The 72,089-nt window shown below is 40.9% G+C and overlaps 1 protein-coding gene across 1 annotated transcript; it reads right to left on the minus strand.

Moving 5' to 3' along the window:
* Nucleotides 1-4,447: 4,447 nt before the first annotated feature.
* Nucleotides 4,448-59,198, minus strand: EPYC (epiphycan). Its single transcript, XM_075860096.1, has 6 exons — nt 59,040-59,198; nt 26,255-26,420; nt 14,168-14,326; nt 12,204-12,406; nt 6,766-6,861; nt 4,448-4,760 (listed from the first exon to the last, which is right to left on the minus strand). The coding sequence occupies exons 1-6, from the start codon at nt 59,196-59,198 to the stop codon at nt 4,590-4,592; spliced, it is 954 nt and encodes a 317-aa protein (XP_075716211.1). The 3' UTR covers nt 4,448-4,589.
* Nucleotides 59,199-72,089: the final 12,891 nt, after the last annotated feature.

Genomic DNA, 72,089 nt, shown 5'->3' on the forward strand with positions numbered 1-72,089 from the left:
GCTGTGTTGTATCGGGCTGGTTATAAAAATGGGGGGGACCCAGCAGACAGTATCATACATGGCCATACAGACATATATACAAACAAACATACATGCAAACATACATACATACATACATATATACAAACATACATACATACATATATACAAGCATGCACATATATACATGCAAATATACATACATGCAAACATACACACATATATACATACATACATGCAAACTATCATACATACATACATGCATACACACACACATGAAAACATACATACATACATACAAACAAACATGCAAAGGTACATACATACATATATACAAGCATGCACAAATATACATGCAAACATAAATACATGCAAACATAATTACATACATGCACATACATATAAACATACATGCAAACATACATGCACATATACAGTGAAGGAAATAAGTATTTGATCCCTTGCTGATTGTGTAAGTTTGCCCACTGTCAAAGTCATGAACAGTCTAGAATTTTTAGGCTAAGTTAATTTTACCAGTGAGAGATAGATTATATAAAAAAAAATAAAAAAAATCACATAGTCAAAATTATATATATTTATTTGCATTGTGCACAGAGAAATAAGTATTTGATCCCCTACCAACCATTAAGAGTTCAGCCTCCTCCAGACCAGTTACACGCTCCAAATCAACTTGGTGCCTGCATTAAAGACAGCTGTCTTAAATGGTCACCTGTATAAAAGACTCCTGTCCACAGACTCAATTAATCAGTCTGACTCTAACCTCGACAACATGGGCAAGACCAAAGAGCTTTCTAAGGATGTCAGGGACAAGATCATAGACCTGCACAAGGCTGGAATGGGCTACAAAACCATAAGTAAGACGCTGGGTGAGAAGGAGACAACTGTTGGTGCAATAGTAAGAAAATGGAAGACATACAAAATGACTGTCAATCGACATCGATCTGGGGCTCCATGCAAAATCTCACCTCGTGGGGTATCCTTGATCCTGAGGAAGGTGAGAGCTCAGCCGAACACTACACGGGGGAACTTGTTAATGATCTCAAGGCAGCTGGGACCACAGTCACCAAGAAAACCATTGGTAACACATTACGCCGTAATGGATTAAAATCCTGCAGTGCCCGCAAGGTCCCCCTGCTCAAGAAGGCACATGTACAGGCCCTTCTGAAGTTTGCAAATGAACATCTGGATGATTCTGAGAGTGATTGGGAGAAGGTGCTGTGGTCAGATGAGACTAAAATTGATCTCTTTGGCATTAACTCAACTCGCCGTGTTTGGAGGAAGAGAAATGCTGCCTATGACCCAAAGAACACCGTCCCCACTGTCAAGCATGGAGGTGGAAAATTATGTTTTGGGGGTGTTTCTCTGCTAAGGGCACTGGACTACTTCACCGCATCAATGGGAGAATGGATGGAGCCATGTACCGTCAAATCCTGGGTGACAACCTCCTTCCCTCCACCAGGACATTAAAAATGGCTCGTGGCTGGGTCTTCCAGCACGACAATGACCCGAACATACAGCCAAGGCAACAAAGGAGTGGCTCAAAAAGAAGCACATTAAGGTCATGGAGTGGCCTAGCCAGTCTCCAGACTTTAATCCCATCGAAAACTTATGGAGGGAGCTGAAGATCCGAGTTGCCAAGCGACAGCCTCGAAATCTCAATGATTTACAGATGATCTGCAAAGAGGAGTGGTCCAAAATTCCATCTAACATGTGTGCAAACCTCATCATCAACTACAAAAAACGTCTGACTGTTGTGCTTGCCAACAAGGGTTTTGCCACCAAGTATTAAGTCTTGTTTGCCAAAGGGATCAAATACTTATTTCTCTGTGCACAATGAAAATAAATATATATAATTTTGACAATGTGATTTTCTGTTTTTTTTTTAAATATAATCTATCTCTCACTGGTAAAATTAACCTAGCCTAAAAATTCTAGACTGTTCATGTCTTTGACAGTGGGCAAACTTACAAAATCAGCAAGGGATCAAATACTTATTTCCTTCACTGTATACATACATGCAAACATACATACATGCACATATATACATACATGCCAACATACATACATGCCAACATACATACATGCCAACATACATACATGCAAACATACATACCTGCCAGCATACATACATACATACATACATACATGCAAACATACATACATGCATACATACATACATACATGCAAATATATACATGCAAATATATACATGCAAATATACATACAAACATGCACATATATACATACATGCCAACATACATGCAAACATACATGCACATACATACATGACAACATACATACATGACAACATACATACATGCCAACATACATACATGCAAACATACATGCACATATACACGACAACATACATACATGACAACATACATACATACATACATACATGCAAACATACATACATAAATAAACTCACCTAAGACGTTCCCACGAAGATTTGAACGGTCCCGTCACTTTTCTTCTTACTGCTCCCATTCACAATAACAGAGCGGTGGACGCAGATGACGCATTGTTACTATGAATGCGAGCGGCGCCAAGTAGAAGGAAGATGGCAAGTATTTTTAAGGAGAGGAGCGTGTGATTGGCTGCAGAGGCCGCTGCAGCCTGTGATTGGCTGCAGAGGGCGCTGCAGCCTGTGATTGGCTGCAGAGGCGGTCACGTGGGATGAAGCGTCATCCCTGGAGGCCGGCCTTCTGACGTCATCCTGACGTGCGTGACCGCCACTACAGCCTGTGATTGGCTGCAGCGGCGACATGGATGAAACGTCATCGCTGGAGGCCGGACAGGAGGAAAGTAAGTATGAACGTATTATTTATTTATTTTTTTATTACATTAAAATTGTATTTTCCGCGCGCCGAGCATGTACTGTCAAGGTTGCTGAAAGAGTTAGTGCAGCCCATTAACTCTATCAGCACCCTGGACAGTACCATGCTCGCCGCACGGAAATTACAGGTTCGGTCCAAACTAGTTCGGTCCGAACCAAACTTTTTCGTGAAATTTGGTGAACTAGCCGAACCAAACTTTTCATAAGTTCGCTCATCTCTAATCATGAGGATGGCTGGGTCTGTATGCATCACTTATCCTTTGGAAGAGATGGAACTAGAATGCACAAGGGGAAGAAGGTAAGCCAGCGGAGGCAGTGTGATGCTATGGGCAATGTTCGTCTAGGAAACACTGGGTCCTGGCATTCATGTGCATGTCATTTTGACACGTACCACCTACCTAAACATTGTTGCAAATCAAATACACATCTTCATGGCATTGGTATTCCCTAATGGTAGTGGCCTCTTTCAGAAGGATAATGCGCTCTGCCACACTGCAAAAATTGTACAGGAATAAATTGAGGAACATGACTAAGAGTTCAAGGTGTTGACTTGGCCTTTATATTCCCTTAGAGCTCAATCTGTGGGATGGACTGGAAAAACAGTCTGATTTAAAGAGGCCACACCTCGCAACTTTGAATGCTTAAAGAATCTGCTGCTAACGTCTTGGTGCCACATACCACAGGACACCTTCAGAAGTCTTGCGGAGTCTGTGCTTCGATGGGTCAGAGCTGTTTTGGCACCACAAGGGGGACCAATACAATATTAGGCAGGTGGTTTTAAAGTTATGGTGATCTGTGAACATACTATACTGAAATATATTTAGAATTTTTGTAGAGCCTGAATTATCTATACACGCCTACTCTCCTGGAATGTCCAGGTGACTTCTAAAAAAGAGAAGACCTCCTGGACTCCTCTTGGAAGAGTACGTTTTTATTTTAGATTACCGAGGGTTCACTGGTGGTTCAGTAATTGCAGCACGTACTGGCATTTGTTTTTGCTGCCTGCACAATAGCAAACATATGCAAGTACTAATACGCTGCTGTCCAGGCAAAAAAAGAGAAACGTCTTTCATTGCTGCCATCACTGAGCTACTTATGGTGTTGTGACCAACCCAGGTAACAATCACTGTAGCTGGTACCTTAAAGGGGACACTTTGACTAGTTTGGGGGCACTGCGGTTGTTACTGTTATGGGAGCATTCTGACTGTCACTGGCATGGGGGCACTGTGGCTGTCCCTCTTATGGGGGTATTAGGGCATTAGGATGGGGGGTGTTGCCTAAATTGTAAGGTCAGGACATGTACACATTATCTAAATTAAGTAAGTTCTCAATAGTAGGCAAGCATGCTTATATTGAGACAAAAAAGAGCGGTATCAAGGTACAATAAAATAACACACAACCTTTATGTACATGTTTAGTCCAGCTGTAACACATTTCACATTTACGTAATTTGAAATGAAGTAATTTAGCCAGAAATTATTAGGTAGCATATAAAAAAAAATTGTCAAATTCAAAATTATGTTGTTTATGTTAACTAATTGGAAGAGGGTACTTAATGTACATTCTTGTGCATATTATTTTCCAGTTTTTAGTATATTTAATTTAAAATTTCTTTAAAATTGCATTTTATTTAGGGAAAACAAATTAGAAATTGTCATTTGAAGTTACATAGTATTTTATGTATTTTATATAGCCATGTAAATATCTTATTTGTGGGTGATGTATGCAGTTAATGTGTGGCCTTCTGACTTTAGACAAGTCTGCCAACTGGTATACGAGGTAAACACATAAAGGCCTGCGGTGTTCTACTCAGGTTAATAGGATTCCCATCTAGTCTGATATCTTCAAGAGCTCTTCTGGCATATGACAAATCTTTCATGTTACAAAAGGTATCTTCATGCATTTCCTGAATGTTGTTACCCTATAACAAAATTGAAAGAAAGTAAAATATCATAATTATTTTCTTACTTTTTCAACCAAAGTACAAAAAGTTAAACCATTAGGGTCAGTTGCTGCAGAACTTCTTTCACTGCAGAGTAATAGAGAAGCATCATGTACACTATTGATATAAAACTCTCCTCATCCTTAAAAAAAAAAAAAAAAAAAAGAAAGATCTGCAACATCTGAGGTCAGGGGTGGGCACATAAACCTTAGGGCCCCTGTGTAAGAACAGTATATGGGGCCCCTGATTTCCAATATCCCATCATAAATCACCCTCTTATGTCTCTCTTACAGTTTATCAGTAACCACAGTGGGCGCTCCTAACCTACTGGTCCCTTGTGGAGCTGCACAGGTTGCACCAATGGTATGTCCGCCCCGTCAGGTGTATGTTATGTTGTATGCATCTGCTGGCCCATAGAATACTATAATAAGCGCTGCAGATGTTGAAGAACCTTTTTTTTATTTTTTAAAAAGGGAGCACAACATGCCAGTCAGTGATTGACACAGAAGAACGTCCTACATAAGTGATCTGTGACGGACTGCTTCTGCAGGCATAGATAGGTAAAGTAGTTCCTATGTAGCACCATTCAACTCTATAACCATCTGGTTCAGACATCAGGATGATATTATTTACAGACATGTCAGTGAAAATTCTCCATTAACTTTCACGATATGCATATTATTGTTCTAAACAAGACCAGTCCCCTGCAGACTATCAGGTATTATATTGACCGTGTTTGTTACCCAAACAATCCGGAACATGACAACTACTACTGCAAGCCATGTAAATTCAAGAAAAGGAATGAGCTCCAAAAAACAGAAGCTGGGCTCTTTTGTAACAAATTATCTTATAGCCGAAAATTATAACTTGATTAAAAAACGAATGAAAAAAATTGTATTTATGTGCCATTAAAAAAATTCACAACCCATAATGCTATATTTATGTGTGGATGCAGATTGCAATTGTGAGTAAATATTTTATTAGATGGGGATACTTTGTAAACAATAGCACTCTCCAAACAATCTTGCTTCAGTCATCATTGTGTTAGTTTCACTCACTAAAAACGCTGGACAAAATATCTATCTACAGTATTAGGGTAGGACTACACAGCGACTTTGTCCATGACACAGGTCACGTGGCCAAAGATTGCTGTAATGCCCTGCCTCCATCGAAGATAATGAAAGTCAATGTGGCTGCGCACTGACCCCAAGGTTGCCGTGACCGCGACTTGACAGTTGCAAGAAATCTATCTACTAGATATTTTGCGACTGTTGTGTCGCAGTCGTTGCAACCCGTGGTTTGCAATGCAGCCACATTGACTTTCAATGCCTGCAACGGGCAGGGCGACACAGCAATCTTTGGAGCTGTGCTGCGGCCAAAGTCATCGTTTAGCCCTAGCCTTACAGAAGATATAGATAGTATTTGTCCTTTAATGACAGCCGCTATAATAGGAGAGCGGGGATAGGGGATAGGGGGGATCATGTTCAGTCTCTCTACCTCAGCCTACATGTGAGGTTTGTGGTGTGAGAGGTTGGAGCACACAGCACCGCTCTGACATCACACCAGGAAGAACCCCTCAGCATAGTTATAGAAAAAATATGAACATTTAAAGAAATAATACAGAGAGACGGAAAAGACCCGAAATATGTAGATTATTCATATTTATTGCCGCATTACATCAAATACACATCTGCAGCTGGGATTATATGAATTTATTTTGTAACAATACATATACATTAGGTAACTAATAGCTCCAGATGTAAATTCAGAACTTGCAGATGATTTTAATCATATAATTTTGAATGTATAGTACACTATTGTGCTTCCATTTTTTTTCTGCACACAATAACATTTGTGCAATTAAACTCATTATTCAGATATGCATATCAATTGCCAAAGATTTTCTGCCATATATAAAAGTCTATCATGCTCTACTATTACGTCTTAAAATAAACCAATGTTTTATGTGCAAACTTGGGATTACCTGAAGATGAAGAGCCTGCAAATTATCAGGAAGAGGTATTGGGATATGGTCTAAGTTGTTGTCATTCAAGTACAAAATACGAAGATCTTTCAGGTCCTGAAAATAAAAAGAAATGACTTTCTTAAATGCAATTCATCTTTTATCTGCATTTTAACTTAAAGGTTATGTAAACCTTTGAAAGTGATTTTTTTATTTTTTTTTAAATAAAAATGTCAGTCAATGTGATTGGTGCAACTTTCAAATTAGTTTTTATTAAAAAAAACTTTAACTTTTTGAGATGCAGCTGCTTTGTATACTGTATACAGAGCAGCTGTATAGTTCGCTAAGACCTGAATCCGTCAGTCCTGCGGACCACACAGCGGGTCCTGCGTGTCTCTGTCACACAGGATCAACCTTTAAACTATCACATCTAAGTTATGAACTTAGATGTGATGAATAAATCCGCTTTCACTGAACCTGTCAGTCCTGCGAACCTGATGGGTTCAGTCACAGAGGATCGACCTTTAAACTATCACATCTAAGTTATGAACTTAGATGTGTAGATGTGATGGATAACTGGTGGATTCACCCGCTTTCACTGAACCTGTCAGTCCTGCGAACCTGATGGGTGCAGAATTCAGCAAACGCTAGAGCTGCTCTGTATACAGAATAGAGAGCAGCTGTATCTCAAAAAGTTAAAATAATACAAAAAAAATCACTTTTAAAGGTTTACATAGCCTTGAAAGGGACAAATATTTAAACAAAATAATAAAAAATATGGATTATAAAAAGGTGTGAACCATGAATTGTTCATCCAATTATTGTCTCTTGTTTTAAAATATGAAAGAGAGGTAAAACTAGAGGTAAAACTTTTGGCAATATCCAGATGAGGGTTTCACTTAAAGTATGTTTTAATTATGAGAACTTCCCATGGGTATTCTGTATATATCTCCTCCAAAATATGTATAACCATCCTGGAAACAACATCAGAGCAGCAATTTTGAACTCTCCTGTGTAAACATAGGTCTGCATTTTCTGCACATTTGCTTTCTCCGCTTACCCTTGGGTGCTAACAGTCACATTCATAAGTAATTGATTGGCGGTGGCAGTAGAGAGGGCAGTGGCAATGGCAGTAGGGAGGGCGGTACGCTGTGTTCCCACTCAGCAGCAGGTTGCAGCCTGATCTGGGGTCACACGAGCCTCCTCGGAGAGCTGACTCTGGCTGCTCGAGTTGCAGTAGAGCTACCAGCTCACATTTTCCTCAGCAGTCAGAGGGTTAGTGTGCTCTTCTTCCAGCAGTGTCCACCCCCATGGGGGTGGGCTTAAATCCATTTTCAGATTTTGCAAAGAATCAGAATCAGGGCGCTTTCACAGGGCGAATTTATCGAGTTCATTTGAATAATTTGGGCATGTACAGGAGGAGTAAAGGAATTGGTGAACTGGTCAATTTGAATTGTGTTACTAGCTTTGTAGTAAAGATGATGGTTTAGATCCTAGAGTTAGCAGGGATTGAAACCAATAATTTACAGGTTATCTTTTTTCGCACACAACTATAGATCAATCTGCTCTGCTTCACCTGCTATAGTACATGCTGCCCACAGATCAGATTGCATGGTTGGCGTGATAGGTTTCCTTTAACCCCGTCTCGCCGCAGCCATTTTTCAGATTTTCATTTTCGTTTTCTCCTCCCTACCTTCAAAAAGCCATAACTTTTTTAGTTTTCTGTCGATATAGTCCTATGAGGGCTTGATTTTTGCGGAACGAGTTGTAGTTTTTCGTAGCACCATTTATTGTGCCATATAATGTACTAGGAAACAGGAAAATAATTATTTGTGGGGTAGAAAATGTGCTTCGTTTTTACAGGATTCACTGTGCAATTAAAACAACATGTTAACTTTATTCTGTGGGTCAATACGATTACGGTGATACCAAATATATATATCGTTATTTCTATATTTTCCTACTTTTACAAGTAAAAACCTAAGTGTAAAAAATAAGATTTATTTTGTGTCGCCAAATTCCGAGAGCAATTACTTTTTTATTGTTCCGTCGATTAAAAGGTATGAGGGCTTATTTTTTTGCGGGATAAGCTGTAGTTTTTAATTATACAATTTTAGGGTACATGCGACATTTTGATCACTTTTTTTTTCATTTTTTGTGGGAGATTAGGTGACCAAAAAAATAGAGATTCTGATGTTTACAATTATTTATTTTTTGACGGCGTTCACAGTGCGGGTTAAATAATGATATATTGTAACAGTTCAGACTTTTACGGATGCGGCGATACCAATTATGTTTATTTATTTATTTTTTTACTATTCTCTAGGGGGAAAATGGGAAAAGTTTTTGTTTTTTTTTACTTTTAATTAAATTATTTATTTTTTTTACATAAAAAAAAACCTTTATTTTACTTATTTTTACTTTTTTTATTAGTCCCCCTAGGGGACTTCAACCAGCGATCGTTAGATCGCTTGCACTATATACTGCAATACTAATGTATTGCAGTATATCGTGATTCTGACAGGCTTCTATTAAGCCCTGCAAGAGGCATGGCTTAATAGGAGCACAAAGATGGTGGACCTGAAGGCCTTCATTAGGCCCCCAGTCAGCCATAGCAACCATCGCCACCACGCCATTGGATTTCGGGGGGCGCGATGAGCTATTAGAGGGGGTCGTCCCCCTCTTTCTAACAATTGAAATGCTGCGGTCGCTATTGACCGCGGCATTAAACGAATTAAACGAGCGGGATACCGCTGAAGCATCGTATGGAGCAGGTTCACTCCATGAGCCCGTTCCATAGTTCCCCAACCATAGCTAAAGGGGTTTTACTATAAAGGACATATTTGACTTATCCACAGGATATGCCATAAATGTCCAATAGATGCGGCACCCACCTCTGGGACCCGCACCTATCTCTAGAACGGGGCCCCATAAAATGCTGTTCTACCGCTCTGGCTGACGCGTGTGATTCCTGACCATGAAGAAGAAAACAGTGTAGCTCCCTGAGCTACTCTGTTTCCGTAAGTCCTATAGAACTGAATGGTAGTTACGGAAACAGCTTATCTCGGAATCTACGCTGTTTCCGTAACTGCTATTCTCTACTATGGGACTTACGGAAACAGCATAGCTCAGCGAGCTACGTTGTTTTCTTCTTCATGGTCGGGAAGCACATGCTTCAGCCGGAGCACAGAGCGGCAGAACTGGGTTTAGGGGGGCCCGTCCTGGAGATACAGTGGAGGAAATAAGTATTTGATCCCTTGCTGATTTTGTAAGTTTGCCCACTGTCAAAGTCATGAAGAGTCTAGAATTTTTAGGCTAGGTTAATTTTACCAGTGAGAGATAGATTATATTAAAAAAAAAAAAGAAAATCACATTGTCAAAATTATATATATTTATTTGCATTGTGCACAGATAAATAAGTATTTGATCCCCTACCAACCATTAAGAGTTCAGCCTCCTCCAGACCAGTTACACACTCCAAATCAACTTGGTGCCTGCATTAAAGACAGCTGTCTTACATGGTCACCTGTATAAAAGACTCTTGTCCACAGACTCAATGAATCAGTCTGACTCTAACCTCTACAACATGGGCAAGACCAAAGAGCTTTCTAAGGATGTCAGGGACAAGATCATAGACCTGCACAAGGCTGGAATGGGCTACAAAACCATAAGTAAGATGCTGGGTGAGAAGGAGACAACTGTTGGTGCAATAGTAAGAAAATGGAAGACATACAAAATGACTGTCAATCGACATCGATCTGGGGCTCCATGCAAAATCTCACCTCGTGGGGTATCCTTGATCCTGAGGAAGGTGAGAGCTCAGCCGAAAACTACACGGGGGGAACTTGTTAATGATCTCAAGGCAGCTGGGACCACAGTCACCAAGAAAACCATTGGTAACACATTACGCCGTAATGGATTAAAATCCTGCAGTGCCCGCAAGGTCCCCCTGCTCAAGAAGGCACATGTACAGGCCATCTGAAGTTTGCAAATGAACATCTGGATGATTCTGAGAGTGATTGGGAGAAGGTGCTGTGGTCAGATGAGACTAAAATTGAGCTCTTTGGCATTAACTCAACTCGCCGTTTTTGGAGGAAGAGAAATGCTGCCTATGACCCAAAGAACACCGTCCCCACTGTCAAGCATGGATGTGGAAACATTATGTTTTGGGGGTGTTTCTCTGCTAAGGGCACAGGACTACTTCACCGCATCAATGGGAGAATGGATGGAGCCATGTACCGTCAAATCCTGGGTGACAACCTCCTTCCCTCCACCAGGACATTCAAAATGGCTCGTGGCTGGGTCTTCCAGCACGACAATTACCCGAAACATACAGCCAAGGCAACAAAGGAGTGGCTCAAAAAGAATCACATTAAGGTCATGGAGTGGCCTAGCCAGTCTCCAGACCTTAATCCCATCGAAAACTTAAGGAGGGAGCTGAAGATCCGAGTTGCCAAGCGACAGCCTCGAAATCGTAATGATTTACAGATGATCTGCAAAGAGGAGTGGGCCAAAATTCCATCTAACATGTGTGCAAACCTCATCATCAACTACTAAAAATGTCTGACTGCTGTGCTTGCCAACAAGGGTTTTACCACCAAGTATTAAGTCTTGTTTGCCAAAGGGATCAAATACTTATTTCTCTGTGCACAATGCAAATAAATATATATAATTTTGACAATGTGATTTTTTTTTTTTTTTTTTATATAATCTATCTCTCACTGGTAAAATGAACCTAGCCTAAAAATTCTAGACTGTTCATGTCTTTGACAGTGGGCAAACTTACAAAATCAGCAAGGGATCAAATACTTATTTCCTTCACTGTATGTGTTGGTCCCAGAGGTGGGTGCCACATCTATTGGACATTTATGCCATATCCTGTGGATATGCCATAGATGTCACTGATTGGAAAACCTATTTAATGATGGCATGTCGCTAGAATATGCAATCACTAGCAAATGGCTATGGATTCTTCAGTGTTTGCCTTTAGAATAAGGCTTCTCGCCAGTTGCTGTGCTTCAATTGAATGAGGATGTGTTCATTCTCTGATTCCAAGTTGTCAGAACCCCCACTGATCAGAATGTTATGGCATATTCTGGCAATATGCCATAACATTCTGTGATTGGAATTCCCCTTTAATAATAAGGCATACAATCTGGCTGCGTGGAGCTATCACCACTTCCATATTAGAAGGCAGGTGCATAATTTTACAAAATGTTAGTTATATGTCCTGTTTGAAGAGTATCATATCAAACTCCCATTTTTTTCTGCAAATCATTGAATTTAGATATGTTAATATGCAAGGGTCTGATTTGGTGTCCTTTTATTGAATCAACATATATGGCTAAACATATTCCAAAAGAAAACTCTTTTAGAAAACATTTGGCTAATGAAAGTCTATGAGCTCATTCACATGTGGTGTCAACCTAACCTTATCTTGATTGACTTTATCTACATACTTTGAATGCCTCCTGTTTAATTCCTTTGCGTCCAAGTCTATTCTTGCTGAGATCAATGAAATTCAGAGAGTTTGGCAGTTCTGGAAGCTGTCTTATCCTGTTATCCAAAAGTGAGAGCTCATTAAGCTGTGGCAAACTCCTAAATGCATCTTCATCGATTTCTGATATGATATTTGACGTCAAATCAATCTTCTGTAATTTGTCTGAAAGAAGTAAAAAAAATTAAGTTATTACATTTGTTCAGAACATCAGAATTAGAAATTATATTTATAACATATGAGCAATTCTTATTTATATATTCATATTTTCAAAAAGAGATCTTGCAGCACTCCGGTAGGCAATAAAAAAAGTGTAGTTTATTCAGTCAACATCAAGAAAAATGCAACGTTTCAGTCCTGCATATATATATATATATATATATATATATATATATATATATATTTTTTTTTATTATTATTTTTTTCTTCGTTTAGAAATAATTTTTATAATATGTATGACGGCTTGTTTTTGTGGAATGAGTTGTATTTTTCAATGGCACCATTTTGGGTTATATATAATTTATTGGTTAACTATTATTTATTTTTTTGGAAGCGAAACATGCCAGGGTTAGATACCTCTGGCATGGCCTAATAGGCAGATATCAATGGCAGGCAGACTTAGGTTCTCAAGGTCAGAGGTCTCCAATCTTTTGTATTTCAAATACAATAGCTGGTAATGAGCGATTCTGAATTTTAAAAGGGAAAATACCTATTGACCCCCAGTACTATTTTGGAAATTAGGACCAAGCATTATTTTTCGCTTTTTCACATCGCATTCCAAAAGCCATACCTTTTTTATTTTTCCACCGAAATGGCAGTATGAGGACTAGTTTTTGTCTTCAGGACAAGTAGTATTTTTTAAGGGCCTCATTTTGGGGTACATATTATTTTTTTAACTTTTGTTAACTTTTGTTTGGAAAGGAATTAAAAAAAACAGCTATTCCACCACTGTTTTTTTGCGTTTTACATTTACGCCGCTAACCGTGCAGTGTAAAAAAGATTTTACCTTTATTCAATGGGTCGAGACATTTATGGTAAAACCAAATATGTATAGATTTTATGTTTTCTTAATTTTGCACAATAAAAACGCTTTTAAACCAAATTAATTATATTTAGGCACTCTCTGGGACTTACAAAGCGATTGTTTAATCGCTGATATAATGCTTTGCTAAACTCAGTGTACCAAAGCAAACTGCCTGTCAAAGTAAAACTGATATGCAATCTGTTAGGCCATACATGCAGCAATGGCCCTAGCCGGGACGTTCATGTATCTGATAATGTGGGTAGGGGATAAAGATATGACCAATTGTCTAGTAATGCTATGACATCTCTGATGCCACTGGTGTATTTGCAGCGGCCAACAGCAGAGGAGCCACCTGTAGGGGTCCCAATAGCCACAAGTGGCTCCTGAGTGACTAGTTAGGCTGTATCTTGAGGTTCACTTACAACCACATAATTGCCTGGGTTGTCTGATTTAGAAAACCGATTGTCAAATACCAAATTGTCAAAAAAAACATTGTCAAATACCATATTAAGGAATTGCAAACTAATAGAGGGAAGTTCCCGATTCAGGACCCTCATCTATTGGCCAGAGCACAGTGGCTTCAAAGAGTGTCTCTCAGTCTGGAAGACTCAACATGTCCAGTCATTAATTTCAACGGGAACTATGTAATTCTTAATTTCCCTGGTATGGCACTGCAGTGAAACTAAATGCTTACTGTCAAATGTCCCCACAGGTTACAACTGGTCACTGGCGATCCCATCAACAGTAAGTCCTGTGATCGACTTATTGTCAGGGGACTCTTCCAACAAAAAGGGATTGTCTATTGCGGAAAACCCCCCTATTACATTACAGCATGATAATACATTACAGGATTTTATTACATTACATTATTTATTAATAACTAATTTATAAAGAATACATACTTAGATATGTAAAATCATTCTTGTTGATCTTGCTTATCTTATTGAAACGTAAGTAGACATGAGTAGTGTCTTTAGGAAGTGGTGGAACTGAATCGAGGTTGTGGTCATCGCAGTAAACGGTAGTGCGAATGCATGCACAGAGAATACAAGTTGAGATTCCTGAATGACAAAGACAGTAATAAAGTAGATTGTTGAGTGTTACATATTTCAAAGGCAGTGCTCAACATTAATGACAAATGCTACAAATTCTAGACACCTCTACCCTGAAAATGTTCTCTAGTATCTGTTTTATAATGAATAATTGTCATCATAAACTTTAAAGAGGATCTGCAACTAGTTTATTAATTCACTATCTCCTAACTAATCTAATAGGTGCTGTGATGCTGATCAAAAACATTTATTATTTGCAAAGTTATGAGCATTTTTCTAAATATGCTAATTTGGCTATACTTGCCAAATAGGAGGTGACTCTTTCTTTTCACTCTGGGCGGTGTATTGGTTTCTGTCTGACACTGTCCAATCGTGATACAGCTTCTCCCCCTTCCCTGCCCAGCAACTCAGCCTGATCATTTAGTATACAGCTTCCATTTCTGACTGTGTTTTCAACTGGTGATATCTCCGGTTGTATTGCCATACGAAAGTTCAGAATCTCATCTTTTATATGACACCAGAACCACTGTTCTAGGTGGTCCACAGCCCGAGATATGGCTGTTTTATGTGATCTCCCTTTCCTCCAGCCTCAATCTCTCACACTGTGTTAAGCAGCTTCATACTGATAGGACAATGTCAGGGGCTGTGAGGTAGCGCCACCTTAGGAGAATCACTGGTGTCAATACCCACTTGTCAAGTATGACCTCATTTACATATTTAGAAAAAAAGCTCATAACTTTTAAAATAATAAACGTTTTGGGACACAATTTTCACTAGCATTATCAGTGTGACAGCGCCTATTAGATTAGCTAGCAGATTGGGCATTACTAAACTAGTGACAGATCCTCTTTAAACCTCACCACATCACCAAAAATGCACTGACTTGGCATTTCATGAGAGTAGCATTGCCTGCATCTGCCTGATCAATTCACTAGGACAATTTTTCTGCTCCTGGGGTGCAAGAGCCAAATCGTGCTTTGTGCCATTTACCATTCTTAGCACCACCTGCCTGACCACAACTATCCCTTCACTTAATCCCTGGCTGATATCCAGTGGCGTAGCTGTAGGCGTCGCAGCGGTCACAATTGCGACCGGGCCCCGAAGCCAGGGGGGCCGTGGCCTCCCCACCACATTTACGCCAGGTAACTAATGTAAGAATGCAGCATAAGCAGCATTAAAGCAGGACAGAAACCGTTTCCTAGTGGGCTTAAGAACCTTTAATGACGTTATGCCCATGTGACCTGACTTGCCTTTGAGGAAAAGAAACCCCGTCCACCGATCAGGTCCTTCTACCACAGTATAGCAGCAGCAGTCGGCACAAGAGAAGGGAGTCCCATCCACCTCTCAGGTCCTTGTACACAGCCACAGGTTGGTGAGTGCTTCTTCAACCCCCCATCTCCCTCCATCATCCATTGTCTCTCCTTTACTTGTCTCTCCTGAACCCAACTCCTGTAGGGGTTGTTAACTTTTTTAATTCACCATGCGTTTTTGCCACGATTTTTGTAATCGCTGCAAAAATGGCGCGGTTTTGCCACGATTATGAAACTTACAGCAAAACCGCACCATTCATATCACAATACAGAAGATTGTTTAAAAAAAATTAGTACAAGACACATAAAAATAGTAGGCTTAATTCACAGTGCGGTCAAATCACATCATGTGCTGCGATTTTGTGAAAACCGTGTCAAAAAACGCAATTTGACCGCACTGTGAATACTGTATATCCTGATATCACAAGTAGAAAGAAAACATAGGTATAATGAGTGCTGCAGGATGAAGCCACTAGTTCTTTAAAGTATAACCGCTAGGTGGTGCCTTTATCAATTATATGATTACGGTTTGGTAACGCTTAGGGCTAGTTCACACAGTCTTTTGATGCGGAAAACACGTCGGAAACCGCGCCATAAAACGTACGAAATCGCCTCCCATTGAGTTCAATGGGAAGAGGAGGAGTTTTTTCCCGTGATATCAATGGGAGGCAGAGAAAGCGGTTTTCACTGCGTTCTTGCCCAATAATGCGGCAAAAAATGTGGCAAGTGTTCTGCCGGCAGGTCAAAATGTGCCTGCAAAAACTCTGTGTGAACTAGGCCTTAGTATTTAACAATAAAGTAATTATAAACTACACGGGCCCCTGTTACTATAGTAACAGTTTACTTACCCTCCTCGTTCCTGGACGTCTTTCAGTGTCACAGTGCTATGTGCGCCGCGCACATCCTCATGACACTGAATGGCATCAGGACCTGCTCTTGCCATGTGGTAGGCTTAGATACAGGGCCCAGCAGACAGTATCACATATGGTGTATCAAGGCCCGTAGTTGCCACTAGCGTTCTGCTCGGGGACTCAAGCAATGCTCCTGTGGTTACTGTGCATATTTGGACAGTGATGTCGGAAGCTCCCCGAGCTTTAGTTTAACGTATACCTGTGATGGATGCCATACAGTTGCATCTGCCACCCGTACGCTCCCAGGCCTAATTCACATTTGCGTTGGAGGCTCCGTTAGGGGCCTTCATTGCAGATTCCGCTGAAAATCCTGGAAACAATAGCGTAGCATGCTGCGCTATTGTTTCGGGTAAAACCACAGACATCCCAATGAAACCCATTAGAGACAATGTAGCAGAACAACAGAATGCTGAACGCAGATGTGAAGAGGGCCTTAACTGGTTACTAGCGATCATTCACCTACTTTTGAAAGTAGGTGAATGTCCGCTAATAACTTCTACTGCAGGGACTCCTTTGTATCTGAAGGAGTCCCCGCACTAGTTTTTTTTTAGTGGCTGACAGGCCCGAGATGCACCAGAATTTTGGGTGATCGTTCGCTTCTTACAAGCCTCATTAAACGAAGCAGTGACTGCTCTAAGCCGTCATTGGTTAGTTTACATCACATGGTGACCAGCACCTCAGTTAATTGTCCTACTTTTAAAAGTAGGCCAATGACCCGGTGATAACCTGGGACCATGTGATTTAAACTATCCAATGAGAGCTTCGAGCAGTCACTGCTTCCTTAACTGTCACGGACCCAGGAAAGGTAAGTATAATTATTGTTTTGCTTTTTTTAAATGTTACTAATGTTTTTTTTCTGTGTGTGTTTTTTTTACAGGTTCGGTTGTTGGACTACATCGGATTTGAGGACTACTTCCAAAAAGTTTTTTTTATTTTTAATAAAATGGTTAACGAGGGTTGTGTGCGGGAGTTTTATTTCAATCAAATATTTTTTATATGTTTCTGGTATTTTTTAAACTTTATTCTTATCGCCTTTGTAATGGCCGCTGACTGATTGACAGCGTCTATTACTAAGGCGGGGCTTAATGTTAGCCAGTGAAAAGGCTAACACTAACCCCATTTTTATCCCGGTACTCACCGCCACCAAGGGTACCAGGAAGAGCCAGGTACAATCCAGTACCCGACCATCTGTAGTGATGGTCGGGCACTGGGGCGGCCGCAGGCTGATATTATTAGGCTGGGAAAGGGCAGAAATTGTGGCCCTTCCTACCTTGGTAATGCCAACCTGCTGCTGCTATGTTGTATCTGGCTGGCTATGAAAATGAGTGGGACCACACATCATTTAAAAAAATAAAATAAAAACAAACAATTGGAATAAACTATGTGGGGTCCCCCCATTTTTCATAACCAGCCAGATACATAACATAAGCAAGCTAGCATTACCAGGGTGGGAGGGCCACTGTTTCTGCCCTTTCCCAGCCTAATAATACCAGACTGCGGCCGCCCCCATTGCCCGACCATCACTACAGATGGTTGGGTACTGGATCGTACATGGCTCTTCCCGGCATCCCTGGTGGAGGTGGGTACCGGGGTAATAATGGGGGTTAGTGTTAAGCCCCATCTTAGTAATGGACATTGTCAATCAGCCAACGACCATTACTAAGGCAGTTGTAAAAAAGTTTACAAAAATTTAAAGGCAGAAAAATAGTTTTATTGAAATCAAAACACCCACACAACCCTCATTAACCATTTTATTGAGAGTACAAAACCACTGTCATTGAAGTAGTCCTCAAATCCAACAACCGAACCTGTAAAAAAACACAAACACCAAAAAATAATTTGTAAAAAAAGCAAAGCAATTATTATATTTACCTTTCCTGGGTCCATCGCTGGTGCCGCAATGTGAATGAGCTAGGCCCAGTATCTAAGCCTATCATATGTGATAAAGTCTGCTGAGCCGTGTATCTAATCCTATCCATAGCCATAGGGTCGTAGTGCTATAGATATGCTTTCTCTGATATATATATATATATATATATATATATATATACATACAGTGAAGGAAATAAGTATTTGATCCCTTGCTGATTTTGTAAGTTTGCCCACTGTCAAAGACATGAACAGTCTAGAATTTTTAGGCTAGGTTAATTTTACCAGTGAGAGATAGATTAGATTTAAAAAAAAAACAGAAAATCACATTGTCAAAATTATATATATTTATTTGCATTGTGCACAGAGAAATAAGTATTTGATCCCTTTGGCAAGCAAGACTTAATACTTGGTGGCAAAACCCTTGTTGACAAGCACAGCAGTCAGATGTTTTTTGTAGTTGATGATGAGGCTTGCACACATGTTAGATGGAATTTTGGCCCACTCCTCTTTGCAGATCATCTGTAAATCATTAAGATTTCGAAGCTGTCGCTTGGCAACTCGGATCTTCAGTTCCCTCCATAAGTTTTCGATGGGATTAAGGTCTGGAGACTGGCTAGGCCACTCCATGACCTTAATGTGCTTCTTTTTGAGCCACCCCTTTGCTGCCTTCGCTGTATGTTTCGGGTCATTGTCGTGCTGGAAGACCCAGCCACGAGCCATTTTTAATGTCCTGGTGGAGGGAAGGAGGTTGTCACTCCGGATTTGATGGTACATGGCTCCATCCATTCTCCCATTGATGTGGTGAAGTAGTCCTGTGCCCTTAGCAGAGAAACACCCCCAAAACATAATGTTTCCACCTCCATGCTTGACAGTGGGGACGGTGTTCTTTGGGTCATAGGCAGCATTTCTCTTCCTCCAAACAAGGCGAGTTGAGTTAATGCCAAAGAGCTAAATTTTAGTCTCATCTGACCACAGCACCTTCTCCCAATCACTCTCAGAATCATCCAGATGTTCATTTGCAAACTTCAGACGGGTCTGTACATGTGCCTTCTTGAGCAGGGGGACCTTGCGGGCACTGCAGGATTTTAATCCATTACGGCGTAATGTGTTACCAATGGTTTTCTTGGTGACTGTGGTCCCAGCTGCCTTGAGATCATTAACAAGTTCCCGCTGTGTAGTTTTTGGCTGAGCTCTCACCTTCCTCAGGATAAAGGATACCCCACGAGGTGAGATTTTGCATGGAGCCCCAGATCGATGTCGATTGACAGTCATTTTGTATGTCTTTCATTTTCTTACTATTGCACCAACAGTTGTCTCCTTCTCACCCAGTGTCTTACTTATGGTTTTGTAGCCCATTCCAGCCTTGTGCAGGTCTATGATCTTGTCCCTGACATCCTTAGAAAGCTCTTTGTTCTTGCCCATGTTGTAGAGGTTAGAGTCAGACTGATTAATTGAGTCTGTGGACAGGAGTCTTTTATACAGGTGACCATTTAAGACAGCTGTCTTTAATGCAGGCACCAAGTTGATTTGGAGCGTGTAACTGGTCTGGAGGAGGCTGAACTCTTAAGGGTTGGTAGGGGATCAAATACTTATTTCTCTGTGCACAATGCAAATAAATATATATAATTTTGACTATGTGATTTTCAGTTTTTTTTTTAATATAAACTATCTCTCACTGGTAAAATTAACCTAGCCTAAAAATTCTAGACTGTTCATGACTTTGACAGTGGGCAAACTTACAAAATCAGCAAGGGATCAAATACTTATTTCCTTCACTGTATATATATATATATATATATATATATATATATATATACATGCACACACATTTTTTAGGGGTGGATATATGTATTGAGGCTATTGCCCCTGACGTTTTAAGACATTAGCTACGCCCCTGGCTGCTAGTGCTGCATCGTTGGATTACTTAGAAAACCCAGCGATGCAGCTGAAAGATGTGGGCCGTTGGCCATGAAGAGGAGTTGGGGGGGGCATGAAGGACTTTTGCACCGGGGCCCGTAAGCCTTTAGCCACGCCCCTGCTGATATCTACTGGCAAGGGCAGCAACACTTCATGGCCAGTGGTTTGGAGAGGGGACTTTTACACAACCTGTTCCCTCAGGCAATTCTAGTAGCACCTTCTGGATCCAGCACTTCTTCAGGGTTCTCTGCAGGGCTATGTGTGGGTTTTATTTACTCTTGACATGCTTTCAGTATTTGAGTCTAAACTCATAGGCCATAAGTCCATCTAACTCTTGCAATACATTCATCCCAAGAATCACCCTTTCCACCTCCACTACTCCTTTCTTAGGGCAGGATTACACACCCAGTTTTGTTGCTGTGTTTGTGGCAGTTTTTAGCTCAGTTTTTTTTAGCCAAACATAGGAGTGGACACAAAAGAAAGGAGATGCATCCGTCTTATTTTTATACCTTTCCTTCCTTTTGGATCCACTTCTGGCTTTGTCTCAAACAACGGAGACAAAACTGATGCAAAAATTGCAACAAAACTGTGTGTGTGATCCAGGCTTTACTCAAATCTTGGCACCATATTGAGATGTCCACTTAAATCACTCCTATAATATGGATAGGCAAGGTTTTAGCCACCCTAAGGCACACCCAAGTTGCCTCTCTTCACATAACAAGGAGGGGAAGGCGTTTCAAAGACTGACTTGGCCATGGTTCTCACTTGGGATCTGGTGTCCACTAGACAGGTTAGCTCAACTATGTTAAATTTGGCCATCCCCTCCAGAGACGCCATTGGAGCTTCCATGTTCTAGTCTTTTTCTGAGACCAACTCTTCTGACTGGGCCACTGGGACCACCCAAACTTGTTCCTCCTTTTCTAAGGATATTGCTTCTTTCAGCACCCAGTGTATTATCCGTTCAGATTCTCGCTTTAGTTTCTCCCACAGGACTCTCTGCAAACTGGTCCTGCAGCACAACTTCAGCATTATTAAAGTACATGGCCCCTTATTCTTTCGTCAGCTGTAACATTGCCATCATTTCTTGTAGGTCTTTTGCAAACTGGGTCAGTGTTTCCTCCGCCAATGCTTGGAATTTACAAAGAGTCCTGGCCATAGCTATCGCTTCTCTTTGCCGTACTCGCTCGGTTTACACAGTGGCTTCTCCTAATCCCTGGCACTGGTTCCACTTAGAGTACTCACTGGCATGCTTCTCTGCACCCCGCTTCTCTGTAGACAGGTAACACAGGCCACTTCTGGAACGGTTTTACCCACATGTGCACGGACTGGAAACTTTTCAAACATCCACATCCTGTTGGGGCCAAATCTCCTTTCCCAGAAATAGCCTCTCCAAATACATCTTCTTCTTAAGGTATTTGTCTCCCCCTTGTAGTGACTGCGGGTTACATGGGAACAATAATTCCTTTTTGTAACATTGATATCCACCTCATTTTTATATGAAGTTGTAGATAATTTGTCACGTGCTTTTGCTAGACTTGGAAAATCCTTACGTTTCCCATTAAACTGGTACATTGCTTTAGCAGACAGTGGGGTGTTAGATGGGGACAAACCAAAACTTTAGCAGTACGGTGATTGCCCTGTAACTCTGGCAGCATCAGAATCTTTCTCTGTATAATAGTTTAGCCGGTGAAGTTGCAAGTGATAAATTCCATTTTGTAGATACATTATATGAACCAAAAGTATGTGGACAGCCCTCCAAGTAATTGGTTTCAGGTGTTTTAGCCTCACCCATTGCAAACAGGTGAATAAAATCAATTAGGGTATGTTCACACTGCAGCCTCCATTACGGCTGAAATTACGGAGCTGTTTTCAGGAGAAAACAGCTGCGGCATTTCAGACGTAATGGCAAGTGCAGGCGCTTTTCGCTGCGTCCATTACGGACGTAATTGGAGCTGTTTTTCCTTGGTGTCAATGGAAAACGGCTCCAATTACGTCTCAAGAAGTGACAGGCACTTCTTTGACGCAGGTGTCTTTTTTATGCGCCGTCTTTTGACAGCGGCGCGTAAAAAAAATGACCGTTGGCACAGAACATTGTAAAGCCCATTCAAATGAATGGGCAGATGTTTGCAGACGCTTTGGAGCCGTATTTTCGGACGTAATTCGGGGCTAAAACGCCCGAATTACGTCCGTAAATAGGGTGTGTGAACCCAGCCTTACACAGCCATGCAATCTACAGAGAAAAACATTGGTAGTAATAAGGGTCGTACTGTAGAGTTCAGTGACTTTAACCCCTTCCCGACATTTGACGTATCCATACGCCAAAGTCAGGTAGGGGAAGTATGGAACACGCTCACTTAATAGAAGCCTGTCAGAATCAAGATATACTGCAATACATTAGTATTGCAGTATATAGTGCAAGCGATCCAACGATCGCTGGTTGAAATCCCCTAGGGGGACTAATAAAAAAAAGTATAAATTAGTAAAATAAATGTATGTAAAAAAAAAAAATTCAAATAAAAAATTCAAAAAACCCCTCTCTTCCCATTTTCCCCCTAGAGCATAGTAAAAAAAATAAATAAATAAACATAATTGGTATCGCCGCATCCATAAAAGTCTGAACTATTACAATGTATCATTATTAAACCCGCACAGTGAACGCTGTAAAAAAAATAAAATTGTAAACGCCAGAATCTCTATTTTTTGGTCACCTCATCTCCCACAAAAAATGAAATAAAAAGTGATCAAAACTTTGCATGTACCCCAAAATGGTATAATTAAAAATTACAGCTTATCACGCAAAAAAATAAGCCCTCATACCATTTAATCGACGGAAAAATAAAAAAGTCATGGCTTTTTGCCACAAGTTAGCTCATGAAGTTACTGTTTTTATAGATTTGCCCCAATCTACTGTTAGTGCCATGATTGTGAAGTAGAATCATCTAGGTCATACTGCCTGCATGCTGCCTCCATAAAGTCATTGGGGCCACGCTGCAACTCCCAGCTAGCCGTCACAACAGACGCAAAAATTCCAGCATGTTCAAAATTCTTGCAACTGTCATGTCGCAGTCGCGGCAAGTTGCGGGTCGCAACTTTCATTATCCGCGATGCAGGCAGGGCGACACAGCGATTTTCAAAACATCTCTTGACATACCATGCTCAGCCAAGCATTCTGTCCTTTCACTCTGGCACTTGGTGGTGATCTCAGCTCCTTGCTATCTTCATGACTACATTTTTTTTAAAATGATAGTGGTCCAATGTTTTGCCAATACCGTATTTTATAAAAACAATATTTTATTTAAAAAAAACATCATAGCTTTGATGTCTTTTATAATTTTATATTAACCAATTATTTACAGAAATTATGATCATTCTCAACAACATTTTCAACATGTTTTTGGTTAGGTTTTGGCCATCTGATTTTTCCAAGCTTACATGGGATACATCTTCACTATGCACTACAGATTGTGTTAATTTACATCTGTAGAAGTATTTTATAATATCACAGGTTGCTCACATATGTAGATGGAGATGTATAAAAAGAAACCTACGTGGCTACTCAATGTGTACAATGGACACCTGTTGATTATAATGACCTCCTGCCAAACTTCTAAGCAATGGATTTTCAAAGAAGACAAGCACTGATACTGTAGTTTCCCTATGGCTAGCAGATGTTCATTAAAACAGGCTCACAGCAGCAATACTCCTTACAATCAGAATGCTTAGGGTGGACTGGCAATACGTGAAAGTATCGCCAAATCTAGACAACTCCTTTATGCCTCCATCGTTCATGGATGAACCATAATATAGTTGTGTCCATGAACCTTTATGCACAGACTTCTTGATGTGACAAACTGGACTCTGTATATGTTTATACTGGTAAAAAGAAAACCCAAATCTTAAGTAGCGTTTTTTTTTTTTTTTTTTTTTACAACATTATCACAGAACATTGTGTACCTGCAAAGGAACAAATTGTATCACAATTATGGTTTTGGATCATACAGTTCTACCTATTTAATTATATACAGATTTATATTTGTTTAATGGAGTAAAAGTCACTGTTACTAGAAAAAAAATGGTTAAGAAAAACCCAAAAAGTAAAGGTAGCTAGAACACAAGGGGGTTTAGGTACTAAATTTAAAACGTGGCTCCGTTATGTATACGTTTATGTATTTTTCCATTCTGTCTTAATTTGTGAAACTCAAGATTTGCTCCAAACCAAGATAGCGAGAAGGTGATGTAAAAAAATATGAAAGTGCATGTATGTAATGTGCAGGCATAGCTATAGGGGTTACACAGGTTGTAGTCGTGTCAGGGCCCAAAAGATTCCTTTGTTGCATATGAAGTGACCAGATCTATTAAAGACGTGTGATAGTTGGTGGACTCTGTTACATATTTCGGGACCCAGGAGCTTCATGTATCGCCACTAGGTGCAGGTTCAGAGCGCTATTGTACTGTCTAAACAAGATTACTATTTGGTTGTAGAGATTGCTATGAAAAATTAAAAGGGTTCATTGAGATGCATTTACTATTTTGTGTACAGTCAGATGGCAATGTGTATCCATAAATAAACTTCAATAAATTATTATATCTAAAGAGGTGGTTTTTCAAATGTAACGTCATTTTATTAGAATGAGCTGAATCTTCATTGTTTATCTTTGCAGTCACTTTTTGAAATCTGATAGTGATCGGCCTATATACCTATACATATATATACCAACTGCAGCCCCATAAGTTGCAAAAACAACCATGCATTACGAAATGTACAGAGCTGTAATATAGCACCCCTGGAAGTCTATGGGCCCCTCACCCTTCTTTACCTTCACATGTCTCAAATTTCACATGTAGGCGTACAAAGGTTATTTTCCTGTCAGAATACAAAATTGTGCCATGTTGTATCAGATTCCGTCAGCATTGCCCCGTAGAAGTATTGCTTCTAGGGGAGAATATCTGCGTAATACAAAGCTGTAAGGAGGCATCATATAGTGGCACACTGCCAATGGCTCTGTTGTACGCAGCTGCAGGGTACAGGCTCCGTGCACACGACTCAGACGTATGAAAGAGGATTGATTTAGAGAAAGTTACTGGTGCAGGCAGATCAACACCTTGGGAGAATGCTCTGAAGTAAGACTTATTGGTTTGGAAGGAAAACCCAACAGTCCAGGCACAAGTAAACTTTTGATTGCTACATTTTACTATAGAATAAAAAAACATTGTAAAATTCAGCTGTACAACATGGCCGTCTAAAAAGATTTCTTTAAGAAATGGTTGCGTACTTTGCACCAATGATAGCACTACATTAGTAAAAACTTCATTTTCATCAACAGCAAGGAACCCTACTTAGATTTTTGCTATGAACACCCCCCTCCCACCACCACCTTTGCTCTATGTACATCACTGTGCTATAGAGACCAGGAACTACGACTACTGTTCTACCACCACATGAAAAAAACAATCCTGTCCATCAAAACATACACGCACGCACGCACGCACGCACGCACGCACACACACGCACACATACACGCACGCACGCACACACACACACACACACACACACACACACAGACACACACTCACATGCGAACGCACACACAGCAGAAAACTACCACCAAAAACATTCATGCCGTACTTTTCCTCCTAGTAATTGTTTTAATATTATTGATACGAAATCATGAGCTCAACATGTCCAGTAAGTTATCCAAAAGTAACATCCAAAAAGTAAGATAAAATTAAAAAACTGAAAAACTGCAAACTGTATAAAACATTAAATATCGCTGTATGACCATAAACGTTTTCTTCATAAATATATTTAATATAAACAGCGTTATTTCATTTATAGGTAATTCTAAACCATTTATTTAAAAAAAAAACAACAAAACATCTCACATCTGTGCGCTCAGCTCATGTAACTGAATACTAATGACACAAACCTCCACTTGCTTCCGGAGTTTGGACTCCAGGAGACAAGGGCCCCTGTGGTGAAGATCCATCAATTAACTTTGGTGTAGATTCCTCTTCTTCTTCAATTTCTTCTTGAACTGGTTCTGGAGATAGAATGGGTCTATTCACAATAGGCAGTACAGTTCCAATTTCTATCTGGAAAAGGAAAAATTATACTTATTGATCAGAAAAGAAATACTCCAGTAGAATTATTATGATTGGGTTTAGCAATATAAAGTTAGTCACTAGGTGTCGCTGTACAACAAATCCTTCTAACTTATACAATGTATTACACATCTAATAGGCTACGGCAGCTAGTACTGCACTATAATTATAAGCTAAGAAACATTTACCCTTTTTAGCAGAAGTATTGCAGAAGTGTACAAAAATGTATAGTCGTGGCTTTATCGTCTTAAATACAGTACTAAAGCATGCTGCTGTGTTGTCGTTCTGTTTGAAGAAGTATAATAGTGAAATGTAAAATATTTGATTTAAAATCATGATTTATCTTTAAAAATTATGAATAATATTAACGTTATAACATAGCTTTCCATAGTATAATTTATATATAACCACATTCAATCAAATAGATGCTCAGAAAGCACGCACGCTGTATACAAATATATTGTGGGATATTTATCAAAACTGAAGCAAAAAGAAAAAGCGGAGTAGTTACCCATAGCAACCAATCAACATACCCATAACAACCCATAGCGGTGCTGAAGTCCGCATATAGCCCCCATCTCAGTCTGTGCAATGTTCGGGACAACGTATGAGTATCCTTACTGCGGCCATGTCACATACTCTCATGTATAATGGACCAAGAGAGATTGCTGCTGTTAAACTTGAGAGACAGAGACCGAATATATAACAACAAGGAATGACAAGCTGTTATTATCACAGCAGTATTGGATTTCATACAAGCAGATAGAATCTCTGTCGCTACGGTGTGAGAGGGGTAATAAGAAGGGATGGCAAGTGTTATTAGAGATCACAAACAGTTGAGCTTTGACTGGAAAGGCTTCACAAAGTTTAACTTCACGTGTCGAATGGCAATATTTATTTGTCATGCGGCTCCGCAAAACCGCGTGCATTTTAGCACAAATTGTTGCGGTTTTGCACTGTGGATTTTGGCTGCACCGCTTCTACCATGTGTAGCAAGTTCTTTCAAGTTACCCAAAGCAACTACAGATAAGAACCTGAGAGCACCGCAAAGTTTTTATTTTTTACCGGAGGTACACTACACGTGGAGGCTGGAGGTTTTATCATTGCTTTCTATTTATTGTTATCTTTTGCACTTTATTTTTACACACATCCCTGTGGTTTAAGGTGTGTTCACATCAGCGTTTGGCATCCGTTGATGGGTTCCGTCAGACCTTTCCGTCGGAGGAACCCATCAACGGAAAGGCAAACAGAAACCATAGCTTCCGTTTGTATTACCATCGATTTCAACGGTAATACTTCCGTTGGAAAAGGTTTTCAATTGTTTCCGTTCCGTAAGGTTTGCTTTTTTTTTTTATGCAATCAATAGCGTAGTTATACTGCGTTGATGGGTTCTTCCAACGGAAACGGAACCAGTGGAAACCAAACGCTGATGTTAACAGGCCCTTATTTACATGTACACTACGGTTCAAAAGTTTGGGGTCACCCAGAAAACTTTGTGTTTTCCATGAAATCTCACACTTATATTTATCAAATGAGTTGCAAAATGACTAGAAAATATAGTCAAGACATTGACAAGGTTAGAAATAATGATTTTTATTTGAAATAATAATTTTCTCCTTCAAACTTTGCTTTCGTCAAAGAATGCTCCATTTGCAGCAATTGCAGCATTGCAGACCTTTGGCATTCTAGCTGTTAATTTGCTGAGGTAATCGGAAGAAATTTCACCCCATGCTTCCAGAAGGCCCTCCCACGAGTTGGATTGGCTTGATGGGCACTTCTTGCGTACCATACGGTCAAGCTGCTCCCACAACAGCTCTATGGGGTTGAGATCTGGTGACTGCGCTGGCCACTCCATTACAGATAGAATACCAGCTGCCTGCTTCTTCCCTAAATAGTTCTTGCATAATTTGGAGGTGTGCTTTGGGTCATTGTCCTGTTGTAGGATGAAATTGGCTCCAATCAAGCGCTGTCCACAGGGTATGGCATGGCGTTGCAAAATTGAGTGATAGCCTTCCTTATTCAAAATCCCTTTTACCTTGTACAATTCTCCCACTTTACCAGCACCAAAGCAACCCCAGACCATCACATTACCTCCACCATGCTTGACAGATGGCATCAGGCACTCTTCCAGCATCTTTTCAGTTGTTCACAAATGTTCTTCTGTGTGATCCAAACACCTCAAACTTTGATTTGTCTGTCCATAACTCCTTTTTCTAATCTTCCTCTGTCCAATGTCTGTGTGCATTTGCCCATATTAATCTTTTCATTTTATTAGCCAGTCTCAGATATGGCTTTTTCTTTGCCACTCTGCCCTGAAGGCCAGCATCCTGGAGTCACCTCTTCGTTGACACTGGCATTTTGCGGGTACTATTGTAAAGGATCTGCCAGGCACAGCTTCGGGGTTAACGCCCATAGATAATCAGTCTGCACCTGCTTCTGTGTCTGTGAGACTGACTCCGTCTTCCACCACTCAGGGTGGCAGGCTTAGGAGTGGGAGAACCTATCACAGCCTGGCCAGACGGAGCTAGCTCCCGCCCTCTGTCTATTTATACCTGCCTTTCCTGTTCCTCCTTTGCTTGTGATTCTTTTCGTTTGGTTTCCTGGCCCTGTTGCAGCGTCTTGTACTATTGTCCTTGCTTCATATTGACCCCGGCTTGCTGACTACTCTTCTGCTCTGCGTTTGGTACCGCGTACACTCCTGGTTTGACTCGGCTTGTTTACTTCTCTGTTGCTCACGGTGTTGCCGTGGGCAACTGCCCCTTTCTCTCCCTAGCTCTGTGTACCCTTGTCTGTTTGTCTGTCGTGCACTTATTGAGCGTAGGGACTGTCGCCCAGTTGTAACCCGTCGCCTAGTGCGCGTCGTTGCAAGTAGGCAGGGACTGAGTGGCGGGTAGATTAGGGCTCACTTGTCTGTTTCCCTATCCCTGTCATTACAACTATTTAATGAAGCTGCCAGTTGAGGACCTGTGAGGCGTCTATTTCTCAAACTAGAGACTCGAATGTATTTGTCTTGTTGCTCAGTTGTGCAGCGGGGCCTCCCACTTCTCTTTCTACTCTGGTTAGAGCCTGTGTGTGCTGTCCTCTGAAGGGAGTAGTACACACCGTTGTAGGAAATCTTCCGTTTCTAGGAGTCCCTGCCTTGCTGCCGGACAACTGTCTCGTACTGAAAACATGATTACAGTACGGGACAGTGGTCCTGCAGTGAGGCAGGGACTCCTAGCGTCGTACATAACTATGATGCTAGGAGCCCCGCTCCATGCACTGTGTTCGGTCCGGTACTTGCGGCCGAAATACGTCCGTCAATTACTGACGTAATGATCTCGTGTGAACATACCCTCAGCAAACACAGTGTACCATTAGAACACTGGAGTGATGGTTGCTGGAAATGGGCCTCTATACACCTATGTAGATATTGCATTAAAACCAGACGTTTGCAGCTAGAATAGTCATTTATCACATTAACAATGTATAGAGTGTATTTCTGATTAATTTAATGTTATCTTCACTGAAAAAAACTGTGCTTTTCTTTCAAAAATAATGAAATTTCTAAGTGACCCTAAACTTTTGAACGGTAGTGTATATACAATGTTGAGCCATAACATTAAAACCACATGTAATCAGGGGTGGATTAATGGCCATTTCACACAATGTTTTTTGGCTGCGATTTTGACGCAGAAATGTGTTGGAATAAACGCGAAAAAGGCCCCAAAACTCCATCCATTGATTTAATCGGGAGGTAGTGGTATTTTAGTTTTTGACCGCCCACTGAAAAAAAAGGGTCATGCCCTATCTTGGAGCAGTTTCCACCTCTAAACCTACTTTGAAATTAATAGGAGGCAGAAAAAGAAAATGCCGTTCATTTGGAGCGTTTATTTTACATGGTTTTTGACCAAAAACCACCTGTGGTTTATGCGCTTGCCAAAAAAAAAACACCATAAAATGAGTAAACCTCAAAATTGTGTCAATATAAAAACAAAAAAACTAGAAAAAAGATATAAAAATACATATATATATATATATATATAAAAGTTTAGATACTTAGTTATCTGCAGCATTTCAGCTATTATTAGGGTTTGCTTGTGTCAGGGAACCGTTAGGTATAGCGTCAGGGAATTTAGTGTCTGGAATCCATCACCGTAGTTAGGTTAAGTGTTAGGGATCCATCCACGTGGTCAGGTTTAGCGTCAGGAAAGCTCAGAATAATCTAGTTAGGTTTAGCGTCAGGCACCCGTCACCGTAGTTAGGTTTAGCATCAGGAAAGCTCGGAATAATCTAGATAAGTTTAGTGTCAGGGAATCGTCACCGTAATAAGGTTTAGTGTCAGGGAATTTCACATAAAATCTAGTTAGGTTTAGTGTTAGGAACCCTCGCCCTAGTTAGGATTAGTGTCAGGGAAGTCTACTTGTTTTTAAAAAAAAAAAAAAAGTTTTAGGTAGCAGTCTATTGCTTCTAGTTAGGGAAGTATACTTTTATTTTGTTCTTTTCAAGTTTTCTAAAGTTTTTTTGCTGTATACACAATACACATGTCTAAGCACACAATTTACACCTGTCTAAGCACATAAATAATAAAGATGTCCCAAGGGTAATTTTCTGCCGAAGAGGCCTATGCGTTTCTTTGGATGGCGAGACCCTCTTTTATTTGTCAACCTCCTCATCCAGTGATGAAGAGGAGGGACCCCCTAGGTGACGCCCCCACAGTTGAAACCCCTGAAAGAAGTGACCCCACAACAGTTGAAACCCCTGAGCCTAGTGACCCCATTTGGACCCCCACACCAGACAATTACGAGCTCCAAATCCCAGAGTACACGGGCAGCCCAGGGGTAAAATTTAATATGGCAGGGCTCACTGAGATGGACTTTTTCAAGTTCTTTTTCACGGATGAATATATAGAGCTTATGGTGTCCCAGACAAATTTATATGCCCAACAGTATATGACCTTCATTTTATGCCCAATCCCACAGGTGGACCCCTGTAGATGCAGCAGAGTTGAGCAAGTTCTGGGGACTGCTCTGGAACTTGGGACTTCTGAAAAAGCCTTCCATTAGGACCTACTGGAGTACAGACATTTTATACCACACCCCGATGTACCGCATGACCATGTCCAGGATGCGTTGTGAAGCAATACTTTGCTTCTTACATTATGCTGATAATGAGCAGTGCCCACCCCGAGATGACCCCAGTTTTGACCGTTTGTATAAACTGAGACCCCTATTAGACCATTTCAGTGCCTGGTTTGCCCAAACATACACCCCCAAGAAGTGTATTTTTATTGATGAGTCTCTGGTACATTTTAAAGGGAGGCTTCAATTCTGCCAGTACCTGCCAAGTAAGAGGGCAAGGTATAGTGTGAAGATGTATAAGCTGTGCGAGAGTGCATCAGGGTATTCCTACAAGTTTAGGATATATGAAGGGAAGGACACCAGTATTCAGCCCCCAGAATGCCCCCCCCCCCCTTACTGGGAGTTAATGCAAGAATTGTGTGGGATTTGGCACACCCACTGCTGGACCAGGGTTACCACCTCTACCTGGATAGTTTTTATACCAGCGTCCGACTCTTCAAGTGCCTTGCTTCCAGAAGTACTGCGCCACGCGGCACTGCTAGAAGAAATCTGAGGGGCCTCCCTAAGACTCTGCTTGGGCAAACACTCAGAAGGGGGGAGAGCAGGGCACATTCTAGCTTCAACATATTGTGTGTCAAGTACAAGGACAAGAGAGATGTCCTTGTATTGACAACAATACAAGACCACAGCAGTACCCATGTACCTGTACGAGGTACCAGTACAGAGACCCCCAAACCAGACTGCATCCTGGACTACAATAGGTACATGGGAGGGGTGGACTTGTCAAATCAAGTCCTGAAGCCCTACAGTGCCATCCAGAAATCGAGGGTGTGGTATAAGAAGCTGGCCGTGTACATCATACAGATGTCATTGTACGATGTGGAGGCCAGAGGGGAACTTTCCTGGAATTTCAAGAGGTGATTATCAAGAACCTAATCTTTAGAGACCAAGAAGGGGGGGGCACCCAATACTTCTGGAAGCAAGGCCACAAGCATCGTACAAGGGCAACACTTTCCAGGAGAAGTTCCCCAAACTGGCAAGAAGGGAAAAAGTCAAAAGAGGTGCAAAGTCTACTATAAGAGGGTGATAAGGAAGGACACAATATATCAATGTGACACATGTCTCGAAAAACCAGGGCTCTGTATGAAAGAGTGTTTTAAAATTTGTCATACATCCCTTGATTTTTAATCTACCCCAGTTTTACTTACCATGATTCACTCCGCACAGCTTATCCCCCTCATCTTTCCCTTCTGAGCCCTGCTGTGTGCCCAGGCAGCTGACAACAGCCATATGTAGGGTATCCAGGAGAACCCACATTACAGTTTGTGTGGTGTATGTCTCCAGTGGCACGTGCCGGGCACAATATATCGGATACTGAAATGGCACATATGTATAGCAAATTGCAAATCTCACTCTGCACCATCTGCTGCGCATTATCTTTTACACAATACCTGTGTGCTCAAAATGCTCACTACACCTCTAGATGAATGGCTTAAGGGGTGTTGTTTTTAAAAAGGGGGTCACTTCTCGGGGGTTTCAACTGTACTGGTACCTCAGGGGCTTCTGCATACATGACTTAGCACCAGAAAAGCCTCAGTAGGCAAAATGGTGGTAAGTCCTTCTGAACGCTGCTGTGTGTCCAGGCAGCTGTTAACAGCCACATACATGTAGGGTATTGCCATACCTGGGGGAACCCACATTACAGTTTATGGGGTGTATGTCTCCGGCGGCACATGCTGGGCACAATATATCAGACACTGAAATGGCATATATGTATAGAAAATTGCAAATTTCACTCTGCACCATCTGATGCGCATTATCTTTTACACAATACCTGGTGGGTCAAAATGCTCACTACACCTCTACATTAATGCCTTAAGGCGTGTAGTTTCCAAAATGGGGTAACTTCTGGTGGGTTTCCATTGCTTTGATACCTCTGGGGCTCTGCAAATGTGACATGGCACCTGAAAACCAATCTAGCACAATCTGGACTCCAAAGAACACATAGCGCTCCTTCCCTTCTGAGCCCTCCCATGGGCCCAAACGGCAGTTTATCACCACAACTGGGATATTACCGCACTCAGGACAAATTGGGCAACAAGATGTGGTATTTTATTCCTTATGAAAAAAATACATTTTGAGACAAAACGAGATATCTTTGGAAAAAAATGCATTTTTTTTAAATTCACAGCCCAATTCAAATAAGTTCTGTAAAAAAAACTGTCTGGTCTTAAAGGTCACAACAGCCATAAATTAATTCCTTGAGGGGTGTAGTTTACAAAACGTGGTCAGTTTTGTGGGATTTCTACTATTTTGGCACCACACTATTTTGTGTGGTATAACCCTCTGCCTTACAAGCAGATACATTTAAATTTTAAAAAAAGCTAATTTTTAAAAATTTTCACTACATTTTGCTATTTATCACAAATACAATCTCAGGATCGCTTGGATAGGTCAAAGCATTCCGAAGTTATTACCACATAAATTGAAAAATGACAGATTTGAAAAATTGGCTCTGAGTCTTAAGGCCCAAACTAGGCTTTAAGGGGTTAAGCTAAGACTAGGAACCTGTGGGACATGAAAAAGTGTAAGGCTGGGTTCACACAACCTATTTTCAGGCGTAAACGAGGCGTATTATGCCTCGATTTACGCCTGAAAATAGGGCTACAATACGTCGGCAAACATCTGCCCATTCATTTGAATGGGTTTGCCGACGTACTGTGCAGACGACCTGTAATTTACGCGTCGTCGTTTGACAGCTGTCAAACGACGACTCGTAAATTGACTGCCTCAGCAAAGAAGTGCAGGGCACTTCTTTGCAACGTAATTTGAGCCGTTCTTCATTGAACTCAATGAAGAGCAGCTCAAGATTTACGAGCGTCACAGACGCCTCGCATAATGCGAGGAGGAGCTTTTACGGCTGAAACGAGGCAGCTGTTTTCTCCTGAAAACAGTCTATCATTTCAGCCGTAAAAGCCTCTCATCGTGTGCACATACCCAAACAGTTCAATATACTTGCATTTCAATTGCTTAGTGCCGCAGGAGAAATGCCAAAGTGACCTCGATACCTCCGCCCTCAAGATTGACTGGGTCCCTAAGGTCCGACTCCCACCGATTATGACACAAGATTAATCTATGGGAATACCCCTTTGTATGATGCCAGCACTCATAATGCAGGTCTGGTAATTTAACCTTCCTAGCCGACAGAGTGACTGACAGCCTTCCCTGTGTGTAAGTGTCTATACATGTAGATCTGTGTGAGTGGGAATAGCAAGACTACCAGACTTTCTCTATGAGTCCTAGTAGAACTTAAAAAGCTTTTTACATGAATATACTGAATCAAATCATAGAAAACGCTTTGGGGGAAATTTATTAGGACTGGTGTTTCAAACATTAGACCAAATAGCAGGAACATTTTTAGAAAACGCTGACAAATTTATGAAGAGGCGAAAGCCTCTTCATAAATGTGTTGCATATTTTGGCCAGGGTGTGGGCCTCAATTGTGGCACAATGACCACGACCATTCATTCCTCTCTACTTCGCCCATAAAATTAAATAAATACACACATACTTATGTCAGCGCTCCTCTTCTCTCCTCTTGCTCCCTCATCCTTCTAGCGGCACTCGTACAAGGTCCTTGTATGAGCGGTGCTGGAGTGATGAGGAAGCCAAAGGGGAGAAGAGGAGCAGTTAGTATAATATTTTTTTAATTATTTTAACTTACCAATGGGGGGGGGGGGCAGGGTTTAGTCTAATTTAACTTTTCAATGGGGGAGTGGGGGAGCAGCAAGGTAGGGGCCCAGCATGGGCCTTGAATCTGCTATGCCCATAGAATTAAATCTATACCAGCTAGGAGCTGGCATAGATTTCCTCTATGATTTACGCCAGTTTTCTGCCGTAAATTATATTAAATTTGTTGGGCCTCATTGGCCCCTTTCACTGTAGGGTGGTGTAAAAAGGCCAAAAGTCACAATTTGCACCACATTTGCGACTTTTTGTTCTTTCTGTGTCTTTTTGATGCAAGAAAACTGGCGTAGAAATGTTGATAAATTACCCCCTATATTCCTAAACACAGCTTCTGCCCCTTTAGCCCGTGCTGCACTGAGATAGGAAACCCGACAGAGCTGCATTATTGTCACTGTTGCATAGTTGCCAACATTTTAATTTTTTTTCCCAGAGAAACTAAGGCCCCATGCACACGACCGTGCCCGTAATCACGGCCCGCGATTGCGGTTGCAGGCGGCCTCCGGAGGCCGCCCGCATTTTTGGGCCGTGCTCCCATAAGAGGTATGGGAGCATGGCCCATGAAGTGCAAAAGAACGGACATGTTCCATAATTTTCGGAACATTTCTACGGCACGTACACCCATCTGCAGTGATACAGAAAGGTGTCCGCTACCAATAGAACTGAATGGGTCCGTAATTGTGGACTGTATTACGTGTGTGCATGGGGCCTTAGGGTGTGTCTTATCTGGTGGGTGTGTCTTGTGGGTGCGTAGTTTATCTGGTGGGTGTGGCTAATGGGGCATTGCTTTCTTTCCAAAATTTATGCATGCAAATAAACAAACAAAAATGGCTGCACTAATTTGGGTGACAACTATTATGGTGACCAGTATGCGGATGTAGCCATCTTTATGTTGACTCTGATAACTTGCTGCAGCTTGATATCACACAAAAAAAGCCATTGAAAGGTCATTGAAAAAGTCAAGATAAAGAATCTTGCCACTGTTTATTTAATTACATTTTAATCCGTTCCTAGTACTTCAACTAACAAAATCTGTTATCAAATCCCTATACCCTTTTTCAGAACCTTCTTTTATGCCCCCCATAACTACAGTATCATTAGAAAACTTCTGCAGATGACAGTTTTTTGAACGATACCTAAAATCTGCCGTATATAATGCAAATAAAAATGGCGATAGTACTGTTCCCTGAGGTGCCCCAATATCACTTATCTCTATTCAGGACATACAAGCGCCATCACGCACATACAGCGGGCACCCCCTTAAATAATCAAATATCCAATTTGACACTACTCTATTAATGTGCATGCTTGTAAGGGGGTTATGCCGTACATCAATTATAAACATCCCCTTGTTTGCCTGCTGCCTGTGGTGATGTGGTTTGTGTGTTCCTCATCTGTTTCCCCTGTCTGTCCCCTCAGTGTGTGTCTTGTCTGTTTAACATTAGTGGTGTGGGTGGACTGAAAGGGGAGGAGTTATAGGGAGGTGGTCTCTGGAGCCAGTGGCAGTTGGTGAGTGATGGAGGAGATAGACAGATAGAGTGATGTGTGTGGGATAAGCAGGAGAGGGAGAAAGAACTCATTACAGAGTGGATGGATTTGTGAGCGGGACGTGAGCCGCTGTTGGATAGCCGAGCAGGATGAGAGCTGCCAGATTGTATAGCCGGGCAAGGCGAGAGCTGCCAGATTGTATAGCTGGGCAGGGCAAGAGCTGCCAGTTGAGATTGCCTGGTCGGGCGCAAGCTACCAAGTGACTGATCCACCAAAAAGACTTTGTATTGCTAGACTGAATGGCGTATCGCTAGGTCAGCACTTCATATGACAGAACAATGATCTCCTGTATCACAAGTTTAACTAAAGACTGAACCATAGCCAACACGGTGTTCCGTTCTCACCAGCTAAATCAGAAACTGCCAAGTATAGAACTTATTTATTAGTCAAACCGTCAAGGTACCAATTATTGTAACCATTAAGATTGTGCCTCTGTTGGAGTAAAGTTCTGTCCAGCATCTTATACCTGTGTCGTCTGAAGTTCTTGCTGTTCAATTTCCTCTGCGGGGCAATAATATTCCTAAACCCTCTCCCACCTGTTACATGCTCTCCATTTTATTTCTCATCAGTTCAGGTATTATAAAATTTAAAAAAGAGTATGCCATATGCAACAAATATAAATCTGCATTCTCGATCCATTTCTTGGTTTATGGCAAACTGCAAAGGATCCTCATATTTTACCACAGCCAATTTAAGATACACTAACATCAGTCTTTCAAAGGCCTTCATAATGTGAGAGGTTAAGACCTTTGGTATAGGAACTACGCAAGATGTTTTCCACACCTTCGGTACTATTTGTTGAGTTAAAGAGGTTCTGCCACCACATTATAAGTGCCCTATCTCCTACATAAGGAGATGGGCGCTATAATGTAGGTGACAGCAGTGCTTTTTATTTAGAAAAACAATCTATTTTTACCATGTTATTAGCGATTTTAGCTTTATGCTAATTACTTTCTTGATGGACAACTGGGCGTGTTTTTACTTTTGACCAAGTGGGCGTTGTACAGAGGAGTGTATGATGCTGACCAATCAGTGACCAATCAGCATCATACACTTCTCTCCATTTATTTACTCAGCGCATAAGGATCCTGCTAGATCAGTAATGTGCTGTCTTATACTGATACATTAACGTTACTGAAGTGTCTTGACAGTAAATAGACATTCCTTCCAGCCAGGACGGGATGTCTATTCACAATCCTGACACTTCGGTAACGTTTCTGTGGTACTTACAGCAGAGCAAGAGTAATCTCGCGAGATCTCGCTGTAAATGACAGGTTACAGCGAGATTACGCTTGCTGTGCTGTAAGTCCCACAGAAACGTTACCGAAGTGTCGGGATTGTGAATAGACATCCCGTCCTGGCTTTAAGGAATGTCTATTCACTGTCTAAACACTTCAGTAATGTAAATGTGTCAGTATAAGACAGCACATAGTGAACAACGCAGTGTCACTATGCGCTGACTAAATGAATGGAGAGAAGTGCATGATGCTGATTTGTCACTGATTGGTCAGCGTCATATACTCCTCTGTACAACGCCCACTTGGTCTAAAGTAAAAACACGCCCAGTTGTCCATTAAGAAAGTAATTAGCATAAAGCTAAAATAGCTCAACGTGGTAAAAAGAGATTGTTTTTCTAAATAAAAAGCACTGCTGTCACCTACATTACAGCGCCAATCTCCTTATGTAAGAGATAGGGCACTTATAATGTGGTGACAGAGCCTCTTTAAACCTAAATTAAACAGATCTGCCAATGGGCCACATAGTGCATCAGAACAAATTCTCAGATCTTTGGTACTGATCTCATCTGTTCCTGATGCTTTTCTTACATTTAATTTTTTAACTTATCACTTATACCCTCTTTTACCACAAAACACCTTCCCCTGTAACTTTCCTCTCCTGTTGTATATTCTACATCCTCCCTTTCAGCCACTATCCCAGCTCCCGCCACTATTTCGGTCAAATTAGAAAATCTATTGAAATAGTGATTTACTCTATTTTTCGGACTATAAAACGTAGTTTTTAGCAAGAATAGATCCGGGCCCCCTGACCGCTCCTTACTTAACTCCTTCCTGACCCGTTATGTGTCGGTACATCATGGAGCGGGGAGGGGATGATGTATGGATTGGCGTCACGCAATAGATATAGATAGTACCACACAGCCCTCTGTAGATAGTGCCACAACCTCCTTTTCTAGATAGCTCCACAGTGCCCTTTGTAGACAGTACCCCACACAGCCCCTTGCAGATATTGCCACACCCAGCCTGCTGCAGATAGTGCCACATACAGACCCCTGTTGATAGTGCCACACACAGACCCCTGTAGATGATGCCACACACTGGCCCTGTAGATAGTGCCACACACCTACCTTATAAATAGTGCCACACATCCCCTTGTAGATAGTGCCACACAGCCCCGCGTAGATAGGGCCACACAGCCCTCCTGTTTTTAGATAGCGCCAGACTGCCCTCTGCAGATAGTGCCACAGTACCCTCAGTAGATAGTGCCACAGTACCCTCAGTAGATAGTGCCACAGTGCCCTCTGTTGATAGTTCCACACACAGCTCCCCTGTAGATAAGTTCAGGGGTTTCCTATCACTGGAGTCCCCGAGCAGAGCATCAGCTGATGCTCTGCCTGGGAACTCCAGCACTGCTGCCAACGTCACTGTCACTGTCCATATATGGACAGTGATGTCGGTAGCAGTACGGTTGCAAAAAGATTTTTCTTATTCTATCAAAAAACAATTAGTTTAACATCAGTAAGATATATACAGATGAACTTCAACTAAAAGTGTCAAAAAAGTCCATAAGGATTCCAAATAGATTTCATGGGTTATGGATCTTGTGCGGAGATTTCACTAGGAGGGAAGATTGGCATCCTTATGGACTTTTTTTTGGCACTTATGGGTGAAGTTTATCTATATATATATATCTTACAGAGGTTAAGGGAATTGTTTTTTGATACAATAACAAAAATCTTTTTGCAAAGAAAAAGAAAAGTCTTACATGCTTTATTCTATTGCCATGTCGTTTTGAGAAGTTGAAAGCCTCTCATTTACCACGCTAAACCCAAGAAGCCATGATCAAATATAGGGTCAAACGATCTACTACTACTACTACATAGAAGCCTAACAACTCACTGATTTCTGCTATTAGGATAAGGGCAGTTTCCTTTAATTCCCCATACCTTCCAACCATCCTGGTTTCAGCAGCACAATCCCGATTAGGGCGGTGTCCCGCTGTTCCAGGCAGCATGCGGTATGTCCCGGTATATTTGCATCCTCAGGACGCAGATAAACGTGAATCCAATACTAAAGCAGGGAATCGTCAGCTCCCTGCTTCAGCATTCACTGTGTGAAGCCACTGTGAGCCATAGACAGGTGCAATGCAGTGATGTAATCACACCTGTCTGCGCAGTGCCACTCATAGCACAGATTGGGGGAGCAGAGGGACCTCTTATCGTGGGAACGGGGCTCAATAAGTATTTATTTTATTATTTTTTTATTAGGCACTATGGGGCATTATACTGTACAGGGGCACCTGCTAAGGGGGCATTATATTGTATAGGGCACCAGCTAAGGGGGCATTATACTGTACGGGAGCACCTGCTAATGGGGCATTATGCTGTATGGGGGCAGCTATGGGAGTATTATACTGTATTGGGGCACCTACTAAGTGGACATTATACTGTATGGGGCACCTGCTAAGGAGCATTATACTGTATGAGGCAGCTAAGGGGGAATTATACTGTATGGGGACATCTATGGGGCATTATACCTTATGGAGGCAGCTATGGGGCATTATACTGTGTGGGGTCAGCTATGGGGTCATTATACTGAGCGGGGAGTTCTATGGGGGCATTATACTGTGTAGAGGCATTATGGGAGCATGATACTGTGTAGAGGGCACTATGGGGCATAATACTGTAGGGGGCAGCTATAGGGTCATACTGTGTGGGAAGTTCCATGGGGGCATTATACTGTGGAGAGACACTATGGGAGCATGATACTGTGTGGGCTGAACTGGGTGTGTATCGGCGGGGTTAGAAGCGTGGCTTAGCTGGTAAAACATTTGTGGTTGTCCCTCTTGGCCATACTTGTTGGTTGGTAGGTATGATTCCCCTGAGATAAGAGCTGCCAGTTGTGTATGGCAATGGGTAACCTGCTTCCTGTTATTAACGTCAGGATAACACACACAGTTTTGATGCCATTTTGTAGCAGTTTTTGAATCAGTATTTTTAACCAAATGCAGAAGTGAACACAAAAGAAAGGAAATACATCAGTCTTTTCTTTATACATTTCCTTCCTTTTGGATCCACTTCTGGCTTTTGTTAAAAAAAAAAACTGTGCCAAATGCTCACACAAAATCTGCATCAGAACTGTTTGTGATCCTGGCCTAAAGAGAATGTATCACTTGTATCTTTGTTTACTAAGTAAAATCAGATAGTGAAACATGTACATGATTAACCCCTTCTCGACATCCGCCGTATATATACGGCACTGTCAGGCAGGGCTTCCCGCAAAGCACAGTACCATTACGTTGCGGTGATAGGAGCTGAGCCCGCACCATCACCACCGGGTGCCAGCTATATGTTACAGCTGGCACCCTGAGGTATCGGCCAGGACTGGAAATAGCATCCAATAAAGCCGATTAAGCCCTCAGATGCTGCGTTCAATAGAGATTGCAGCATGTGAGGCGTTTTTAGCCACCGGCACCCCAGCAACGTGATCGCTGGGTTGCCGGTGGCTGCAATGGCGATCGGAGGCCTAATACTTACCTCCCAGTCTGCCAGCAATGGAAGCCTCCTATGCCCCACTCGCAAAAGCTAAAAGGCTTCCGGTACCATTGGCAAGATGCTTCTGAGCTGGAAGCTGAGCCGGCGTCATCAGCACTGAGTGTCCGCTGTATGTAACAGCTAGCTCCGATTCCTGGCATTACCCCATCGATGCAGCGATCCAATGCGATCGCTGCATCATAGTGGTTTGTAGCAAATCGGCAGCCTGCCATGCGATGGCAAGGCTGCCAACTGCTACTATGGCAACAGGAGGCATAACAATGGCCTCTTGTCTGCCATTACGGATGCCGATTAGGCCACGACTGGAGCCGGAGCCTGGTCGGCTTGCTGTCAGTGAACAACTGACAGTTCTAATACATTGCACTACATAGGTAGTGCAATATATTAGAACATCAATCAAACAGTTGGACCTTCAAGTCCCCTAGGGGGACTAAAGAAAAGTGTAAATAAAAGTGTAAAAAAAGTAAAAATAAAAGTTGTAAGAAATACAATAAAAGTTTCAAGTGATAACATAAAACACTATCGCCCTTTTTCCCTTATCAAGTCATTTATTATTGAAAAAAATAATAAAACCATACATATTTGGTATGGCCGCGTCCGTAACGACCTGAACTATAAAAATATTATGTTATTTGTCCCGTGCAGTGAACGCCGTAAACAAAAACCTAAAAAATAATGCCAGAATTGCTTTTTTTTTTTGGTCACTTTGTCTTCCAAAAATTGAAATAAAAAGTGATCAAAAAGTCGCATGTATTCAAAAATGATACCTATAAAAACTATAGCTCGTCTCTAAAAAAAGAAGCCCTCATACAGCTCCGTAGACTAAAAAATAAATAAAAGTTATGGCTCTATTTCAACTTGGCGACAGAAAAAATACATTCTTTTTACAAAAGTAATTTTATTGTGCAAAAAGTTGTAAAACATAAAAAAGTTCTATAAATTTGATATCGCCGGAATCGTACTGACCCACAGAATAAAGTTAACATGTAATTTATGACGCGTGGCAAACGCTGTATAAGATAAACTATGGCAGAATTGCTGTTTTTTGATCACCCTGCCTCTCAAAAAAAAGGATAACAAGTGATCAAAAAGTTGCATGTATCCCAAAATGGTACCAATAATAACTACAACTCATCCCGCAAAAAAACAGTCCTCATACCATTACGTCTATGAAAAAATAAAATTAGTTAAGGCTCCAATAAGTCAGGAAAGAAAAATATGCAGTTGGGCCGGCCTGAGGGGAATATTTCTTCTGTTTCAAGTGGCGATTTATCAAGGCCCTAAAATTAGGGAACCAGGAAGGGGAGGGCCCAAACATATCTGCTGGAAGCGAGGGTGCCCGTATTATACTAGGTCAACACTTCCCAGGAAAATTCCTCAAACTGCAAGGGTGCGGAGTGTGGACCAAAAGGGGGATAAGAAAGGACATTTATCAGTGCGACACTGGCCTATGCATACAGGATTGCTTCACAGCATAACAAATATTTATAGAATAGCTTATTGTTTACCCCATTATTACACCACGTGACTATTCCCCTGATGTACTCTGCCCAGCTCACATATGCCCCACATTATAAACTGAAATACCAGTAAAACTCCAAACACAACTACTACCAAGCAAAATCCACGCTCCAAAAGCTAAATGGCGCTCCTTCCCTTCTGAGCCCTACAGCGTGCCCAAACAGCAGTTTACTTCCACATATATGGCATTGCCATACCTGGGAGACCCCTTTTAACAATTTTTGGGGTGTGTGTCTCCAGTGGCATAAGCTGGGCACGACATATTTCCCACTGAAATGCCACATCTAGGGAAATATTTTAATTTTTACTTTGCACCATCCACAGCGCAATCATTTATGGAAAAGACCGGTGGGGGGAAAATGCTCACTACAACCCTTAATAAATTCATTGAGGGGTGTAGTTTCCCAAATGGGGTCACTTCTCAGCAGTTTCTTTTATTATTTCACATCAGAGCCTCTGCAATTGTGAACCAATACTGTGTAAGTTGCCAAATTAGGTCTCAATTTCGCATGGTACTCTCTCACTCCTGAGCCCTGTCGATAGTCCAGGCAAAAGATTAGGGTCACATGTAGGGTGTTTCTAAAACTGGGAAACACAGCATAATTATTAGAGAGCTGTCTTGCTATGGTAGCACAAGCTCGGCAGCATATATTGGCATATCTATGGAAAAAAAAAAAATTTTTACTCTGCAACATCGAGTGCACACTAATTTCTGAAAAACACCTGCTCAGTTAAAAAGCTCGCTACACCCCTAGGTGAATAACTTGAGAGGTGTAGTTTCCAAAATGGGGTCATTTGTGGGGGGTTTCCACTGTTTTGGTCCCACAGGGGCTTTGCAAATGCGACATAGTGACCAGAAACCAATCCACCAAAATCTGTACTCCAAAAGCCAAATGGCGTTCCTCCCCTTCTGAGCCCTACTGTGTGCCCAAACAGCAGTTTATGACCACATATCGGGTTTTTTTGTACTCAGGAGAAATTGCTTTAAAAAGATTGTGGTTCTTTTTTTCCTTTATTTATTGAGAAAATGAAAAAATTTGAGCTAAAGCTACGTCTTATTGAAGAAAAAGGATTTGTTTTATTTTCACTTCCCAATCCTAATAAAATCTATGAAACATCTAAAGGGTCAAAATGCTCACTACACCCCTAGATAAATTATTCAAGGGGTGTAGTTTCATGAATGGAGTCCCTTTTGGGTAGTTTCCACTGTACTGGTACCTTAGGGGCTTTGCAAAAGCGACATGGTTCCAAGGAATCAATCCAGCAAAATCTGTACTCCAAAAGCCAAATTGCGCTCCTTCTATTCGGATCCTTGCCGTGTGCCCAACCAGCAGTTTATGACACATATGGGGTATTGCCGTACTCTAGAGAAGTTGCTTTACAAATGTTGAGGTTCATTTTTTCCTTTATTTGTTGAGAAAATGGAAAATTTTGAGCTAAAGTTATGTCTTATTGAAGAAAAATTATTGTTTTTATTTTCACTGCCCAATTCTAATAAAATCTAAAAAACCCATGTGTGGTCAAAATGCTCACTACACTCATATATGAATTCCTCAAGGGGTGTAGTATCCAAAACTGTGTCACTTGTGGGGGGTTTCCACTGTTTTGTCCCTTCGGGGGCTTTGCAAATGTGAGATGGCCTCCGCAAACCATTCCTGCTAAATTTGAGCTCCAAATGGCGCTCTTTCCCTTCTAAGCCCTGCCGTGTGTCCAAACAGCCATTTAGTACCACATGTGGGGTATTGTTTTAATTGGGAGAAATTTCTTTACAAATGTGGCAGTGCTTTTTCTCCTTTAGTCCTTGTGAAAATGAGAAAATATTTGCTAAACCTACATTTTCTTTGAAAGAATGTAGATTTTAATTTTCACGGCCTACTTCCAATAATTTCTGCAATAAAACTGTGGGGTCAAAATGCTCACCATACCCCTAGATAATTTCCTTGAGGGGTCTAGTTTCCCAAATGGGGTCACTTTTGGGCGATTTGGCACAGCAAACCGGACATGTAGCCTAAAATATTTTCTAATAAAAAGCAGGCCCCATGATCCACTAGGTACTCTTTTGCTTCTGAGGCCGATGCTTCAGTCCATTAGCACACTAGGGCCACATGTGGGATATTTCTAAAAACTGCAGACTCTGGGCAATAAATATTGAGTTGCATTTGTCTGGTAAAACCTTCTGTGTTACAAAAAATATGGATTAAAAATGAATTTCTGCAAAAAAAAAGGAAATTTGTACATTTCACCTGTACTTTGCTTTAAGTCCTGGGAAACATTTAAAGGGTTAAGAAACTTTCTAAATGCTGTTTTGAATACTTTGAGGGGTGAAGTTTTTAAAATGGGGTGACTTATTCGGGGTTTCTAATATATAAGGCCTTCAAAGCCACTTCACAACTGAACTGCCCCCTGTAACAATAGCCTTTTGAAATTTTCTTGAAAATGTGAGAAATTGCAGCTAAAGTTCTACGTCTTGTAACGTCCTAGAAAAATAAAACGATATTCAAAAATTGATGCCAAACTAAAGTAGACATATGGTGGATGTTAATTAGCAGCAATTTTGTGTCTTATAACTGCCTGTTTTACAAGCAGATACATTTAAATTTAGGAAATCGCTGATTTTTTGCAATTTTTCACTACATTTTGGTGTTTTTCACAATTAAATACTGCATGTATTGAGAAAATTTTGCCAGTAATATAAAGTCCAATGTGTCACGAGAAAACATTCTCAGAATCGCTTGGATAGGTGAAAGCATTCCGATGTTATTACCACATAAAGTGAAACATGTCAGATTTGAAAAATGAGGCTCTGTTAGGAAGGTCAAAAGTGGCCAAAGTGGAAAAGGGTTAAAGGGGCAGCCATATTGCCTGAGTACCTGCTCTACTTTGTTAACAACATTCCGAGATTTGCTTCACTGCAGCCACATGGATCATAGAAAACAATAGCCTGGAGATGACCGTTTGTCTTCTAAGAGAGAATATTTCAGACATGCTAAGTGACCTGTGCAGAGGTCAATGTTCAGGGAGGAGGAGGAGGTGAACTGTTCCCATCCCCTACTGTCAATTGTGTGATCCTGTGTTAGCTGTCTCCAGCATTTTAATAGAGGTGTTACATTTTATTGTAATCCTGCCTGTGATGACAATGAAATGACAACTGAGAGGTGAATCTCTACAGAACAGAAAGTTGTGAGGCCGAAATTAAAACTGCAAGATTTCAGAAATATATATATTATATATGTATATATATATATATATATATATATATATATATATATATAAAAGTAGAGATCTTGCAGCACTCAAAGTGGTGAAAATAAAGTGGTTTATTCAGCCAACAAACAGAGACGTTTCTGTCCAACAATAGGACAACAATGCTTGATAAAGGTCCTATTGTTGGACAGAAACGTCTCTGTTTGTTGGCTGAATAAACCACTTTATTTTCACCACTTTGAGTGCTGCAAGATCTCTACTTTTATATACTACCTAGTCCTTGGATCTGGATGGCTTGCTTGGCAACTGTGCATCTTCTCTAGTGAGTGCTGCTGTTTTCTTTTGTTGCTATATATATATATATATATATATATATATATATATATATATATATATTACTAGATAAAATATATATCAAAAAATCCTCAGTCTAGCAGCACCGATCGTATTAGGAGGGTGCGCGCCCCAGGGACTTGACCGTCGTCTATTATTGATAAAAAAAAATCAAGAAGTAGGCAGCACTCCAAAGATAGGTGAAAAAAATAACTACTTTATTAGCCCTGGTGCAACGTTTCGGCTCTAGTGTGTGGGGGGATGATGTGTAGAGCGGGCTCACGCGCTGAGCCTGCTCCATACACTGCAGGTGTCAGCTGTCTTTTACAGCAGACACGCTGCTCTAACGGCCAGGAACAGCAATTTTGCTGTTCCTGGCAGTTTAAAGGGGTTGTGCCATAAAACACATGTATCCCCTATCCACAGTATAGGGGATATATGTGTGATCGATAAGGAGAACAGGGACCGAAAGTCACCAAGAGCGCTGCATGGGAAGCTTTGACTTCCGCGTTCTGTGTCCGGCAGCTTGGTAGAGATCAATGGGATTCTTCTGCGCACGCACGAGTGGCTCTCCATTGATCTCTATGGAGCTGCGGAACAGATAAGCCGGACAAACAAGTCCAGGCTTCTCATGTAGCGCTTTGGGTGACTTTCAGTCCCCTGTTCTCCTTATCGCTGTGGATAGGGGTTACGTGAGTTTTATGGCAAACCCTTTTAATTAGTTGAATGCCACGGTCAATAGCGACCGCTGCATTTATAGGCATTTTTCTATGAAGGACATTTATGACATATCGACAGGATATGTCATAAATGTCAGATAGATGCAGGTCCCACCTATGGGACCCGCACCTATCTCTAGAACGGGGGGCTCCTAAACCCCGTTCTAGCTTTATGTGCTCTCCTGGCCACTTGATTGCATGTGGAGTTACTGAAACAGCGTAACTCGCTGAGCTACGCTGTTTCCGTTACTCCCATAGAACTGAACAGTAGTTACGGAAACAGCATAGCTCGCATGCTACGCTGCTTCCGTAACCGCCATTCACTAATATGGGAGGTAGGGAAACAGCGTAGCTCAGCGAGTTACGCGGTTTCAGTAAGGCCACATGCAACCAAGTGGCCGCTGGTTCAAGTCCCCTAGGGGAACTAATAAAATGTGTAAAAAAAAAAAAAGGTTAGATACATTTTCAGGAGTGTAAAAAAAAAAAGAACCTTTTCCCATTTTTCCCCAAGAACAATGTAAACAATAAAATAATTTGGTATCGCTGCGTCCGTAAAAATCCAATCTATTACAATATACCATTATTTAATTCGCATGGTGAGTTAAATAACTTATTACCATACACACACAATGACATGGAAAAACAAAATCAACAAAAATATGTTTAAAGCGTAGCTAAAGTTTTGCAAAAAAAAAATATTTAAACTGCTATTATGTCCCTCTACGTTAATACATTACTCCTAGCAATTTTTTTCACTTCAAAGTACCTTTTTTGCAGCTTTTTCTCACACTCCCTGATTCTGCTAGGGGCGTGTCTTACTGTGTGTGATGTTACGATTTGTCTGTATCTTTCATGGGCAGTGAACTCTAAACTCTATTACTAAATATATTTATATTACAAATGCTGCTAGAAAATAAAAAGTTGATCGAACGTTTAGTTACGCTTTAACAAGAAAACCTGATTTAAACAATAGATCAATTTCTGATGACACATTCCCATTAAGGACCCTGTTTTGCCCTTCAAGACACAGCTGATTTTTTTAAATCTGACATGCGTTACTTAAAGTGGTAATAACTTTGGAATGCTTTTACCTATCCAAGTGATTCTGAAATTGTTTTCTCGTGACATATTGTACTTTTTGTTAGTCCAAAAATTTGGTTGATAAATTCAGTATTTATTTGTGAAAAACACAAAAGTTTATAGAAAATTAGCAAAAATTAACATTTTTCTAAATTTAAATGTATCTGCGTGTAAGACAGATGGTAATACCACACAAAATAGTTACTAGTTAAAATTTCCCATATGTCTACTTTATGTTTGCATTTGTGTTTTGAACGTCCTTTTATTTTTCTACGACGTTAGAACTTTAGCAGCAATCTCTCTTATTTTCAAGAAAATTTCAAAAGGCTATATTTTTAGAGATCAGTTCAGTTCTAAAGTGGCTTTGAGGGCCTTACATATTAGAAAACCTCCATAAATCACCTGATTTAAAAAAAAAAAACAGCGCCCCTCAAAGTATTCAAAACAGCATTCAGAAAGTTTCTTAACCCTTTACGCGCTTCACAGGAATTAAAGGATGTAGAGGTGAAATTTACAAATTTCATTTTTTTGGGCCGAAATTCATTAGTAATAAAATTTTTGTACCACAGAAGATTTTACCCAATAAATGCAACTCAATACTTATTGCCCAGATTCTGCAGTATTTATAAATATCCCACATGTGGCCCTAGTGTTCTAATGGACTGAAACACAGGCCTCAGGAGCAAAGTAACACCTACTGGATTTTGTGGCCTCCTTTTCTTAGAATATATTTTAGGCACCATGTCAGGTTTGAAGAGGTCTTGTGGTGTGAAAACCGTGGAAATCCCCCAAAAGTGACCCCGTTTTGGAAACTACACCACTCAAGGAATTTTTCTAGGGGTATAGTTAGCATTCTGTCCACACAGTTTTTTTGTGCAGAATTTAGTGGAATTAAGCCGTGAAATTGAAAATCTACTTTTTGTCTGAAAAAACGTAGCCATTTTTAATTTTTACAAGGAATAAAGGAAAAAAAAGAACCACAACATTTGTAAAGCAATTTCTCCTGATTACGGCAATACCCAATATGTGGTAATAAACTGCTTATTGGACCCACGGCAGCGCTCAGAAGGGAAGGAGCGTCATTTGGATTTTGGAGCGCAGATTTTGCTGGAATGGTTTTCAGTGCCATTTCGAATTTGCAACGCCCTGGAGGGACCAAAACAGTGGTAACTCCCCAAATGTGACCCCAATTTTGAAACAACACCCCTCAAGGATTTTTTCTAGTGGTATAGTGAGCATTGAGATCCCACAGGTCTTTTGCAGAATCTATTAGAATTAGGCCGCGAAAATGAATATCAACATTCTTTCCACTAGAATGTTGCATTTTTTCATTTTCACAAGGGATAAAGGAGAAAAAGCACCCCAACATTTGTAAAGCAATTTCTTCCGAGTGCGGAAATACCCCACATGTGGTCATAATTTTTATTTTATTTTTTACAAATGAATCAACCCTTTCAGGACTGATCCATTTTTTGCTTTCTTATTTTCGTTTTTCACTCCCCGCATTCCAAGAGCCATAACTTTTTTCTTTTTACGTCAATAGAGTGATGTGAGGGCTTATGTCTTGCGGGAGAAGTTGAAGTTTCTATTGACACCATTTAAAGTACCATAAAATGTACTTGGAAACTAAAAAAAAATCTTTGCGGACTGAAATTGGAAAAAACTGCAATTCCTCAATTTTTTGGGGGTTTCGTTTTTACGGCTTTCCCCATGCAGTATAAACGACAACATAACTTTATTCTGAGGCTCAGTACAATTACGGTGATACCAAATTTATATCGTTTTTTTAATATATTTTACTACTTTTACATAGAAAAATCTAATTGTTAAAATAAAAAATTGTTTTGTATCAACACATTCTGAGAGCCATAACTTTTTTATTTTTCGGTTGCTTGAGCGGTGTGAGGGCTTATTTTTTGTGGGACGAGCTGTAGTTTTTATTGGTACGATTTTTTGTTCTGTTCTTGTATATATGTATTTATTTACACACACACATATATATATATATATATATATACAATTTAATTGGGGGGGATTTAAATTGACTAATGAGCCGTCCATGCAGCCTTTGAAAAGTGCGTGAGAGGGGCAGTTGGTCGTGGAAAAAGAAGTAGACCATTGATCTATTTTTCTTTAAGGCCAGACTCACATATAAAGTTTTGATGCAGTTTTTGGCTTAGTTCTTTGAGTCAAAGCCAGAAGTGAATCCATAAGAATGTAAAGAAAAAAAAAAAAAAGACTGATGTGTTTCCTTTCTTTTGTGTCTACTCCTCTGTTTGCCGCAATAAACGAAGCAAAGAATTGAGCCAAAAACTGCGTGTGTGATCCTGACCTTATAAATGCAGCTGAAATAGCAGAGCGGATTGCTGGTTCGGGCTCTCCTAAAAAAAAGTTGATTCCAATGCTAAAGCTTTAACACAGTTCAGAGAAAGTGTTTCTTCAGCAATGTCATGTTTGTCTCCAAGTTTTGGGGTATCAACACTACCTCCTACGCTGCTAGTCAATAAGGCAGAGGTAAAGAAGGAGTAATAGAAGGATTCAAGATTGACAACAATTTTAAAGGGTAACTAAACGTTTGACAAACTTCTGACGTGATAGTGACATGTCAGAAGTTTTGATTGGTGGGGGTCCGAGCACTGAGAACCCCACCAATTGCTAAAACGAAGCGGCAGAAGCGCTTGTGTGAGCGCTCAGCCGTTTTGAGTCTGAAAGAAAGATGACACCTAATTTCACGCCATGCCGCTATAGAGAAAATAGGTTATGAGGTCTCTGTAAGGCTGGGTTCACACGACCTATTTTCAGACGTAAACGAGGCGTATTATGCCTCGTTTTACGTCTGAAAATAGGGCTACAATACGTCGGCAAACATCTGCCCATTCATTTGAATGGGTTTGCCGACGTACTGTGCAGACGACCTGTCATTTACGCGTCGTCAAACGATGACGCGTAAAGTGACTGCCTCGGCAAAGAAGTGCATGACACTTCTTTGCAACGTAATTTGAGCCGTTCTTCATTGAAGTTAATGAAGAGCAGCTCAAGATTTACGAGCGTCAAAGACGCCTCGCATAATGCGAGGAGGAGCTTTTACGTCTGAAACGAGGCAGCTGTTTTCTCCTGAAAACAGTCTGTCTTTTCAGACGTAAAAGGCACTTCTCGTGTGCACATACCCTAAGAGGAGAGTGGTCTGTTTCTCATTTAGGAGGAGTAGTGTAAGGTGTTGCTGGAGCCCTCCTTTAAAAATGACTGTTTGCCCAAGAAAAATGTACTGTGCATATGTTTGTGACTGTTCAATATATGATTTTTTTCCAGGTAGCTGCCGATTTAAAAATACTAATGATGACGGTCAGCACTGTGAAGCTGCAGTGCTGCTGAATTGTATTGTCGCCTGCAATGTTTATGTATATATATTTTATTGCTGTGTGTTATGGTTGCCTGGTGTTGCCTGCTGCCACTAGATTGCCCTGTTGCATCAACCATATAACAAAGCTGGCTACCTGAAGAGGAGATCAGTGTGGTAGAAACCAGATGAACTGGTAGGAGCTTCTAGGAGAAAAGGGATAGTAGTGTGCTTGCTGGGAGAAGTGAAGGCCGCTTTATACAGACCCAGAGTCACTAAGACAGCGGAAGAGGGAGCCGACTGTAGAGAGGCTCCAGACAGTGCAATAAGAAATGTTGTGAGCTCCAGTGTGTATAGAGTGATGTAGAGCCAAGGAGGATAGCTGATGTGACGGAGCTGCAGTACAAGCAATTGAGTGAGTCCCTTTAAGACAGGCTCCTGGAGGTCAATTGAGTGTTGTCCCCAAGAGTGACTGAAACAGATCATAGACGAAAAAACCTCCCCTAGGTTTGGGAGCGTAAAACAGGCCGCTGATGCCTGTAGTAGACCCCTGCATCAGGGAGGAGATTGTTATGCTGCCTACTGTGCCCTTGCTGTGTACATAGAGACTGTGTATAATTGTCGCTTTAACCACCAAACATTTGTGCCTCTTTGTGTGTGAAACCAATCTGCTTATTGTGCAGTTTTTCACCCGGAATTTCTACTGCGGAAACTGCAGCACTTAGTCACCCTGCTAGTAGTCCGGCCTTCTGGGATGACGTTTATGTGGGACTTAATGACAACAAGCGTGATCTCGCGAGATCACGCTGTAAATGATAGCGCAGCCTGATCTCGATGTGTTGTGCTGTAAGTCCCACACAAACTTTACTGATGTGTCGGGATTGTGAATAGACATCGCGTCCTGGCTGGAAGCGATATCTATCCACTCTCAAGACACTTCAGTAAAGTTAATGTGTGAGTAAGTGACAGCACATCGTAATTTCGTAAGATCACGATGTCTGAGTACATGAATGGAGAGAAGTGTATGACACTGATTGGTCAGCGTTATACACTTCTCTTTACAAAGCCCACTTGGTCAAAAGCTAAAAACATGCCCAGTTGTCTATTAAGAAAGTCATTAGCATAAAGCTAATATAGGTCATAACTTGGTCAAAATTTATCATTTTTCTAAATAAAAAAAACACTGCTGTAATCTACATTACAGCACCGATCACATTATGTAGGAGATAGGGCACTTATAATGTGGTGACAGAGCCTCTTTAAGACAAGTTTGTATTTTTCTAAGTTAGTTTTGTTTAACCTTGGCTCTCATTTGAAGCTTGTGGGAAGAAGGAAATGGGGAGGGAGTGAGATAAGAGAGGGAGACATGCTCACATATGTATGTGAGTGAAACTCCTCCATCTTAGAAGAACTATCTATTATATCCTTGCCAAGATAAATAAGCCACCTGTAAACCTGATGTATGAAGAAATATAATAATGCATTGAAATATTCTTATTGGCTGAATCAGAGCTATTATCACATTGTAAATGATTGTCTGAAATCAAGCCTACACCCCTTTTGAATGATATTATTGTACTTGTTTTGGCAATAAACCTCAGAGGAGTATTTTGAGCATACCAGCATCGTCTGTGTGTCTAATTCCTCTCCCGATATATCGATAAAACATGATTAGGACCTGGAAAAACAACTGGTGGGCGGGTATTGGTTGACATACCCATTACAAATTTCAGTCTAATATATTTTGGCTCAGTTGTTGCGTCAACAGTATGAAATTGGATTTAATTGTTGTTTATTGTGCTTTTGACATTGCATGATCAGTATTGTATTTATTTGAATTGTATTGATGATGATGTTGTGCATATCGCCTGGGTGTAACTAGTATTGTTTTGAAGGTATTATTTGATTACTCTACAGTGATATTATTTGGCCCTAGCATAATGGAGTACCGAAAATATTATTTAGAGGTATGCCATTTTATAAAAATGACAATGTTTTTAACAGGGAAAGTTAATTGTGAGGGCTAATGTAGGACACACAATTCTTAAAGGTGCGCCATGGTGCCTAAGGTGTCTTTAAAGTCTAGAAAACCACTTGGTCACAACAATGCCTAGTAAGATGGCAGCAGCACCAACACTAGCAAATTCATTAAAATTGACATGACAGGGTATGCTTCCAGCTGCCTTGACAGACTGAGTCTGGTGGCCTTGAGCAGTTGGTAGCACTAGAAGCTATGGTCAGAGACTACCTGGGCTGGATCCCAAAATTGCCCCAGAGCTAACACCAGGGGCCTAACTAGGAGAGACTGGGCCCCATAGCAAACTTTTGACTGGGGCCCCCCTCCGCTGGGTACCACACAACCCCCGCCCCCTTGTAGATAGTGCCTCCCTATAGATTCCACCACACACCGCCCCCTATAGATAGCACCATACACAGCCCCCTGTAGATAACATCTTACAGCCCCAATCCCCCCTGTAGATAACGCCATACAGCCCCCTATAGATAACGCCATACAGCCTTCCTGTAGATAACGCCACACAGACCCCTCCTGTAGGGGATAGGGGATGCATGTGTGATCGCTGGGATGCCCATCAATAAGGAGAACGGGGGACCGAAAGTCCCCCCAAGTTCTCTATGACTAACCTCGGACTTCCGGAGTCTGCGCAGTTCAATAAAAATGAAAGCAGCGCTGGTCACGCATGCGCACAAGCGCGACCAGTGCACAATTCATTTCTATGGAGCTGCAGACAGAGCCCGGAAGTCCGAAGTTTGTCATGGAGAGCTTCGGGGGACTTTCGGTCCCCCCGTTCTCCTCATCGATGGGCGTCCCAGCGATCACACATGCATCCCCTATCCTGGGGATAGGGGATGCATGTCTTTTGTAGGAACAACCCCTTCAGTGGCGTCGCGATGTAGCAGCCATAGCGGCTGCTAGCGGAGCCTCCGGCCATGGGGGGACCCGTGATGGCGGGTGGCACGGGCCCCCTCATGCTGCGGGCCCCATAGCAGCCGCTACGGCTGCTACAGCGGTAGTTACGCCACTGGCTAACACTATTTCAGTCACTTGTTCATAGACCATTATGGCCTAATCTTTGTAATAAGCATAACTGTAATAAGCATAATCTTCAAACAGGTATCCCCACCCCCATCTTATTCCTATATCTACAGTGATTAAAACAAATCTAGGATCCCTTTGTCTAACCAGAGGTTACAAGACATAATGATTTCCTTGTTTTAGGTTGGTCATACAGATAAATAGCTTTGCCTAGAAAAAGGCAAACAAGAATAATTCTTTTAAATGATCTCTAAACATAGAATATACACGCTCAGAGAAATTTCGGCAATTCCTCCCTTATTATCCTCCTTTCCTTTGATATATTTTGCCTCATTGAATTTCATTGGTCAGGCCTTTTTTTGTCCCAGCCCCCAGAAAACACCCAAAGGAAGGTCACATGTTCACCTAGACACTATTTACAGCCTCCCTGTATATGGTGCCACACAGACCCCTGTATATGGTGCCACACACCTCCCTGTATATGGTGCCACACAGCCCCCTGTATATGATGCCACACACCTCCCTGTATATGATGTCATACACCTCCCTGTATATGATGCCACACACCTTCCTGTATATGATGCCGCACACCTCCTGTATATGATGCCACACACCTCACTGTATATGATGCCACACACCTCCCTGTAGATGATGCCACACACCTCCTTGTATATGATGCCACACAGCCTCCCTGTATATGCCACACAGCCTCCCTGTATATGCCACACAGCCTCCCTGTATATGCCACACAGGCTCCCTGTATATGATGCCACACACCTCCCTGTATATACCGCCACACACCTCCCTGTATATGATTCCACACACCTCCCTGTATATGATGCAACACACCTCTCTGTATATGATGCCACACAGCCTCACTGTAGATGCCGCACAGCCTCACTGTAGATGCCACACAGCCTCACTGTAGATGCCACACAGCCCCCCTGTACATGCCACACAGCCCCCCTGTATGTGATGCCACCCAGCCCTGATGTATATGATGCCACACAGACCGACATGAATGCCCTACATACTCACTGCGCTGTGTCTTCAGGTAAGGTCCCTCATCTTCACGAGATCTGCGAAGGCAACGCAATGACATTCACCTATTCAGTGCTGTCTTCTTCTGGTGTGGTCGCTAGTCTCACGGGATCTGCGAAGGCGGCGGGATGACGTCATCGCGCCGCCTTCGCAGAACCCGCGAGACTAGCGACCTGACCAGAAGAAGTCGGCGCTGCATCGGTAAATCGGTGAGTATTTGTCATCGTGCCACCGATAGCCAGCAAGGGAACTAGTAGTTCCCTTGCAAATCCCCATGTTACAGATCCGTTTTTAATGGTTGTTACATGTATTGAAAGCCGTTAAAAACTGATCCATTGACTTCTATGGGCGCTGTCAGGCCGTTAAAATGGCCAAAAATAGGACATGTCCTATTATTTGACGCCCATTATTCATGGCCTTTAAAAAAACGGCTGTGTGAATACACCCATAGAACATCATAGTTCTGAAAACAGTCGTGTGACGGCCGTTAAAAGAACGGCCGTCACATGGCCGTTTTTCACTGTCATGTGTATAAGGCCTAAGTATGGCCTTTTCTGTGTTTTTTTAAGTTTATCTTTGTACTTTTTTCTGATGGTATTTTTATATTAGGAAAGAAAAGTTATAGTTAGGGACTCGCAAGACATTTGGTGACCCTTGGCTTTGGGTTGCAAGCTGGCGTATTTTGGCCAAAATAACAACTAATACCCCATGTTTTTCATGGATATTTTTTACTACATATCCTTTTTTCAGGACACAGCCAGGTCTTATAGTGCAGGGAGAGCATGATGTGCTATTGTTTGGTCTTTCATGCAGAGAAGCCCGTCTCAGTTAATAGTATGGGCGTTACAAAAAGGCTGTGATTCGGCAAGATATGCTACGCCTCACGACTGGTACATTATTCCTCTATATATTACACTTAGTACTGACACTCCATGTACTATTCACAGCACTGACCCCCATACATCACATTATTTTTGACCCCCATTACCACACACAGTTCTGGCACTTATGTACTACACCCAGAACTTATATACCATACATTTACACTTTAATACTACACCAATACTGACACCCATTTATTATGCACCTTTGTGTAATTATAGCACTGAGCTGCCACTCCCCTCAAGACTAGTCGGAGTGGCTATTACTATTTAATGCACCAAAGCACTCTCCTTCTCTGGCATTTTTGAGCTGCCTGCGTCCTGGTGGGAACGGGTGTTGAACTACCCACTCAGTAAGTATGACTTTTTCTGTGTTTTTTGAAGATATGAGTTTTCAGTGCAATCGGAGCACTTGCAGCAAATTTATTTGGACAGAATCGAATCGGACGGCCAATTCAATGCAATTTGACTGAAAACAAAAGCCAGGAAATTTGCTCATCTCTACTTATGTTTGAAAACAATATATATTATTTTTCATTCTGAACTGAAGATTTCTGTCCCTATGGTAGTATTAGGGTATGTGCACACGATAACGACAATTACGTCTGAAATTACGGAGCTGTTTTCAGGAGAAAACAGCTCCTGCATTTCAGACGTAATTGCTCGTACTCGCGTTTTGCGAGGCGTCAATTACGGGTGTAATTTTGAGCTGTTCTTCATTGAATTCAATGAAAAACGGCTCAAATTACGTCCCAAGAAGTGTCCTGCACTTCTTTGACGAGGTAATCATTTTACGCGTCGTCTTTTGACAGCGACGCGTAAAATGACAGGTCGTCGGCACAGTACGTCGGCAAACCCATTCAAATGAATGGGCAGATGTTTGCCGACGTATTGGAGCCGTATTTTCAGGCGTAAATCGAGGCATAATACGCCTCGTTTACGCCTGAAAATAGGTCGTGTGAACCCAGCCTCACAATGCAAGGCCCTCATGAATGTAAAGATAAAACACATTAAGGGAATAGTAATTTTCCTTTGTTCTACACAGAAAATGTTTAGGCGTATAACCAACCTGATATTAATATCAGTATTTAATATAGATTTTTTAATTCTATTCTTTTCAGTTAGCCCAAATTCTTCTTACTGTATATTAATCTTAAACACCCTAAGTTACTGTGTTCTGACACAGGCAACTGTAAATACCCTTAGCACTTACCGCTGTACTTCATTTCAGGGCCTTTGCTCCCTCTGGCTTAGTAAACAGACTTAGTAAACCAGTGGACAGCCCGATTGTCCTGTCCATAGCTTTCATTGATGGCAACGGTCATGTGTTTTGGCCATGTAACCGCCTCCCGGGATGCCTGCTCTTTTGCACCAACACTGAATGCTTTTAGTGCATGCGCAGATGCAGAAGATTCTGCTGCCTGTATCTGCGCATGCCCTGACCGTTCAACTATGGTTCAGTTCCAGCACAGAAGAGCAGGCTGCTGGGAAAGGCGCTCACGTGGAGAAATGACCTAATTAATCATCTATGAATGGGATAATTGCGCCATCCACTGTTTACTAGGCCATTATAGAGGGAGCAGAGGGCTCTGAAATGAAGCGCAGGGATAAATAATGGGGTATAAACAGTAGCCTGTGTCACAACACAGTAACTTAGGGCATTTCAGAAATTTCGTTATAAAGTGGCCAACCCCTTTAACTAACAATAAGCTTTAAAGTTAATATCCAACTTTTAATATCATGTAATTTTTAAAGTCCAAAATTATGCTCATCATTTCTTATTATGTGTTTACAGTGTCTGGAGCTTCTTTTTTCTTATACGGGGCCTTAAATGACTGCATAGATAACATTCTGTCTGTCTGCAGCCACCACTATAGGGAGCTTAGAAGCTTAGTGCATTCTGCTCAATAATAAAACAGTCTGCCGTATGCGCTTAAGCTCCGTTTAGTGGGTGGTGGCAGGCAGACAGAGTGGTATCATCTAACACTTGGGCTATGCAGAGAATTTTAAACTCTGTATCAGAAAAAAAAGAGTTCCAACTGCTATAAAGATGTATTGAGAAATAAAATTCCACATCATTTTGGGCCTATTAAGATTAAAAACACAAAATGATACTCAAGGTTGGAAATTCGCTTTAACGTATCCTTCTCAATATATGTACATTTTTAAGATACAATATACGGACACATTTTTCTACAACATTATTCTCTCAACATTACGTTTTCACATTGTGCATCATTAAAACATTAATTCTAGCAAACCGCAAAAAATGAAATAATTAATGAAAGTGAATACCTCTCCTTGATCAATATTACTGTTTTCATCGTAGTCGTAATTGCTATACAGATCAACTTCATATGTATCTGTGTCGTAGTTAATAGCATCCGTTGGAGGAGCAGCTACTGCCGCTTTAAGTATAAAGAGTCCCAAGAAAATATTTGCAAACGACTTCATTCTTCAAAGATTTGTAGGGAAACAAAAATATGAAGAAGTTATCGTATTGAAATTACGATCGATGATTCACAATTGTAAAACTTAAATTATAGCATTTTATAAACAAGTAACATAACCTGTTAACCTCTATTTACTTCAGTGTAATAAGTAGAAAAATATTGTGAGAATCCCACCGTCACACCGTAGCATTAATTTAATGACTTTTTTTCTGTGCATATAAATGGGAGTACACATAGATTTTGGATGGATGCCATAATGTCTACAAGTCAACATCTTCAAGCCCAGCAGCTGACATTTTAGGATATATAATACCACTTAGCCTAATGTTAGGCTTGGATTAATGACGCAGAGCATGATGCAAGAACAGAGTCATCAGAACTTATGAATAGTGATTGTTTACATTAATTATTATATGATATAGTTTAATAAATCCATTTATCTGTATTGACAACACTATCATAAGACATTTTGTTATTTATCAGGAACTGTGATATCGGTCTGTTCAAGATACCTATATAATAAAGTGTGTTTCGTGCAAGTTTCTATGAAGAAGAGTTTAATTGGCGCATGGAAGCACTACTCTGGGCAGATTTCGAGGAGGTGCCATATTGCTTACTCTTAAGAGAATAAATAAAACATCAAGCCTCTTGTAGGCAATTTTTTTGGAATAAAAAAAATATACATAGCAGTGGTGTTTGAATTAAATATTACTGACACTTTACTGTGTCATTTGTGAAAAAGGACATTTTAATGCAAGGCGTTTTTTTTAATAATTGATATTTTAGTTTAATACTTCATTGTAACGTGGCCACAGCACCTCAACCCTAAACAGACAACATATTTGCCACATATACACTCCTCCTGCTTAGGTAAATAAGCATGTGACACGTGGTATCGTCTAGAATGACAGTTCTCTTTAAGATGCTAAGTGTTGCATACTTGCAGGGTCCCATACACTTGTTCTATTCATCTACAGTTCCTAGTACCTCTAGTCTAGAAATGTTACCAATTCATGTGCCAGAATGAACTGACACACAAACTAAATTTCAGTAAGTTAAAAGAAAGAAAGCTTTTATGAAGCAGCTTTAGACATGAGGATATGAAATTCCACTGGGAAAGAGCAGTACAAAGCACTCATTTATGTCAGATTCTCAAAGATACTTTATGCAGTGCACCCATCACAAGAACTCTGCTTAAATTACCTATTTCCATTGCAAAGCAACTAAGGCTAAAATAGCAACTTCAGTATAAAATCTGCAGAGTTTGCAAAAATCTAGGCAAACAGATTAGATAATCTGTAAATTAAACAATATAAAAGATAGATAGATGATAGATAGATAGATAGATAGATAGATAGATAGATAGATAGATAGATAGATAGATAGATAGATAGATAGATAGATAGATAGATAGATAGATAGATAGATAGATAGATAGATAGATAGATATTAGATAGATGATAGATAGATAGATAGATAGATAGATAGATAGATAGATAGATAGATAGATAGATAGATAGATAGATAGATAGATAGATAGATAGATAGATAGATAGATAGATAGATAGATAGATAGACAGATAGATAGATAGACAATCTGATAGATAGATAGATAGATAGATAGATAGATAGATAGATAGATAGATAGATAGATAGATAGATAGATAGATAGATAGATAGATAGATAGATAGATAGATAGATAGATAGATAGATGATAGATAGATAGATAGATAGATAGATAGATAGATAGATAGATAGATAGATAGATAGATAGATAGATAGATAGATAGATGATAGATAGATAGATAGATAGATAGATAGATAGATAGATAGATAGATAGATAGATAGATAGATAGATAGATAGATATAGATAGATAATCTGATAAATAGTTAGGTAGATAGATATTAGATAGATAGATAGATAGATAGATAGATAGATAGATAGATAGATAGATAGATAGATAGATAGATAGATAGAAAGATAGATAGATAGATAGATAGATAGATAGATAGATAGATAGATAGATAGATAGATAGATAGATAGATAGATAGATAAATTATTATGTATTAATAAATCCTAACGAATTAGATTTTTCAATATTATTTGACAAACAGAATAAAACTTTGCCAAAAAGTAAATAGGTTTTGTATTAAGTAATATTCCTAAGAAATTTATAATTGCATAAAATTTTAAAAAATAAAGAATGCATGCCAGATTACTTTATTAATTAATGATTTTATTAGTTGCTATAACATGTGGGTGGCATTAAACTAATTAACAGAATAACAAAATATTAGTACAAAACCAATTCATATAAGGAGACAGCAGGAAGGAAACTTACCTTGGCTCCTGTTTTTTGGAATGGTAGCAGGTTAGATAGAGTACAGTGCAAGTGGGATGTGACCTGACCAGTTCCAAGTCATATCTCAGTGTGAAGGAGGGTGGTACACTGACTGCTAAGTATCAACTTGGAATTCACTCCATGAGAAATCTTGCTCAGTTTGTGTATGTTAGAATTAGCAATATTAATGGTCTTATGCTTAGACTAAAATGTGATGTCCACTATGCATTGATATTGGTTTATACAAACAAATGTGTTAGCCAAGGAATTTATTTTACTATATGAATATCTTCATTGTGGCTACTTAGCCTGGGAACTTTGCGTTAATGTCTTTAGGTTACAGCAACAACCTTTTAAAAATAGCTTGGAATCAGAGATGGAACAGATGGAAGATCCTAAATCTTCAACATACAATATATTTCATATTGAAAATGTCAATACATAAATCAACACAAAGTGCTAAAAAGGATAGAATATAAATGCTTAATTTGATAGTTATCTAAACTCTGTGCATGTGCTTGACCTACTGAAATCTATTCTATAATAGTAATAGTGCAGCAAATTTGCCGCTCAAGTATTAGAAGGTACCCAGACATTCACTTTAATAGGTTGGCGGCGGCCAGTTTGGACAATACCTTCCCACATTGTGGTTCATTCTGAGTACAGCTGTTATTGTAAATGGAGCAGTAGTGTTAGTGCCACTTTGGAAAAAAACAAAGCATTGCATCGCACCATTTGAAAACAAGGGGCATCTTTTGATCTCTGTAGTCCTCTAGAATCTAAAGGCCCTATTACACCGGACGATTTTGCCTGGTGCAGATCGTTGCTCGGTGCTCGTTTGCTCCTGTCACAAGGAGCTATGTATGGGGACGAGCGGACATTACCACAATCGCTCGTCCCTATACATTATCATCATGTCAGCAGCGCATCTCCCTGTTTACACAGGGACATGTGCTACCAACAACGATAATATTTTACTTTTTAAAACAATATGATCAGCAGATGAACGAGCAAATCTACTGATTGCTGCCCTATGAGCGATTGTTTGCCCGATAATTGCCCAGTGTAAAACCCCATTAACGCTGCTGTTCCCTAAGACAAGAATTGGATTGAATGTAGCGGTCGCCTCTGGCTAATTAAGCAAGCCTTCATCAGGGGGTCTCCTATATTAACTTATCATACCCTAAAAGGGCAAATTAAAGGTAATTGCCTAAGCCAGAAAACCCCTTTAAAAACACTTCAAGTGCATAAAGTGTAGATTACATACTTTTCCACAAAAACTGAATATGCAGATCTCTAAATTTCAAAATACTCCAGGTTACCCCCAGGGATGCTGAGCATCATATGCACAAGAAGCTCTGATCACATGGCCATTTCCAATTCCTTCTGTCTTTGCCCCTGTTTAGTTCAAGCATTGCAATTGGCCTTTGATCTAAGCACTTTGATATCAGCCTCAACATCTCTGCCCAGTGATTCAGTACCTTATTTCCCTGTTGTTGTGGACCCTTTACCTTCGCTACCAACTTTTAACTTGACAATTTATGTACTATTAGAATTACCAGTAAAAGAACTGACCTGTACATTGATGATAACTCATCTACTACTACAAGGAACCATTTGCTCTGGTTAGAACATTTACCCTGCTTTTTAACCCCAGTGTATCAAGGGACTGCAAGTGCGAAAAACCAACTCATGCTAAAGTCATGCATCCAGCAATAACAGAAGCCTATTAAGAAGGAAAGTCCGTAGCAGGGGTACAGATGAAGCAGTTGCTACCTTGACAGCCATGGCACACTAAGGCGGTATTGTAGAGCGCTTACACTATATGCGTAGTGTGCCACTCATTCACTTTGAATGAGAAAGGCAGCACTACGCATATAGCATAAAACTATTAATGTAGTGCGCTGGGCAGTCAATTTGGCGGCTACTAGATCTGTACCTAATCTGGATAAGCATAATTATTTTGCTGTCAATGGGCTTATTTGACTAAGAGGTGTGTGAATTAGTGGAATTAAAAACTGGCGTTAAAAGCTGGAGTTAAAGTCCCTGTAGGTACTCCACTTTTCCTTTCTTCAATATTTTACTTTTATTTGTGATTGGGATAATAAAAAGTAAGATTGGAGGTTTGTTTCAGTGCACAGTTTGTTACATGTATGTTTGGCTGGAGCAGGAGTTCCGGGGTGAATACCTCTGTGGCAGATGTGAGCATGTTGCCCACCTGGAGACTGACATTAGAGATCTGGAGGATCAACTCTGATGGCCATTGACAATCTTGACAGGTGCATGCTGCTCACTTAGAAAAGCAGTTAGTGGGTAGATAAGGAGGGTGGAGAAATGAGTCAGGAGGACCAGGCAAGTAGCTGGGTTACTGTAGTTAAAGGGAGTAGAAAGTCCCAAAAAAGGAAGGCCACTCCTGTTTCTATGCTTCCAAGCAAAACTGTCACGTTAGGTGATGATCCGAGGGTGTCAGTCTCAGAAATGGAAGCCCCAGTTAATACAGCTCTCCCTAACAGCCGGGAGAACAGCCTAGCTAGTAGTTGGGGGGAATGGAAATTTTGGTAGGGCTAGACAATTAGTGTTTATAAGGTATTCTATAATCAGGACTATGCCAAGACCACCTTAACCAAATGGTTTGCTGTCAGCCTGGTGCCAGGGTTTTGTATGTGGTGGAACGGGTGAATGTCTTACTGGGAGGGGCTGGTGATGACCCCTCACTAGCGGTCCATGAGGGAACTGACAGAATACATACTAGGTGGAGGACCCTTAAGAATAATTTGAAAAAACGAAAGATGTCACCTTCCTTACCTTTCCTCTTATCTCAAAATGTCCTGAGATGTGTGGCACAAGATGACCAGCTTTGAAAAAAAATGTCATTTTGTGATATTTTGTCACAAGATGTCTATGCTAAATCTGTCTATGTGTGGCCGCCAGTGATTGTGATGTGAGTTGCAGCCTTTCCATGGTTTTACCAGCATGTTGCGATATTATATTGAATTTATTTCAAGCTGAATGGTAGAACCTGCAAGGTTGTATGATCTGGAATACAGCCTCTGCCATGATAATGGTAAAACCCTGTTAACCAGTTGACTACGTAGAATGCGCGTCCTGAGCGGGAGGGTAGTTACCACATCAGGACAACCATACCCCAGCTGATGGCGCGAGAACAAGTGTGCCCTTGCGTTCAGGGGCCAGGCAACAACTGTAACATACAGCCACAGCCCCGCTCAAACAGCGGAGAATAGAAGAACCTCTGATGGTATTTGCCAGAGCTAAAGTTGTGTAATGTCTGCAATTTTCTAAAGGAAGGCATCTTCTTCTCAGATTGGTCATTGACAAAATCACTTTTAATCCACTGCTCTTTTTCTGATAAATAGAAAGATAAAGTTTAAAATGACAAGAGAAAAGAGTTATGGAACCGGGGAGTTCTAGCCAGTCTCTAATGCTGGTACTTATAAAGTTATATACATTCAGCTTATAACAGTCTTGACAACATCCTACTCAATCCACTGCTATTTTTATTATGAATTGGAAGTTATAACTAAAAATGGCAAGAGAAAAGAGTAAATCGAACTGAGTATTTCGAGCCAGTCTTCCATGCTGGTACTTGACAGACAGGAAGCTATGTAAAATAATCTGACAAGTATTCCCAACCCTAGATACAGAAGATCCTTCATTTGTTATGAAATGGGAAGACTCCCTCACCAAATGTTCACGCACGCTCATTGAGTTGCTTATTGGGGCAGATCGCAGAACCCTCGATTCTTTGGAAAAATAAATCGACCCCCTGAAAGATAAAATTCATCAGTCTCTTAATAAAGAGGAGCTTGATGTTTTTGACAAGGCATTGGAGGAGGAATTAACTAAGTGGGAAAGAGAAATACAAGACCTCAAAATTAGAAAATTTCAGCGTGATCTGAGGGATTTTCAGTCCAACAAAATTTACCGCTGGCATACCAAAAGGGATAGAGCTCGTTCTCTATCTCGTTCTGTCTCTTCCACCTCTCTTGTATCAGAAGAAGAATGTGGCGGTTTTTTAGACAAACCTCAGGCCGCAGGAGATGGAGACCCTATGTTCAACTCCAGAATACCGGCAGTCAAAAGGAAGACCAGGGGTGTGTTCAACAGGGACAAGAGAAACAGGAGGCTCTGAAGGTAATTAATCTCTCCTCCTATGCTTTATCGTCCTCTCAAATTAATGTTTTACAAAAGGGTCTGTCCTTTTCCCCTACAGGTAAATTCGATCTCTTTACCACCATCAAAGATCTGGCATTTTTTTCTAGGAATTTGCTTTTCAAGAAGCATTTTAGTAGAAAGGACCATATTGTCCTTATGGGCTCTCCAGCAGAGAAACAGGCATTTGATGCCCTTATTTCACTATTAGAGGAACAGGAGGTCAAGACAGACCCCAGACTTCCCATGCATCTGTGCCGCCGTTCCCAACATTTCCCCCCCTTTGCGCTGTGTCCTTCAGTGGATATTTTCTTTAAACTAGTTAAAAAAATCTAGAAACTATTTCTGACTCCAGAACATCCTGTAATCTTAATTATAAAGAAAGACAGGCAATTTTAGAACTGAAAAAACGTAAGGATGTGATTATCAAACCAGCCGATAAGGGGGGTAATGTTGTGTTATGGCCGGCACAGATGTATGAATGTGAGGCTTTTCGCCAACTTGATATGAGCCACTGCTATCGTAGGCTACCATCCAATCCCACTCTAGTTTTCAAAAGATAATTAGATACTTTGTTACAAAGGGGTGTGGATGCACAAATCATTAATTCTAAACTGAGGGAGGGCCCAATTAAACCCACGTTCTACTTATTGCCTAAAGTGCATAAAAATGCTACTAACCCCCCCGGTCGTCCAATAGTATCGGGGATTGGTGATTTGTGTGAGAACATCTGTAGATTTGTAGACTTTTTTCTGCAGAAATGTGTGGAAACCCTGCCGTCATACATTAGAGATACCACAGACATGTTACAACTACTTGATGGGTTGCATCTTGAGGATGATATGTTTCTGGTCACGTGCGATGTGGAGTCTTTGTACACGTCTATATGCCACGACCATGGGGTACGAGCGTCAAGACATTTCTTACAGATGACTAATCATGACCCGGATCTTATTGAGTTCGTATTGTGTCTTCTTAACTATGCATTGACACATAATTTTTTTGTATTCAAGGACCGCCTCTTCCTACAGCTCCAGGGTACGGCAATGGGGGTGACTTGTGCGCCCTCATATCTCATATGCCAATCTCTTCCTGGGGCTGTGGGAGAGGGATATTGTCCAACAGACTCCGGGTCATGATTCAGTGCTCCTGGTGTCGAGGTATATAGACGACATTCTATTTATCTGGCAGGGCTCCACGTCCAATTTGGAATCTTTTCTCAGCTCCCTCAATATGAATGACATTAATATCAAACTTACGTGGCAGTATAGTCAAACTCGTGTTGATTTTTTGGACATCTGTATTACCAAAGATGACAGTGGTTTTATTTCCACCGACATTTTTAGGAAAAAAACCTCCACAAATGCCCTCCTCCATGCCACATCCGCTCATTACCCGAAGGTCACAACATCTATACCTGTATGCCAGTTTCTAAGGGCAAGACGCATCTGCTCCAATGACAGCAACTTTGAGCGCCAAGCATTGGATTTGACGGCAAGGTTCAAGAGTCGCGGTTATAGTCAGAGGGCTATAAAAAGAGGCTACCTTAGAGCTAAAAATTCAACTCGTGATGGACTCCTGGTGAGTAGGCCTAAAAAGAACAATACTGATCAGAATGTTAGATTTGTCACCACCTTTAATCCCCATTGGACCAAAATTTGTGATATCCTACAAAAGCACTGGAGGGTCCTTCTTACTGATCGTGATTTGGCAGGGATTCTCCATTACTTGGAGGCGATCTAAAAATCTGAGGGACCTTTTGACAGCAAGTCACTATATCCCCAGTGCCCCCCCCCTAATCCGTTTGGTAGTAGGGGCCCTCCCTGGGGATCATATAATTGCGGTAAATGCTCTGCATGTAAATATATTCCACGTGCCCTTAACTTCTACAGCTCAGATAGAGGCAAAGACTACAAAATTGTTTACAACATCACATGCAACACAGTAGCTGTGGTATATTTTGCCCCTTGCCCCTGTGACCTCATCTATGTTGGCATGACCAGCAGGCAATTGAAGGTGCGGGTGTTGGAACATGTCAGCAAAATTAAGTCAGCTTCTAATGCTCTAGATTTGGATAAACTCCAGCCTGTTGCGCGACATTTTCGCGAGTTTCACTCCTGTAATCCAAAAGGTTTTGAGGTACGTGGAATTGACAAAATTTCCCTGGGATGTAGAGGTGGGGATGTACGTCTGGCATTATTGAGAAAAGAAATGAAATGGATCACGTTACTCAATACTGTGGCGCCATTTGGTCTAAATGAAGCCACCAGTTTCAGGCACTTTCTGTAATTTTCAACTATGCGTGAATTTTATTTTCTCTAGGGTTTGTTTCTTGTTTTTTATATCTATCTTTTATGTTCCAGTTTATTCCTTCCAGTGAGTGGGTTTACCATCCTATATATTGGAGAATATTGTGTATGGTCCTAATCGGAATTCAGAAGCGGAGAAGATAAAGATGTCCATAATTCTAGTTGTATTGATGTATTATGATCTTCATATCATTGCTCGCTATTGTACTTATTGTATATTTGTTATATTTGCTGTGCGCTGTACTGTTGAGTCCTATATATATATATATTTAAAATGTATTATATAATATTATACTTCTAGTTTAATATATATATATATATATATATATATATTTTAATATTATATATCATATTATCTATTCTCGGCTTCTGCTTGAGGTCTATTAGCTTTTATGAGTATTATTTAATTTATTAATATATTATATTCTGACGGTCTTGCTTATATTTTTCATGTTTTTGCATATATTTCTATATATTTATTTCTATATATATATCCGTATGGTCTATATGTATTATATAATCATATACTGTGTTTTTTATCACTATCTCACCTCACTATATATTTATATACATATATGTATTTGTATTTATTTATTCTTATATATTTATTTTTGTCTCACTATTTATTTATCACTATTAAATATTTATTAGTATGGTGCACGTTTTTTTCTTATTTTTTTCTTTTCTTCACTATTTATTCACATTGCACTTCTTTCACTTTATGTTGCACTGTTCCATTACTTTTCAATATAAGTGCCGCCGTTCTTTATACTTTATATTTGTTTGTTATTTTTGTCAAATAATTTCCGACCTGCCTTATCTCCACAGTAATCCCCACCTCTGTCATTGTTATTGTTTCAGTTTTGTCTTTGTTATTCCTGTTGCCTCTCCTGTGGTGTTTGCACAGACGCTCGATCACGCGTGCGTGGTGGGGCCCGAATTCGGGAGTGCCGCTTAGCATCTAGCGTTGTCATGGTGATGTTGTCATCATGCGGCGCCTCTCCATCTGACGTGCGGCGCGTCCCTTGATGTGTGCGTCACCCGGCCGGCGTGTCGAGCGCCGATTTTCATCCATCACAGGTGAGTCTAACTTCATTCCATTTCTATAAAAACCCTTAGAGTTTTATTAAATGTAGCCTCCTGACGAAGCCGGTCTACAGGGCGAAACGCGCGTCGAGGTGTTCACTCATCCATCCGTCTTTGATCTCCATCGCTCCTCACCATGTCCCAGGGTATGGGCTGGTCTCTAGCTTCTACATGATTGTTCCATTGTGTCCAGTTATTTTTAGCCCCTCTTTGTGGCTAATTTGAGCCTGCATGTTTACTTAGGACGCCTTCAGCTTTATTTTGCTGATTGTTATATATTCTGCAGGTAGCAGTAGACTTTTTAGTCTAATCCTGTACATTGCTATACCTAGTAGGCAGCACTATATCGTATGTGGGTTTCATTACCCTATGCCCACGATTTATATTTTCTGTCCTGTGGACTACTTGAGCGTGGTCTGGTCATCCTTGGATGGTTGACTCTGTTTTGTCTATGGTCTATTTCATCTGACCTTGCTGTATATATCTCCGTGTATGATGTATCCCTTTTTTATTCTACTACATGTTATTGTTGAGTATATTTAATAAAGATTTTTTGTACTTTTGTATATTATTTAGTATACTATTTCTTTAAGGGCTATGTCCCTTTTTGGTTCGCTTTTAGGTTATCTACTTACATTAAGGGACCCCAGCATACGCCATTTCTTTGGTGTGAGGTTTGTTTAGGTTGTTTAAATAATCTGACAAGGTCAGACACTTTCAGTTTACAATCGCCATTGACAAAATCATGCTAAATCCACTGCTCTTTTTATGATGATAGGAAAAGAAAGCTTAAAAGGTGGCCGGAGCAACCCACCACCGGCATTACAAAGAGTCAGTGGAACTATGGGTAATCAGCCAGTCTCCCACTTGCCAGGCTTGAAGCTGTGTAATGTTTGCGATCTGACAAGGGCATGCACATCAAGCTTAGAATGGCCTGTGGCAAGAGTTTAATTTGCTGGTCTTTTTATGAGTGATAACAGGAGAAGGATTAAAATGCCAAGAGAACAGAGTCAATGGAACAAAAGATTCCCAGCAAATCTTTCATGTTGGCACTTACCAGGCCTGATATGTGTAATGTCTGCGATATGTTGAGGTCAGGAAAACTTAACTTATACTCAAAACTAAAAAGTTGTAAGTGCATATGTATTAACCCCTTTTGCTATAAAACCCCATAATAAGGTCTGGTCAAACCAATTACCTTCAGAAGTCACATACAGTAATTAGTTGAATAAGGTCCCCCTGTGTGCACTGAAAGTGTCACATAATCTGTCACATGATGTCAGTATAAATACACTTGTTTTGAAAGGCCCCTGAGTCTACAATACAACTAAACAAGCAACATGAAGACCAAGGAGCTCTCAAAACAGGTCAGAGACAAAGTTGTGTAGAAGTGTAGATCAGAGTTAGGTTAAAAAAAAATATATCCCAAACTTTCAACATCACACGGAGCACCATTAATTAATCAGAGATTTAACAAAGTAACCAACAATAACACTAAAGGAGCTCCAAAGATCTACAGCGAAGATGGAAGTATTTATCCATAGCACCACCATAAGCTGTAAACACCACAGAGTTAAACTTTATGAAAGAGTGGCCAGAAAAAAAAAGCAATTGTTTAAAGAAAAACATAGAAAAAAAAACATTTTGAGTTTGACTGGCTAGGCTCAGGAAGAGTCTGATGCTGGCAGAGGATGGAGTGGGGTGACGCTGCTCTGCTTCTCTACCATGCCAACAGTAGGGGGCAGAGGAGAGCCCATATAGGGAGGAGGTTCGGCGCCAAAAGGAAAAAGGTATTAGACATGAGTGCTATTGGTGTATATTGAAGCTAGACAGGGACCTGGTTGCCAACGTGAGCATGCTTGTCCTTCTGTGTTAATGTGTGGGAGATGGAGACTGCAGCTGCAGTGGTGGTAGTGGTGGTAGAACGGTGATCGGGTGACGTGGGGCTATGCGGAGCTGAGAAGGACGTCTTCTGGAGTGTGTGTCATGTAGGAGACAGTGAGCTAGCCAAGTGACCATTAGTGGTTTGAGGGTGGTTTGCAAGTGTTCCGTGCAGGCCAGCGCTGAAGCAGTGAAGGCTGCAGTGTATTGTTGACCTGTGGGGTTAGCTCTGGGGAGTCTGCCAGGGCTGTGGAAGTAGTCAGGCCAGTTGTAGAAACCAGTTAGAGGGCAAGCAGTGCTGTGCTCAAACCAAAGAGAGGATCTAGGTAGGTACTGGGGGTTCTAGAAAGGTCCGTGTTCTAGTGGACTGCATAGATTGCTACAGCGAGGACTGCTTGACCTTTAGCCTTGAAAAATGGCCTAGTTATTGATGTTCTGGATTCAACTGGACTGGGTGAAATACTTAGTGGTAGAAGCAGGGACGGCCTTAGGATAGAAGGTGCCCAGTGTGAAATTTTCTTTCGGCATCCCACCCCATCATGAAAAAAAATGCCTCACGAAAAAGTATAATACCCCCCCCCCACAGTATAATGCCCATTTAGTGCCCCCACACAGTATAACGCCATTTATAGTGCCCCCACACTGAATAATGTCCCCTTTAATGCCCCCCACACAGTATAATATCCCTTAAGTGCCCCCACACACTATACTGCCCCCCACACAGCATAATGTCCCTTTGTCACGTAGCGGGTTAGTGGACCCACTAGGCCGTACCGCCGTAGCGGGGAGGCAGCTGGCCAAACAACAGCAAACCCCAGAATTACAATGTCCCGCACAAGGGTACCTGGATAATCCAGACGGTGGCCACAGCTCTGGCACTGATGTAGATGGTTGCAGCAGATAACGCCAAACGTGGCGGATGACACAGGTGCCACAGGTTGCGCCAGACATGGCGGATTCCTCCGGATGTGGCAGATGACACAGGACGTGGCGGATTCCTCCGGACGCGGCAGATTACACAGGGCGTGGCAGATTCCTCCGGACGTGGCAGATTAAGCAGGACGTGGCGGATTCCTCCGGACGTGGCAGATGACACAGGAC

Source organism: Rhinoderma darwinii, chromosome 3, assembly GCF_050947455.1.
Source record: "Rhinoderma darwinii isolate aRhiDar2 chromosome 3, aRhiDar2.hap1, whole genome shotgun sequence".
Classification (NCBI taxonomy): domain Eukaryota; kingdom Metazoa; phylum Chordata; class Amphibia; order Anura; family Rhinodermatidae; genus Rhinoderma; species Rhinoderma darwinii.

Coding starts and splice junctions, on each gene's coding strand:
- EPYC (XM_075860096.1), bottom strand. CDS start 59,198: ATGAAGTCGTTTGCAAATATTTTCTTGGGACTCTTTATACTTAAAGCG. Junction 6,862..12,203: donor TTAAACAGGAGGCATTCAAA/GTATGTAGATAA, acceptor TTTTATTTTCAG/GACCTGAAAGATCTTCGTAT. Junction 4,761..6,765: donor TGCAGGCTCTTCATCTTCAG/GTAATCCCAAGT, acceptor ATTTTGTTATAG/GGTAACAACATTCAGGAAAT.